Genomic DNA, 62,984 nt, shown 5'->3' with positions numbered 1-62,984 from the left:
TATCTTGAAATGGCCCTGCAAAGTGTCCTTTGTGGGGGAAAATCTGCATTTGTAAAGAATCTCTACTAACATAGCTAGATCTTTTTCTTCCAGGCTCTCTCAATCCTGAAGAGATTATCTAAAAGTGTAGCACCTTTTAAAGACCTGAATAGGAAACATTTATCATCTATTGTCTCTAAGGGCAGCCACTATAAGACATCAAAAGAACATCAAAAGATTGTGGTCTCCACAATCTTTTATCTTAACCTGAACATTTCCTTTCTATTGATCCCAGGTCTTAGACAAACTCAACCGATTGTCACAGAAAATGTTTAAATTTTTCTAAAGCTGGAAGCCCCCGCTTTGAGTTGTCCCACCTTTCTGAACCAAACCGATGCATTTCTTAAATGTATCTGATTGATGTCTCATACCTCCCTAAAATATATAAAACCAAGCTGTACCCTGACCACCTTGGCTGCATGTTTTCAGGACCTCATGTGGGCTGTGTCATGGACCATGATTACTCATATTTGGCTCAGGATAAACCTCTTCAAGTATTTTACAGAGTTTGACTCTTTTTGTCAACACATTATAGTTTTGGTTTACATTTCCTTGATGATTAGTGACTGAGCTTTTTTTACATACCTGTTGTCTATTTGTATGTCTTCTAAATAATTTCTATTCAGATCATTGCCCATTTTAAAATCAAATTTTTTTTGCTATTGAGTTGTTTGAATTTCGTATGTATTCTGGTTACCCCTTGTTGGAGAGATAGTTTGCAAATATTTTCTCCTATTTTGTAGGTGGTCTCTTCACTCTTAATGTTTCCTTTGCTATGCAGAAGCTTTTTAGCTTTAGGTAATCTCATTTGTCTATTTTTGCTTTTGTTGCCTGTGCTTTTGAGGTCTTACCCAAAATGTCTTTGCCCAGATGAATATTCTGAAGCACTTATCCAATGTTTTTTTCAGTAGTTTTATAGTTTCAGGCCTTATATTTAAGTTTTTAATTCATTTGATTTGGTTTTTGTATATGGTGAGAGATAAGGGTCTAGATCTACTCTTCTGCTTATGGATATCTAGTTTCCCAAGCACTATTGAAGAGGATATTCTTTCCTTAGTGTATGTTTTTGCCGCATTTGCCAAAAATGAATTGACTGTAAATATGTGGATTTATTTTGGGGTTTTCTATTCTGTTCCATTGGTTTATGTGTCTGCTTTTATGCAAGTATCATGCTATAATGGTTACTATAGTTTTGTAGTATATTTTGAAGTCAGGTAGTATGGTGCCCCCAGCTTTATTCTTTTTGCTCAGCAATGCTTTGACTATTCAGGATCCTTTGTGGCTTCACACTTATCTTAAGATTATCTTTTCTATTTCTATGTAGAATGTCACTGGTATTTTGATAGGCATTGCATTGAATCTGTAGATCACTTTGGGTAGTATGGACATGTTATTAATATTAATTCTTCCAAACCATGGAAATGGGATGTCTTTGCATTTTTTGGTGTCCTTTTCAACTTTTTAAATCCATGTTTTATAGTTTTCACTTTAGAGATCTTTTACTTCTTTGGTTAAACTTATTTCAATTATTTTATAATATTTTGCAGCTATTGTGAATGTGATCGCTTTCTTTCTCAGATTGTTTGTTGTTGATGTATAAAAGTCCTATTGATTTTTGTATGTTAATTTTGTGTCCTGCAAACTTACTGAATTCATTTGTCAATTTTAACAGTTTTTTGGTGGAATCTTTAGATTTTTCTAGGTATAAGATTATGTCACCTGCAAACTAGGATAACTTGACTTTTTCCTTTCCAATTTGGATGCCCTTTATTTGTTTATCTTTTTCTTGCCTAATTTGTCTGGCTAGGACTTCCAGTACTATGTTGAATAAAAGTGATGAAAGTGGGCATCCTTTCCTTGTTTCAGATATTAAACGAAAGGCTTTCTGTTTTTTCCATCAGTATGATATTAGCTGTGGGTTTGTCATATATAACCTTTATTGTTTTGAGGCATATTCCTTCTACACCCAGTTTGTGTAAGTTTTCATCATGAAAAGATGTGAATTTTAACAAATGCTTTTTTGGCATCTATTAACATGATCATAAGGTTTTTGTTCTTGATTATTGATTCACTTTCACGTCTGTGCATTTGAGGAGATAGATACATCTTCCAGCTTTTCTAGTTGTTCTTTGGTGATGTTAGGGCTTCGCTTCTTAGTATCAAAACTTAAATATGGCTTGTTGTTGCTTCTGGTTCTGGGGGAGATTTATAGTGAGCACTAGAATTAAAACACTGCGCTAGAACTAACTTTTTTCCCTGGCATTGTTTTCTAGTTAGGGGAAGATTTATAGAGAACATTGGAACTTAAACACTGCTCTAGAACTAAATTGTTTCCCAGTCTGAGAAAGACATAAACAGGCACTGCAACTTAATCCTGATCTTTTAGTTGTTTCCAGGCCAGAGGAGGGCTCCATGTGAGCACCTGGGCTTTGTGAAAAACCTGGCTAGGAATTTGGGCTTTCCCACAGATTGTGCCCCCGTGGCGCTATGATACCAGCCAATCTCTTCAGTGTGGTACCCTCACTGTTTGGAGCACTGAGTAGACACCATGATTCATGTGCCAGTCACTGCAGTCAACACCTCAATTCACCCCAGGTGGTCTGGTCCTCCTGGCACTCCCAATAGTTCCTATGGGAAGGGACCAGAATGGGGCTTCCCATGAAAACTCCCAGAGTAGTGGTGGGGTCAGATGTTCACCTCCAATTCTCTCCTCTCACCTCAGCAACTATGGGTGTAAGGAAATGTTCCCGGAAATAAGCCAGGTTCGGCTGCTTTTTCTTGTGGCCCAATAACGAGAAGCAGACAAACTAGAAAAGAAGGGAATTTATTGCTGTTACAGGATACAGGGAGAAGAATGGAGATAATTCCATCAGACCAACTCAAAGTGTTCCAATTTTCTTATATAGATTGGGGTTATGTGTCTACATGCAGTATAGCACTTGTCTAAGTCTATTGGTAATTAATTTTGTTTCAACTAGAAGATCAGAGGCAAAAAAAAAAAAAAAAGAATGCTTGCTAAGTCCGATTAAGCTGTGAGGGCCCCAGTATCTTCAAGGCCTGTCTACTGTGGTATCAGAGTGATTATTTCTATCTCATTTCCTTCACAGCTTGGTCTGGAGAGCTGTCTTAGACTCTTCAATAAATCTATTCAAACAGCTGCCTCTGTTACCTTGACTCATCTCAGCATCCAAGACAGGTCCTGGCACTAGGAATGTAAGGCTGTCCCTATTATTGTGACTTGCTCCAGGTTAGGGAAAAGCTCATGCAAGGCTCCTACTGACCATATGTTTCATTTCCTTGATGTCTGGGCACCAATTTCTCTAGGTTTAACTATTTGCTTAATGTTACGGCAGCTCTGTGGAAATTTGTCTGTGTAAGTGGAGTGCTATGCAGGCCTGTCTGTGTGATTGTCAGGGAGAATTGACCGGCCACAGAAATGCTCCGTGGAAGGGGAAGGGTTGGGGAAGGCTTGGTGGCTTGCAGAAGGGTTGGCACAGTCTAAAATGGCTATTTCTCTTACTGGTGGTGGCTTGTTTTGATTCTGTGGATCAAGGGGGTTTCTCCACTTCTCCCCCAAGTTTTCTTGTATTCAGGGATTCAGGGTGGTATTTTTGTCTTTGAGTAGTTTCTAGTTATGTTTTTTTGGGAGGGAATGATGCCAGAGAATCTTCTATTCTGCCATTTTGCTCTCTTTCTCTCTCTCTATCTTGTTTTTCAAAGCCACATCTAAAGTATTTTAGTTCTCTGAAAGTACAGGGAGCCTCAGGTGTTGCTTGAGGCTATACCAGACTGGGACCTGTTAGTTTCTCTTCACAGACAGAAGGACCCAGAGGAAGGAAGGAAGAGACTAGAGTGACTGGCTCACGATTAATACAATCTGAATAAAGACTGGCAGTGAACATAATACAAACCATATTATGCAGCCTTCTTAAAGTGACATTTTCTACCTTGTCATATGTTATAGATTGACATTTAGTTTTTATTGCTGTAGAAGACTGGAAAAGAAAGGGAGAACTTCTTTGTTTCTATAACACAAGAAGTTGTCATATCTTTGGGCCTTGATGGCTCAAGTGGAAGTTAATAGCATTAGTATTAAATTCTTAGATACCTGAAATGCAGACGAAAATCTCTGCTCAATATTAAGGCCATTTATAACAGAAAGAGAAACTTTGATAATGCCAATCAACACTCACATATAAAGTACTGAACTTTTTGTGCTAGGATAACTTCAGATTCCTGGGTTTCTCTGATTCTGTAAGAAAGGTGGAAGACACCTAGAATAATAACTGAACTACATTTTGCTGCCACCTTCAATAGTTGGGGTTTTGGTACAGATATGTTGGATTTAGAGAAGAAATTAACATTTTATTTACACCTGAGTTTGAGAAGCTCATTCACACTGCACATGTTTAGAAAGTGTTTTTTAAGCTGTTTATGGTCTTTGAATCTTATATTAGGTGTATTTAGAGATTCTTATTTTGCTTTTTGTTTATGGTGAAATTTTCTGTGCACTCATGTATATAGTATGCGATTCAGTTTATGTGTGTGTAATCAAGTCTTTCAGTAATTTTCTTTGTGACTGTGCTTTTGTCTTTTTTTAATAAGAACATCTTTTATTTACTCAAAAACTGTGAAAAATATTCTGCATATTTTAATTCAATATCCTTAATATTGTTTTTAAAATATTACTTTGATTTCTAGTTCATCATAAATTGTAGAGTGTGTGTGTATGTGTGTGCATGACATGAAAACTGGGATGTATGTTATTTTTTTCTTAATATAGAACCTACTGTTTCACCAGGTTTATTTCCTTTTCCAATGTCAAATCTAGGAGAGAGCCAATCCTCATATATTCCATATTTCAATTTTCTTGCTATTTCTGATCCCTGAGAAATACCAACTTAGGAAATCAAACAAAACCAGAGGCCACATCTCAGTCTATACCTTCTAGACTCACACTAGCATTACATGAAAAATAGTAAATATCTACCTAAGTCCTTTTAAAATTTTGCAGAATTGTACAATTAAAAAGCTAAATAAGATATGAGTAAAATACATTTGCAAAAATGTGCAGTCAGTTCTGAAGAGATTTCTGTGAACCCAGACCTGGTTTGACTTCATTTTTGTAAAATCAGATATGAAAATTACTCTATTTATGCTCCAAAGGTTGATTTTCAATTATTTAGAAACACTTGTTTTCTGTATGTCTAGTCTGTGTGCTGCTTTAAGCTCTGACACTCAAGTTTTTACAGTGGCCCTAAGGGAGGAAACGTCTTGAATTGGGCCAAAGGTGTGATATACCAGTGAACTCGTTGATTGTCTTATTTACTCACAAGGATAACATTTTTCCTCCAGATTTTCCCATCCTGATACCATTCTCAGTTCAATCATGGGTGTAAAGGTTTGAGACATAAATATTGCCTCAAAATGTTTGTGAAAATTTAATTTAAAACTGGTTAAAACCTATATTTTTCTACTGGATTTAACTAAGAGACACCCTGGGATTTATTCACAAAGGTTAGTCTAATTCTGAGGATTGAAGATTTATAATCTGTCTTTTCTCTACCACTCAAACGAAGGCACAGATTTTCCTGATGCTGATGAAAAATGAGTTTACTGATATAAACATGTGGGAGTCTGGAAAATTATCACTTAATATTTAAGAACATGGCCAATCCAGATCTTAAAACTTGACTTCTTCAATGATATTTTGTTATTTTTTTGAATTTGTAAAATTGACAATTTTAAAGATTAGAATAAAAAATTAACCAGAAATATATCATTCAGAAATAACAACTTATTATTATTACATTTTTTCTTTTCTTTCCCTTGTAATCTATATTTCTGTTAATTGGGAACATGCTGTAGATGGAGTGTTTTGATTTTCCCCCAGCTAAATAGCAAAGCACGTTTATTACTTTCGGATTTGGTCTCCATTCCTTTTTTGTGTAATAGGGAACAGCCCTTCTATCGACAATTGGAATTCTGTTGGGTTTTAATTGTGTAGTTTTGCCTTTACTTCTCAAAGAGGACATGTGTTTCAGGTAGCCAATCAGAGTGCCCCACATCCCTGGATTTATTCATGTGACAGAAGCACAGCCAATCAGAAAAGTTATTTTCCATGTTGAGTGAAGGTGGCAGAGAATGGCACTTCCTACTGTGATCCTAAATATAAGGCTACAAAGGGGGCAGTGATTGACTCTGTCATTACATGGAGAGGCCCCTACATGAGAATAAAGTTAGTGTACAAAGGAGAGTAGAGTGGGAGAGAGTAAAAACAAGAGTCTAGTCAAGAATTTGATTTCTTTCTCCTGCTCTACCTCTTGGACTTCCAACTTCTGTGAGTCAACATAGTGCCTCTTGCATTTAAGGTAATTTGTTTGGAATTTTTCTCACTGTCAACCAGAGAGTCCTAGTACTATAATATTATATCACAAAATATTTCATATCTCTAAAGTTTTTAATTCTTTTTTTCTATTCTCCTTGTTTCTCAGATGATCTAAAATTTTATTAATATATTTGTACATTCTGAAAAATAGCTCATTCTAAGAATATACAATTCTATGAATATAAAATACTGTCTCAATAAATATTAGCTCTTATAATAATAATTATTGTTGCAATGTGTATTGTCATTTCTATAAACACATCAGACTCATTTTAACCTTTCCCTTTCTCACATTTTTGGATATTTATATTTTAAAATTTCAATTTTTTTCCCTTTTAAGTAAAATTTGCTGTTTGTCTTTCAATATAAATTATTGCAACTTAGAATTCTAGCTATTGAAATGCTAGAGGAAAGTATCAGCTATTCTTTTTATTGTATTTCTCAAATTTTTCAAAAAAATTATAACAATTTCTTTCTGCAGAAACTTCTCATCACCTCTCATCAGCACTGAGTTTGTAAGTTATTATAATTATTGCCAATTTAAAAGATTTAATTTAGTTTTTTCTTTTGTGATTGAGGCTATATAATTATTATATGATCATGATTTATTGATGCTTTATTATATAAGGTGTTCAAACAAATCTTTTTAAAAATTAATTTAATTTAAATCAGTTTTAAATTTAAATTTTAATCTTAAACTTAAATTTAAAAATTTAAAATACCACTTAATAATCCTTCTGAAACATATTGGTTCACCTACAAGCCCATAACTCATTCCAATCTTTTCTTTTTACTATAAACTTCTTATGTGTGTAGTTAAATATAGAGTTCTGATCTGGGGCTCAGAACTTGCATTTTAGGAGGAGAGACTAGATAGACAACCCCTCCAAGGCCTTTCTCAGTCTGCAATTCTAAGTTGCAATAAACCTTCCAAGCAAGTTTAAAAGCAGGGAAGAAAAGCAGGGACTTGAACAGGTATTTGTGCACCCATGTTCATAGCAACATGATTCACAATAGCCAAAAGGAGGAAGCAATTCATCCCATTCTTCTTCCAAGAACATTTGCTGAAAGGGCCAAACGTTTTCCCTACTGTTTTAGGATGTTTTCTTTTTCACAAGTTCATTTTAATGCATATTAAGAAATTCCTTGTTCAACTTTAGTGAGCTAAGAATCACCTTTAAATTTGTTTAAAATGCAAATTTCTGGATTCATCCACAGAAATTTCAATTAGTGAGAACTGAGGAAAAACCAAGAAGCCTGCATTCCACAGGTAGGCCAGGTGTCTCTGCTGTGTGAGATTACCAGGCAAAAACTTCAGAAACACTGAGTGATCATGTTTCAACACTATTTATTCTGTGTTCTCCCTCCCTCCCTCCCTCACTGCTTCCCTGTCTCTCTCTCTCTCTGTCTCTCTCTCTGTCTCTCTCTCCTCTGTCTCTCTTTCTTCCATTTACTGTTAATCCCCATTTCTACCACCTGTCCCGGGCACCCTATAATCTACTTTGTGTTTGTCTCCGCAGTGAACATTTGAATAGGAAGAGGAATGAGTGTAGATTGCTTTATGAGATATCAAAATGTTTTATAAAATGATAATAAGTACAGGTTCAGTGGAGTGCACCTGTAGGCCCAGCTACTTGATAGGCCGTGGGAGGATTCCTTGAACCCCGGAGTTCTGAGTCAGCCGAGGCAACACTGTGAGACCATGACTCTTAAAAAAAACCACAGTAAAATGATAATAAGTAAAACAATATATTATTGGCATATCAAAACACAATAAACTGTTCAGAAACAGAATTATTAAATATAGAAAGTAGCTTTTAAAATTAGGGATGAGAGAATAGATTTTTTCCCAAATAATTGATAATGAGATTATGTATAAACCATGTGAAAAAAGACCACACTAACTTCTTACTATCTATTAAAATAAATTCCAGATGGTGAAAGATTTCTAAAAATCTATAAAAGTAACAAAATACAGTATTTAAAAAATTCACATACTTTGAGATGAGAAAGGATTTTGAGAAGAATGAAACCAAAAGTTGAATTCATAAATCAAGAATTAAGAAGGTTGCAGATTTAAAAAACAAAAGAGTATTCTGGACAGGCCCCGTGCATGTTCTCGGGAAGTAGAAAGGGCAGGGCCACAGCCGCCTGAATTCTGCTTTTCACACGTGTACTGTCCATGTTCTCTCAAGATCAAGATGTTGCAGAGGCTCCGCGTTCTCGTGAGAATATGTTCTGAGCTCTCTGGCCTGTCACCATGGGATCACTCTTTTGAAGAGACTTCCTGGAGGACACTGATGACAGTGTGAAAGCAGGGATGGGAGGAAAAGCAGGGAGGGGAGGGACAGTGTGGCACATGGCCGCCCCAGAGTGCCCATTCTCACATCGCCATTTTAGGCAACTTTTTCTTTTCTTTCCCATTCTCTGCACTCCTATGCTCAACTTTCTTGTCTCTACTTTCTGATGTGTCCCCCAACACCCACCTTTCTTTAATTCCATCATTCTCTAACCTTTCTACACACATATATACAAACTTAGTATCCAGCCTAGAACAGGAGGCTGTCCATCTCCATCACTGATAGATCAAGGTCTCCAGGTAATGACTGTTAGAGAATCACTCAGGTTGCCACCAAGTAGGACTTCTTTTACAACGAGCCTGGTAAGGTGAGAAAACTCAGGAGGTTGCTTCTGCAATTAAACAATTGGTTCTTCATGGAGCGTGGACCAATTTGTCAAAGCACTTTAGGGGCTCAAATTCAGTTTTAGCACTGGCCATTTCAGTAGTCATTGTGTTTGACAGCCTAGAGAGGGAGATACAGTCTAGCCTTAAGAAGGGAAACCAGAATGATAGAGGCCATAGAATAGCAGCTAAGAACAGATGTGTGGAAATTAGACAAAAATAGGCTTGAACCAGGAGTCTGCCAGATCTAATGTGAGATTTTAAGCAACTTCCCTTCACGGAGAGATGTTAATAACTTTACACTTCTTTTTGCAACTTTCATTGTTATAATAACAACAATACTAAAAATAATATATTTATTATAGAGTTGTTTGGATGATGGTGATAATGTACTTAAAGTGCTTAGTCTAGTGCTTGGCACTTAACTCCTCATTATGCTAGCTATTACTGTGTATCATTGTTTTTACTTTAGGGTGACTTCAAGAATGTATTTATCCCAGCTGCTCAAACTTGAACCTTCCTTGACCCCTTCCCCAAGGGCATCTATGGTCAAATAAGGGCAAGAGGAGAAAGAAAGACATGGTTAAGGAATTTTTCTTATCAAAGTGCAATGTTCGAAAGGGGAGGGTGGCTCTTTTCAGAGCAAGTTCTCAACTCCTGGAAAGGGAAAAGATGCATTTATTTCAGACGAAAGGAGCATGTGAGCCTCCTCTCTGCCACCCTCCCTTTCTCCCCACTGCTGTCTTGATTTCCTTTCTCCTTCCCTCTCTCCTTAATCTCTCTCTTGCTCCATTTTTTCCTTGTTTCCTTTTCTTCCTCCTTACCTTTATTTCTCTCCCTTTCTCATTCTCCTTCCTTTCACCTTTTCTTCTCTTACCACAGCTCTAGACTGACTGTAGGCCTAGTAAGGTCATTTTTGTCAATAATTCAGAAGTATTCAGATCGATTATGAGTTGGCAGTTTAAAAATGGTACAAAATGTTAGAGCCCAGAACAGCAACATGTGGCATAACTGTGCCCCGCACAGGAAATTGAAGCAAGCACATTATCACAATAGAACATATCCCCTTATCTCTTTTAGTGTCTGCAGGAAAAATGATGAGAACTCTGATCACCACACACCCACTGCCCCTGCTTCTATTGCCGCAGCAGCTGCTGCAGCCAGTGCAGTTTCAAGAGGTGGACACAGATTTTGATTTCCCAGAAGAAGATAAAAAAGAAGACTTTGAGGAGTATTTGGAACAATTTTTTAGTACAGGGCCTACCAGACCACCTACCAAAGAAAAAGTCAAAAGACGTGTCCTTATTGAATCTGGAATGCCACTAAATCATATAGAGTACTGTACCCATGAAATCATGGGAAAAAATGTTTACTACAAACACCATTGTGTGGCAGAACATTACTTCCTTCTTATGCAATATGACGAGCTCCAAAAAATCTGTTACAACAGATTTGTGCCATGTAAGAATGGAATTAGGAAATGTAACAGGAGCAAAGGTCTTGTAGAAGGAGTGTATTGTAATTTAACAGAAGCATTTGAAATACCAGCGTGTAAATACGAATCACTTTATAGGAAGGGCTATGTCCTTATCACTTGTTCATGGCAAAATGAAATGCAAAAACTTATTCCTCATACTATAAATGATCTCGTGGAGCCACCTGAACACAGAAGTTTCCTCAGTGAGGATGGTGTCTTTGTCATACCGCCCTAGCAGAGCGTTCTCTGAGAGCTTAGGGTGGGAGGAATATTTCTCTCCATACTGATCCTTATAGATCAAAGTTGAGAATGGTAATTTTGCTTCCATTCACTTTAATCACCCACCTTCCTTTCTTCCTTTCCCAACACCTCACAAAAGCACCTTAGGCTAGGTTCACAGACGGTGCTCTGAGATGTGGTCTCACGCAGGTCCCATAAGTTAGCATGCCTTGAATGTGTTATGGATACAGACGCCTGCAGTGGAAGGATGACCAGCACCAAGAGGAAAAGGAAATGGTTGCCTGAAGTGTGCTCCAAAGACACATCCATGTGATTCTCTAGTTCAGCAGAAAGAATAAAAATTGCTTCAATCTAGTGCAGTGGCTCTGGTATGGTGACGTGGGGTTTCTCAGTTTGGAACTTTCTTCCTTGTGACACAATTTGGCACCAACGGAACTCAAATCCCTTTCAGACATTTATGCAATACATCTACCCAGGGCTATGTGTGTGGCTATTTCACTTGTCTTATTCTTTCTTACAGGGCATCTCTCTGGGTCATGTTCATCTCATTGATCTTGGAGGTTATACAACATAAAATATAAAATATATTTATAAGAATATGGCCAAGCGCAGTGGTTCACGCCTGTAATTCCAGCACTTTGGGAGGCTGAGGCAGGCGGATCACCTGAGCTCAGGAGTTCGAGACCAGCCTGGCCAAAATGGCGAAACCCTGTCTCTACTAAAAATACAAAAATTAGCCAGGTGTGGTGGCCCGTGCCTGTAATCCCAGCTACTCAGGAGGCTGAGACAGGAGAATCACTTGAACCCGGGAGGCGGAGGTTGCAGTAAGCCGAGATTGCGCCACTGCACTCCAGTCTGGGTGGCAGAGAGAGACTCCATCTCAAAAAAAGAAAAAAAGAAAGAGTATGGTATAGTACAATAACTAAGACATGAAAACAATCACAATGAACTTTTCTCTCTCCAGAATAGAAAATCCGATCCAAATGCCTATGATTAGAATCATAGAAATAGAATGAGGCTCATTTGCACAGATTTCCCCCGTAGTCTAATATTGTGCAAGAAACCAAGATCCTGGCCCCTATCCACCAGATTCCCTATGATAAGTCCAAGCTATAATTTCAGCTTCGCTGATTATAATATTTCAAATAGTTATTGTCCAACATATATTAACACTCTATCCTCAATAATATCGAACTTCATTATTAAAATGAACATCGTACACAACTTTGACTCACATAACAATTTATTATTTATGCTAGCGTTCCTTGAGATGATACCCCATTATTTCAATTGTAATAAAATATACATGACATAACTGACCATTTTAATCATGTTAAGTGTGTAGCTCGATAGCATTAGATATATTCACATTGTTGTGCAACCATCACCGTGATCCATCTCCAGAACTTTTTTCATCTTGCAAAACTAAAACTCTCTACTCACTTAAATAATAATTCCCCTTTCATCCTTTCCACCAGTCTCTGGCAACCACCATTCTCCTTTCTGTCTCTATGAATTTGACTGCTCCGGATACCTCATATAAGTAGACTCATACAGCATTTGTCCTTTTGTGACTTGCTTATTTCACTTGGCCTGATGTCTCCAAGTTTTACTCATGTGTCATAATTTTCTCCTTTTTGAAGGCTCAATAATATTCCATTGTATGTATATAACACATTTTGTTTATCCGTTCATCCATTGAGGAAGCTTTGGTTGTTTTCACCATTTGGCTACTGTAAATGATGTTGCTATGAATATTGACAAACAAATATCTGTTTGAGTCCTTGTTTCCCATTTTTTTTTGGTGTATATATGCATAAGTGGAATTGCTGGATCATATGGTAATTCTTTTTTTTTTTTTAAGAAACTACTATACTGTTTTCCACAGTGGCTGAACCATTTTACATTCCAATCAGTAGTGCACTAGGGTTCCAGTTTCTCAAAACCCTCATCAATACTTCTTTTTTTAACATCTAATAGCAATTTCAATGGATATGAAGTGGCGATGCAACACTAACTTTAAATTATACTTACTCAGTGAAAGAATGTAGGCAAAGCATTCCCAAGAGTAAGAAAAACTATAAACACAGCATTTTGTTTCCTAACCAGAATAAACCAAATTGGTATTCTCTTTGAAAATTTCTGATGTCTATGATGTTATTGATTAAGTAAATAGGAGAAAAGTCTAGCCCAATGAACAGACAGCACAGTTGCTCCCGTCCCTTTGTGTTAGTGCAAGTTGTGAGACAAAGTAGTAAATGCCATTTTTGCTCATTTCTGCTTGCCAGCATAATTTCACAAAACTCCTCACTCTATGACAACCTGCAGCTCTTTGAGAAGAATGTTTGAAGATACCACAGAATAGAGTGCACGGTCCCCATGCTCCATATCTGTTTACCTGACTCACTATATTCCTAAAGATAAATTACACCAGTCCTTGCGTTTTCTTACTCATAAAATAAGGTCTGACCAGGTTAGTGATTATACTCCTGTAATCTATAACCAGATGTACTCTTACACCCAAATCTTGATGTGATTCTGCTTTAATGTAACTTCTGAGCAAATTTGATGTGATTTCGCATATACTGAATCTTTACCACCTGTAAATTGTCAACTAAAATACTGCATGGGAGCCATCTAATAGAACCCCTCTAAAGGGCTGCTCCTGGGCTATAGGCCTCCCAGCCTGTAGACCTCAGTAAGACTTCTGAATAAAACTAATTTTAATTATTTAAAAGTTGGATCTTTTTTTTCTTTAGTTGACAGGATTCTCCAGGGGAACAGCATCAATAGGATAGGTATATGTAGGGAATTTTTTAGGGAGAATTGGCTCACATGATTAAAAGCGAAGTCCCACAATAGGCCGACAGGCCATATGCAAGCTAGAGAATGATAGAAGCTGGTAGCAAGCAAGGCTGTTAGAGAAGCCGGTCTGAGGCTGAAGGCCTCAGAGCTGCCACAGGGTGGGGAGGTTGTGGGGAGCAAGCAGCCAGTTGAATGGTGCCTGCCCACATTGAGGGCAGGTCTTCCTCTCTCAGTCTCACCTGCCAGTCTCCTCTGGAAACTGCCTCACCTGCCAATCTCCTCTGGAAACACCCCCACAGACACCCCCAGAAACAGTGCTTCACCAGCCATCTAGGCATCCTTCAACCCAATCAAGCTGACACCTAATTTAACCATTCACACCTTTCTATTCTAGCACGATATTCTTAGATGACATTAGGAAAAGAATAAAACCAAAGCTACTAACTATCCCTGTGCTGCTCCTTGAAAATTGATGATGCTAAATTGAACCCTATTCATTTGCCCTGTAATATTTTGGTACAAAGTTGAATTAATATTCCTGATAAATTCAGAGCCAATAACTTATATTCATATATATATATGTATATATGTAGCAGTCACAATACCTCACACAGTATCTTCTCTATAATATAAAATTTTCGAAGTGTTTTTATATACCCTTTGACTGTTCATCATTACCTCTTGTGTCACAAGTAAGGGGATCATATTCTCTGTCCACTGTTTCCTATTTTTCCTGTCACACAACAAATAAGGATTAAAAAATGAAATCACATATTTTATCCAAATCTTTCTTCTCTTTCTCTAAGATGGATCTTTCTCACATGTCTCTGACATAAGATCATGACATCTGTGAACTGTCATATTTTTAGAAACACAAGGAAGCAGTGGCTCATCCCTTCCTCATCACATTTGATGCATTCATTGCATAATTTGCATTGAATACAAGAAGAAATATTCCACCTAAGTTTCCATAGTTGAAAGATTACAAGAGCTAGTCATCAATATCAAGTTCTTCTTGAAAGATCAAAGGAGATACCTGGAGCCTTTGGAGCGTGCTTCGAGTCCTATCAAACTGAAGGTAAATTAGTCTTTAACCAAGTGAGATTTTGAATTCAGGGGCATTTCCCATAAGATAGAATGATGACACTGACATGTTTTCCAGCTACTAGATTATAACTTCAAGTGAACAAGAACATTCGCAGTGATGGGTATATATACAAATGTGCTGCCTTACTTAATTCAAAATATTCAAATATTTGACATTATTCCATTGTCAAAGATTTTCTTCCTTCTCTTTTTAAAATATGTTCATTACAAGTGGGTACAAGCAACTCACCACTTCAATATACACCCTAGTGTAATAATGCCCTAGTATTTCCATAACGAAATGCATAGTATTTCAAGCATTCTCTCATTCTTTTCTATCCTCAATGCCTAATGCCTGCCACTTAATATTCAATAAGTATTTTTAAATGAACAAATACATTACATATAATACATAATTTTCAATTATATAAACATCTTGATGAACTAATTTTTTACCCATATTCCACAGCATGCACTGTGTTCATTGTTCAGGTGAGAGATCAACAAAGGGAAGAGCAGCACATTTTTGGATTTTCCATATTGGTCTAGGAACCTGTGCAGCAAACATCAAAATAGAGAGTGGGCTTCTAAGGAGGAGGGAACATTAAGAATATGAAAGGGAGGAATTTCAGGAGAAAATAAGAGTAAGAGAATGAGGGATTTTACCCTGCTTGAGAGGCAGGATGGAAGATGACCAAGGGTTGGACATGAAAAGAACTCTAAGGAGGTGTTTACGACAGGAAGAAGAGTAAGGTCAGTAAAGGGGCACTGCTAGTACCTGGGAACTAAGGCAATAGTGAGTGTTACCCAATGTCTGCACTTTCATACCTCCTGCCCCTTTCTGTACGGAGAATGTGGAGGTCACAGGGGAGGGCAGAGGGAGAAAGAAAGTCCTAGGCCTGTGTTCCAACAGCACACATGCCCACTTGTTAATTTTTGGTGGGGCATTGAAGACTTAATAGTTGCCATAATCTACTCCAATTTAAGATATAGGTTGCATCTTTAGAAAAATGGACATTGAAAGCTTACTAGCGACTCATTTTTTGAAATTTTGACCCCAGCATTTGGAGAAGGTTCTAGTGAAAGAAGTTCAACAAGTAAGTGAAGATCTGAGACTACTGGTCCTGTAGCTTGTAGTAATTAAGATGTAGAAAAAATTAATGCAACAATGATTCCAAAATACAGTAGTTCAAACAAATAGGAGTTTATTTATCAGCAGGGTCCAGTGGCTCACACCTGTAATCCCAGCACTTTGGGAGGCCGAGGCGGGTGGATAACCTGAGGTTAGGAGTTCGAGACCAGCCTGGCCAACATGGTGAAATCCCGTCTCTACTAAAAGTACAAAAAGTAGCTGGGCATGGTGGTATGTGCCTGTAGTCGGGAGGCTGAGGCAGGAGAATCACTTGAAACTGGGCGGCAGAGGTTGTAAGTGAGCCAAGATTGTGCCACTGCACTCCAGCCTGGGCAACTCCGTCTCAAAAAAAAAAAAAAAGAAGTTTATTTCTTCCTTACATAACAATCCAGGGAAAGGCAATCTATCATGGTGGGAAGCTGGCTTTTCTCCATGTGATCATTGAGGAACTGGTTGTGATTCTACCATTTCCCAGTTCTGAGGTGTGTCTTGGTCTGGTTGGTTGAAGCCAGCTCACCACAGATCTATCTGCCTTTCAGTGCACGGGAATAAGAAAAAGTAAAGTAGAGGGAAACCAGATTTCTCTAAAGAAGACCTAGCTAAGAATTTGCTCACATTTTTTCACCTCATATCAACCTGGCCAGAACATAGTGACATGGACATGTTTAAGGCAGGGAGTTTGGGAAATGCAGTCTGGTTCTAGAAGGAAAAATATGTATCCTGGGAAACAATTACCAGTCTGTCAAACATTTCATCTTACTTAATAAAATGATTTTTCTTTTTTTTACATGAAGTTTTGCTCTTGTTGCCCAGGCTGGACTGCAATGATGCAATCTTGGCTCATTTCAACCTCCACCTCCTGGGTTCAAGTGATTCTCCTGCCTCAGCCTTCCAAATAGTTGGGATTACGGGCATGTGCCACCATGCCTGCCTAACTTTTTGTATTTAGTGGAGACGGGGTTTCACCACGTTGGTCAGGCTGATCTCAAACTCCTGACCTCAGGTGATCCACCCACCTTGGCCTCCCAAAGTGTTGGGATTACAGGTGTGAGCCACCGCACCTGGCCGAAATTTTTTTTCTTATTGTTGTTGTTATCCAGCTTTAAACATCTGCCTAGACCCACTCTAGACCTCTGTAGGAATTCTGGGAACGCACTCACTGCTCTACTGCCTTCTAGTCTGCGCAGCTCTATGTAAGGCTGCTGGTAAGAGTCTTGCTTACGTTTGCAAGGTCTTATCTCAGTCAACTGCAACAGAAGTACAGATCCATTGCCAACAGTTTCTGCCTAGAGTGACTGCTGAAACCTAACTGCAAAGACTTGGTTCACTGGTTCTCAACTCCGCCTAATTAACCAGTCTCCTGTAAAACTTTTAACAAAAACGCCAAAGCTCAGGCCCACTCCTGGAGATTTAATTCACTATGTGTGGGTAAGACCTAGCCATCTGTATTTTTTTCATGTGTCACAGGCAATTAAAGCTTCAGCCAGAGCTTTGGATCATTGGTTAGTGTCATGCCAGAAGTCTAATACTAAAACAAACCATCAAGAAGATATAATATCCAATATAAGAACTTTCCTTTACTAAAGATAGCATCAGGCTATCACAGATGAATGACAATAGCTATCAACATTCTACATCTAGCTAGCTCTCCTTGCTCTGGTTGAAATTAAGCAACCTATTACAAATAACCAACAAGGCCGGGCGCGGTGGCTCACACCTGTAATCCCAGCACTTTGGGAGTCCATGGCTGGCAGCTCATGTGAGGTCAGGGGTTCGAGACCAGCCTGGCCAACATGGTGAATTCCTGTCTCTATTAAAAATATAAAAATTAGCTGGACGTGATGGCGGGCGCCTGTAGTCCTAGCCACTCAGGAGGCTGAGGCAGGAGAATCACTTGAACTCAGGAGGCAGAGGTTGCAGTGAGTCAAGATCATGCCACGGCACTCCAGCCCAGGCATTAAGAGCGAGACTCCATCTCAAAACAAAATCAAAACAACAACAACAAAAATAACCGAGGAATGAGAGTCTTTATGGCAGTCTTGTTCTCCCTATAAATTCATAGACCTGCATTATTATTTGATATATGAAAGGTACATAGCAAAATGTCAGAATTTTCTTAACTGTTGGTGTGTTAATAAAAATCAAGGTTCTGAAAAGCAAAGCTAAAAACAGAAACTCAATTGTGGTGCTCTTACCTTAATAATTCTAGCCAGCCTCTCCTAGGGAAATTTTTGTCAAATGTCTAATGTGACTACAATAATCCTCATACAGAAAGATCTCAAAATTTTCCTTCTACTACAAATTGTGGAGGAAAAAAATTGCAATGTCTTTATTTTGTTGATAACTAATCTGACATTCTGTTGAGATACCACTGTTAAGAAGGCTGAAAAACATATGAACTACATATTCAGTACAGCTCCAACTGAAGATTATTCAATACATTAAACAGCCTCTTAGAAAACAGTTTCTCATTGAGATTAATTAATACGTCCAAACTCTCAAAAACTCCTCCCTCCCAAACCTCTCTTCTTATACGGAAAGGAAGTATATGGGGAGGGAAATATGTATGTTTCTACACTGTAGCAGTAGAGATTCATGGCCCTCTGGTGTTCTGCCCCCTCCTTCCCTTTGTTTGCAGAGCTGTAGCCTCTGTCTGCAATGTGCCTGGTGTGGTTGATGTAATATGTTATCTGGACTTTATCAGCTTGTTTGGGGCCCAGTAGCATTCCCTGGCTGACTCAGCCTTACCCTGGCTCCCCTTGACGGCAGATTCATAGGTGACATGACTGCATCTGGAAGTCCAGTTCAGCCTCCGCTGTGCAGGGTTATCTTGGAGAGGTTACCTGCCTCTCCATTCATCATCTAGGCTACATGGAGGCTGAATGCATTTCCAGAAGCCTGAGCATCCCCTCTGACTGTCTGTGATGTGCCTCATCTTTTATTCTGATGAGGGTGTAACCTAAGGACTCTTTCCTCAATGTCATCTCCAGTTTATCTAATGAAACTTTTCATTCTCCAAGACTAAGCCTCACCAGATGAAATTGAGAGATGTATGCCTAATGGTTTTGCTCTCATATTGTCCTTCTGTTCTCATTACTATCATCCCTCTGGTTTTGGCTGGAAATGGGGCAAAGCTTTCTTTTGCTTGTCCTTATCAAATTGTTTTACTTGCAAGTAACAGTAAGCCGCATGACCTAGCTATCCTAAGCTTTTCTACAAACTTCACTGAGAAATTAGATTTTTTTTTTCTGTTTCTTTAGAGGTGAGGGTCTCACCATGTTGCCCAAACTAGTCTCAAACTCCTGGGCTCAAGTGATCTGCTCTCCTTGTAATCCCTCTCAAAATGCTGGGATTACAGGTATGAACCGCTGTGCCTGGCCCGATTTTTTCCTGACAGAAACTAATCTCAGGACTAGGGAAGGAAAAATGTGAGATGAGCCTGTAGTATCTTGTAATTCTGGAAAATACAGAAATATTCTAAAAAGGATAGGGACCTGAAGGAGCACTTAATGACCAAAGCTGGAACAATGTTAGCACCAAAATAAATTTTAAAATACCATCACATTGGAGATTAAGTGTAAATAAATACATTTTAAAAACACTGCCGAATGTAAACTCAGAATAGAATAAACATTCATGAAGTCTACACTGCTATGAGTTTTAACTCAGAATAAAATAAATATCCAAGCTGGACATGATAGTGTGTCCCTGAAGTCCCTGCTACTCAGGAGGCTGAGGTAGGAGGATCCTTGAGCCCAGGAGCCTAGAAATCTAAAAAGTTGAACTTATGGAAGTACAGAGTAGACTTCAACAAACTAGGCATAGAAGGAACACACCTCAAAATAATAAAAGCCATAAATGATAGCCAAGATCATACTGAACAGGGAAAAGCTGAAAGCATTTCACCTAAGAACTGGAACAAGACAAGGATATTCACTTTCACCATTTCTATTCAGCATAGTACTGGAAGTCTTAGCCAGAGCAAGCAGGCAAGAGAAAGATAAAGGAAATTCAACTTGGAAAAGAGGAGGTTGAACTATCTCTATTTCCTATGATCTTATACCTAGAAAACCCTAAAGACTCTTCCAAAAGATTCCTAGATCTGATGAATGAATTCAGTAACTTCTCAGGTAACAAAATCAATACACACAAATTAGTTGCACTGTTATACCAACAACGACCAAGAGGAGAATCAAATCAAGAATTTAATCCGTTTTACAATAGCTACAAAAAATAAAATGCCTAGGGATATACTTAACCAAGGATGTACAAGGAGAACTACAAAACACTGCTGAAAGAAATTGTAGATGTCACAAACAAATGGAAATACATCCCATGCTCATGGATTGGATGAATCAATATTGTAAAATGACCATACTGCCCAAAGCAATCTATAGATTCAATGCAATTCCTATCAAAATATCAACCTCATTTTTCACAGAATTAGAAAAACAATCCTAAAATTCACATGGAACAAAAAAAAGACCCTGAATAGCTAAAGCAATCCTAAGCAAAAAGAACAAATCTGGAGTAATCACATGACCTGACTTCAAATTACACTACAAAACAACATGGTACCGGTATAAAAGTAGATACATAGACTAATGAAACACACTAGAGAACACAGAAATAAAGCCAAATACTTACGAACAACTGATCTTTGACAAAGCAAACCAAAACATAAATTAGGGAAAGGACACCTATTCAATAAATGGTGCTGGGAAAGTTGGATTGCTACATGTAAAAGAATGAAACTGGATCCTTTTCTCTCACCTTATACAAAAATCAACTCAAGATGGATCGAAGACAAATCTAAGACCTGAAATCACAAAAATTCAAGGAGATAATCTAGGAAAAACTCTTCTAGACATTGCCTTAGGCAAAAAATTCATGACTAAGACCCCAAAAGCAAATGCAACCAAAATAAAAATAAATAAGTGGGACCTTATTACAACTAAAAATCTTCCGCATAGCAAAAGAAATAATCATCAGAGTATAACAGACAGAGTAAACAAAAAAACCTACAGAATGGGAGAAAATATTTACAAATAATACATCTAATAAAGGACTTATATCCAGAATCTACAAGGAACTCAAACAAATCAGCAAGAAAAAGTCTTAATAAAAAGCGGGCAAAGGACATGAATAGACATTTCTGAAAAGAAGATATACAAATGGACAACAAACATATTAAAAAATGCTCAATGCCACTAATCATTAGGGAAATGCAAGTTAACACAACAGTGAGATACTACCTTACCTCATCTAGACTGGGCATTATCAAAAAGTCAAAAAACAATAGATGTTGGCATGGATATAGTGAAAAGGAATGCTCATACTCAGCTGGTGGGAATGTAAATTAGTACAACCTCTATGGAAAATAGTATGGAGGTTTCTCAAGAACTAAAAGTAGATCTACCATTTGATTCAGAAATCCCACTACTGGGTGACCCAAAGGAAAAGAAGTCACTATATCAAAAAGGCATCTGCGCATGTATGTTTATCACAGCACAATTCACAATTGCAAAGATATAGAATCGGCCTAAGTGCCCATCACCCGATGCGTGGATAAAGAAAATGTGGTATATACATATACCATAGGACACTACTCAGTCATAAAAAATAACAAAATAATGTCTTCTGCAGCAACATGGAAGGAACTGGAGGCCATTATTTCAAGTGAAGTAACTCAAGAATCAAAAACCAGATACTGCCCGTTCTCACTTATGAATGGGAACTACGCTGTGGGTACACAAAGGCATACAGAGTGGCTTAATGGACACTGCAGACTCAGAGGAGGGGAGAGCGGGGAGGGTGAGGGATGGAGAGGATGAGGGATGCAAAACTACCTGTTGGATACAACGTACACTACTTAGGTGATGGGTGCACTAAAATTCTAGAGTTCATCACTATACAATTTGTTTCTGTAACCAAAACCACTTGTACCCCTAAAGCTATTAAAAAAAAAGGACAGAGTAGAAAATGGTCACCAGATGCTGGGACGGTGAGGAGATGTTGGTCACAGGGTACAAAATTTTAGTTAGACACGAGCAGTTAGTTCAAGAGATCTATTGTACAACATGGTGACTATAGTTTACAACAATGTGTTGGCCGGTGTGTTGGCTCATGCCTGTAATCCCAGCACTTTGGGAGGCCGAGGTGGGCAGATCACCTGAGGTCAGGAGTTCAAGACCAGCCTGGCCAACATGGCGAAACCCCATCTCTACTAAAAAATACAAAAATTAGTGGATGTGGTGGCGGGTGCCTGTAATCCCAGCTACTCGGGAAGCTGAAGCAGGGAGAATTGCTTGAACCCAGGAGGCAGAGGTTGCAGTGAGCCGAGATCATGCCACTGCACTCCAGCCTGGGTGACAGAGCGAGATTCTGCCTCAAAAATAATAATAATAATAATAATAATAACAATGTATTTTATTCTTGAAGATCACTAAAAGTGGATTTTGTATGTTCTTATCACAAAAACCATGTTATCTCAATTTAGCCACTCCACAATACATACATATTTCAAAACATATTGTATGTGATAAACATGTATAATTTTTGTCAATTTAAAATAATTAATTTTTTAAAAAGTATTTGAGAATGGCTATATACGTTTTAGATATAAGCAGACTTCAAAGCAAGGAAAGTTATCAGGAATGAAGAGGGTTGTTACATGTTAAAGACATCAGAATTCTCCAAGAAGTCATAATTGTAATTACAGAACATCAAAATGTGTAAGGTAAAAAATGATAGATCTGCAAGGAGAAATAGATGAATCCACTATTATAGTTGGAGACTTCAGCACTGCTCTATCATAAATGAACAGCAGGTATAAAATCAGTAAGACATAGTTAAACTGAACAACACCACCATCTCTGTCACTACTTAAACACGTGTTCATTCATTTATTTAACAACTATGTATTTTGTATCTATGCATGCCAGTTGCTTTGCCAGCATTGGGCACACAAAGTAAAATGTGGGTACTTGGCTCAAGGTTAAGTTGTTCCTAAAACCAGAGTTCAAAAAGATTAAGGTATACATGGTTAACTGGTGAGGCAGTGTTTGGAAGGGTTCCAGTTACATGGGAAGAATTGATGAAGAGGAAGGATTCTGCATGATAGAAAAGATGAATAGTGGGGCAGAGAAACAAGAATGGTGTTTCACATCCATCCACCTCCTCACCCCACACACCACATACACACTAACAACATGCACCTTGCCTTTTTGACCAGTGTTGAATACTATGGAGGGAGGAGCTTTAAGTAGAATGTGGTGGAGTTATTTTTATGAAAGATGCTGAGAGACAGAGAAACAAACAATACTATTTTGGTGCTCAGGGGATAAAAGGCAGTACTGAGTGATAAAGGCATAGTCTATCCACTTAACTCCCACCCCCAAAACCCACCCAATTCTAAGACTTCATCTAAACAGTTTCAGCACTGTTGGATGAAAGTACATCTTGGCACAGGTGCTATTGTTTTCAGGGAGCCATGATGTCATGTCGATCAGGCTCCCACAGGTATCTTCGTTACTAAAAGGCACCATCAAGACTGAAGCAGAAGAAAAAGAGACCAAAGACACCATCTGATACACCTGACCTACTTGTCTGGGAGCATTTTGAGGGCTCCCCTGGAGAATCCTAGATATGGCAGAGATGAGACAGGTGAGATTTTAAGGAGAACTGTAAGGGATGGAGTAGACATTACCCACTGTCTCTCAGTGTCTGCAACTCTTTTCTTCTTCTGTGGGTTGTAACAGAAACCTCCAATTTTACCTGAGCACATAGCGATCCAAAATAAAAAGAGAGTCTGGGACATATCCGTGAAGGGAAAGAGTTGAGTGAAAGCTCTGGGAAGTGTCCTTGAAGGGAAGGAGAATGCCATATTTGCTTTTTCTTTCCTTTTTCCTTGGAATGGACATGTTGTCTGAAGCTAGAGTAGCCATCTTGGATCCTGATGGGGAAGCCACATGCTGAGTTTAGCAGAGCAGCAAGATAGAGCCTGAATGTCTGACACCATGGAACGCCATAACAGACCTAAATTGACTATCTCTGGACTTCAGAAAACAAAGTGTAAAGGCTGGCCATGGTGGCTCACTCATGTAATCCCAGCATTTGGGGCAGCTGAGGCAGAATTGCTTGAGGCCTGGAGTTTGAGACTAGCCTGGGCATGAGACCTCATCTCTACAAAAAATTTTTTAAATTAGCCAGGTGTGGTGGCACACACTTGTAGTCCCAGCTGTCCAGGAGGTTGAGGCAGGAGGATCCCTTATGCCCAGGAGTTCGAGGCTGAAGTGAGCTATGATATCATACTACTGCACTTCAGCATGGGTGACAGAGTGAGACTCCGTCTCTAAAAAATAAAATAAAAAGAAATGAGAGAAATAAACACTTTTTTTGTTAAGCCACTGCTACCTGAAGTTTCTGTCACTGCCAAACCAATTCTATTTAATACACACAGGAATTAGAGAGATGGTAATAAACTTATGAGATATAGGTTGTTACTATTAAAGTGGTCCCATCAGTAACTCCAGACTGGTGAGGCCTGAAAAGATTTGGTTATCCAAGTTTAGGCCTGGTGTGAATTTCTAGCACTACATATAATGAGATAATCATAAAAACAGAGGCGTAACAGCTGAGGCTACATTAGAGAAATTGTGAACCTCTTCTAACTATTGTCCAATCCACATTCTTTACCTCAAATGTTCTGGCATGGGAGGAGAACAACAACAAAAAAATTAAATTTTATGGATTAAAGAAACAACTCTTTTTTTTTTTTTTTGAGATGGAGCCTCACTCTGTCGTCCAGGCTGGAGTACAGTGGCACGATCTCGGCTCACCGCAAACTCCGCCTCCCAGGTTCACGCCCTTCTCCTGCCTCAGCCTCCCGAGTAGCTGGGACCACAGGCGCCTGTCACCATGCCCAGCTAATTTTTTGTAGTTTTAGTAGAAAACAGGGTTTCATCTTGATAACCAGGATTGTCTTGATCTCCTGACCCCGTGATCCGCCCACCTTGGCCTCCCAAAGTGCTGGGATTACAGGCGTAAGCCACCATGCCTGGCCTAAGGAAACAACTCTTAAGTTGAGAATTACAGTTTGGGATGCCCTTATTTATGACTTATTTATGAGCCGGGAGGACTGCAGAAATAATTTATGCTTCATTAGCCACAGATTATTCTTCTTAGTCCTGAAACTCTTGCAAGCGTAAGTGAGGCCCTTTAATCAGCCCTCTGCCTCTCTAAGCCCCAAGCTAAGACCCAAACCGAGATTCCTAGTGCTTGGTGTCCTCAGTATCCATCATGATTTATGAACACAGATCACAAGAAAGCTTTGTGAGATACACAAAATGCAGTCAGATATCTACTGAATTTGTGAATCGAACAATAAAACTTGCAAATTTATTTAAAAACCTAAGGAAGAACTATGTGTCTTGTGTTTTTAAATTTTAACCAATGTGAATTCCAATTGCTAAAACCAAAATAAACTTCTGAATAGGCTTTCCGAAAAAACTGTTTTGAGTGCTCCAGAAAACTCACATCAGCCCTTCTGTTTTGCATCTTCTGTTCTGCAATAGCCTGATAACATCAGCATGTCCTCAATCGCTGCTCAGTGCTTAGTTTAGAGAAAAATCCCCATGATCCTAGGCCTGGAGCCCACCCTAGGCCTTCTGTTTTTGGCTCAGGGCCAAGAAGCATACAATGATGGCTATGGACCTTACTGACGGACTCAAGGGAACCCCTGGGGCACAGCTTGGGCATGATCAAAGGACAGAGTTGATCAGTTAAAAAAATTATGTAAGAGATATGGAACATTCTGATATGTGCAGTCCATCACACATTGACCTCATTCTCCTCACAGTAAGAACACAAATTATGAAAGTAACATATCCAGGCTTCAACAGCTCGTAAGTATAAAATAAGGCTACACCTTCATTTAAAAAACACTTAAAGACTTCAAATGTCCATATCCCCAGATAGGAATGTACTTTTCCTTTAACGTCCTTGGGTAACTTATGAATTTCCTGGGGGTGCTACCTTCATGCATCCTCACAGGTCCTTTGAGTTCTTCCTGCTGCTCCTTGTCCAGGTGTCATGTCCATAACTGTCCTGTCAGAGGATATCTTGAGCCTGTTCCCACAGGAGCTGCTGCTTCGGCCATAACCCATCGCCTCTGTTTCAGGTGATAGGTCCCTGCTGCTTCCCCTGGACTTTTATATCTCAAGAAAATTACAGCTAGAGAAGAGGAATAAGCTCTAGTGTTCTATATGATGGTAGGATGGCTATAGTTAATACACTATACACTTTCAATTAGCTATTAAAAAGTCAAAAAATAATAGATGCTGAGGAGGTTGCAGAGAAAAGGAGAACACTTACGCACTGTTGATGGAAGTGTAAATTAGTTCAACCATTGTGAAAAGCAGCGTGGTGATTCCTCAAAGAGTTAAAAACAGAACTGCCATTCAACCCAGCAATCCCATTACTGAGTATTTACCAAGATGAATATAAATCATTCTACCATAAAAACACATGCAGCTAGGCGCAGTGGTTCATGTCTGTAATCCCAGCACTTTGGGAGGTCAAGGCGGGCAGATCACTTGAGGTCTGGAGTTCAAGACTAGCCTTGCCAACATGGTCAAACCCCATCTCTACTAAAATTACAAAGATTAGCTGGGCATGGTGGCACGCACCTGTAGTCCCAGCTACTTGGAAGGATGAGGCGGGAGAATCACTTGAACCCGGGAGGCGGAGGTTGCAGCAAGCCGAGATCACAGCACTGCATTCCAGCCCGGGCGACAGAGCAAAGATGCCGTCTAAAAAAAAATATATATATATATACGTGCACACGAAATGTTCATTGCAGCATTATTCACAATAGCAAAGACATGGAATCAACCTAAATGCCCATCAATAACAGATTGGATAAAGAAAATGTGGTACATATACCCCATGGAATACTAAGCTGTCATAAAAAAGAATGAGATAGGCCCGGCACGGTGGCTCACGCCTGTAATCCCAGCACTTTGGGAGGCCGAGGTGGGCGGATCACGAGGTCAGGAGATCGAGACCATCCTGGCTAACACGGTGAAACCCCATCTCTACTAAAAATACAAAAAATTAGCCGGGCGTGGTGGCGGGCGCCTGTAGTCCCAGCTACTCAGGAGGCTGAGCCAGGAGAATGGCGTGAACCCGGGAGGCGGAGCTTGCAGTGAGCCGAGATAGCACTACTGCACTCCAGCCTGGGCGACAGAGCGAGACTCCGTCTCAAAAAAAAAAAAAAAAGAATGAGATCATGTCTTTTGTGGGTACATGGATGGAGCTGGAGGCCATTATCCTTAGCAAATTAACACAGCAACAGAAAGCCAAATACTGCATGTTCTCACTTATAAGTGGGAAGTAAGTGATGATAACTCATGGACACAAGGAAGGGAACAGCAGACACTGAGGCCTACTTGAGGGTGGAGGGTAGGAGAAGGGAGAGGAGCAGAAAAAAAATGACTATTGGGTACTAGGCTTAGTACCTGGATGACAAAATAATCTATACAACAACCCCCGATGACATAAGTTTACCTATATAACAAACCTGCGCATGTAACCTGAACCTAAAATAAGTTAAAAATAAATAAATAAATGAATAAATTCTAACAAGAATAGACTATGTCTTTCCTTTAATTATTCAGAACAGAGCTGGGATCAAATAGAAAAGTCTTTGAAATTAAATTTCAATTAAATTGGGATTTAAAAACATTCAAACTGTACTTAAATATGCTGAAGGTAACATCTTTTTATAAGCCTGTTTATTTGCCTTTGGAAATATTTCCTAAGGATAGAGCCCTAGAAACAAACTTCACGGGTTACGTGAGTATTTGATTAGTGATAGTCACCAAAATGTACATGTATGTTCTGTGTACTTTTCTATAACTGCATTATACCTCAGTTTCAATATGTTTAAAATTGTTCTGGAATCAGCCGGGCATGGTGGCTTATGCCTCTAATCCCAGAACTTTGGGAGGCCAAGGCGGGCGGAACACGAGGTCAGGAGTTTGAGACCAATCTGACCAAGATGGTGAAACCCCGTCTCTACTAAAAATACAAAAATTAACCGGGCTTGGTGGTGCACGCCTGTAATCCCAGCTACTCAGGAGGCTGAGTCAGGAGAATTGCTTGAACCCGGGAGGCGGAGGTTGCAGTGGGCCGAGATCGTGCCACTGCACTCCAGCCTGGGCGACAGAGCAAGATTCCATCAAAAAAAAAAAAAAAAGTTCTGGAATCAGCAAATCTGCATTTTAAAACTTTATGCATATTGACAATTTTTTTCCAAAAACCTGTATCAAAACATAGTCTACCAGAATCTCTAAATCCTTCTAACATTATCAGATATATCATATTCCATTCTAGTAGATATAAAATTATATTTGTCTGGTTATTAATGAGGTTAAACATCTCATATGTTTACTAGCAATTTATTTTCTTTTGTGATTTTCCTATTCATGTCTTTTGCATGTCTTTACATATTTATTGACTTTAGGAGCACTTATACAACAAAAATTAATTCTTCTAGTAGATGCTGCAAATATTTATCTTATTCAGATGCTTCTTTTACAAATTTGTGATATTTTTGTCACCTAGAAGTCTTAACATTTATATAATAAATTATGAACAATGGTTTGCAATATCCCTTAACATTACATTTTCCAACCTTTTCTGCATCTACTTTTATAATGTTTTTTAAATTCTTTATGTTTGGAATATTTAATTCAGATGAGATGTTTTTTAGTATGTGATGTGAAGTAAAACTCCAACATTACTGATTTTTAAAGTATAGCCCAATAGGTCACCATTAGTTTGAAATTCTACTATTGCAGCTTCTGGCATGGCGGAATAAGTTGTTTCATATCGACTTCTTGTTAAAATAATGAAGAGCTGAACACAAATATTTTTTAATCTTTCTTAAGGCATGAGAGAGCATCAAGGTGGTGATGAATTGTGTAACCACTATTCAGGAGTGGACAGGCTGAGCCTGGTATTTAGGGTCACTTTCCCCCACTTCAAGTCAATGTCAATTTCAAAAGTGGCAAATGAGAAGCTGACAAGAGCTTTAATAAGAACCACAGGGCTGAGGAAACAAAAATTAAAGTTTAAGACACAAGAATGAGGAGACATCTGATAGTGTCCCAGGCTTTTAATTAGAATGCTGAGAGCTATATCTTATCTTAGGAGTGAGAAGGAGCCAGAAAAAGACCTACCATCACCGAGAATAAATCCCAGCCCTGTCGCATGTAGAATTCTGATGAATAAATTCAATTAGGATTGCTAATGGTCCAAGCTCTCCTTCCTGAAAAAACCAAAAGAAAAATATCATGGAGAGGCCAGGAGCAGTGGCACACACCTGTAATCCCAGTACTTTGGGAGGCCAAGGCAGGTGGATCACCTGAGGTCAGTAATTCGAGATCAGCCTGGCCACATGGTGAAACCCCGTTTCTACAAAAAATACAAAAATTAGCTGGGCGTGGTAGCACATGCCTGTAATCCCAGCTACTCAGGAAAAGAATCGCTTGAACCTGCGAGGTGAAGGTTGCAGTGAGCTGAGATCGCGTCACTGTACTCCAGCCTGGACAACAGTGGGTAGTAATGGTGGTGGGGCGGGGGCGGGGGTAGAAACTTCATGGGGGAGAATAACATCTTTCAGGGCCTCAAATATCTTTACAATTTTATATATGCCACACTCAATATACAATGAAAAATTATCAAAGATACAAGAAGATAAGTCATGATGAAAGCCAAGAACAAGAGACAGTGAAAACAAATGATGTCCACGTAATCCAGAAAACAATTATTAGACAAGAATTTTTAAATGACTATGTTGAAATACATGAAAGACCAATGTGGTAGTCTAGTCCTGCTCCTACAAGATGACCTACAAAATGCCCACTCCTGTTATATGTGCCCACATCATCTCCTCCCCTTGAGTGCAGCAAGACTTGTGAATATGAAGGGATAGTTACTTCGTGATTACATTATGGTTTGTGGAACAGTTGAATTTAAGAAAGGGATATTATCCTTGGTGGGCCTGACCTAATTAGGTGGACTGGCTGCTGAAAATAAATAATTTGAAGTATGGGAGGGATTTGATGTGAGGAGATCCTCCATTGCTGGCTTTAAAGATGGAGGGGACAACATGGCAGGGAACAGCTGATGGCCTCAGGTTGCTGAGAGTGACCCCTGGCCAACAGCCAACTAAAAGACAAGGACCTCAGCCTTATAACCAAAAAGGCTGGATTGTACCAACAACCTGCATGAGCGTGGAAGCAAATTCTTCCCCACAGCCTCCAGATAAGAATGCAACTCAGCTGTTAGATACTGGGTAGACAACCCAGTTGAGCTGCACCCAAAATTCAGACCCACAGAACTGTGGGATAATAAATATATGTTGTTTTAAGCCAATAAGTTTGTGGTAATTTGTTATGCAGTAACAAAATAGCTAATGTAACAAGATTGAGAACTTTGGCAGGCAATAAGAAACAATGCCAAAGAAACAGATGGAATGCCAGAACTAAAAACTACAACTGAAATAAAAAGCTCAATGCATGGGTTTAAAAACAGATAGACACAACTTTAAAAAAGAGAGAGAGATCTGGAAAATTGATTAGAATAAAACAACCAGTAATTAAAAAAGAAAAAAAGCATGAAAAATACTGAGAAAAAAAGTGTAGGTGACGTATGGGGCATATCCAACATACATGGACTTGAGGTCTTGGAGAAAAGAGAAGAGTGAATAGGAGAGAAGCAGTCTATGAAAAGTTGGCTGAAAAAAGGCTGAAATATTTCTAAACTGTAGAAATATATTAAGCTATAGTTTCAAAAAAAAGCTAAAAACCACACAGAAAGGAAACCACATTTAACAACATCATAGGAAAACTAATAAAAACCAAAGAGATAAATCTTTAAAACAGCCAGAGGGAAAAAAGTATGGAGGGGAAGGTGTATTACTTTTCAAGGAACAGCATTTGCACAACTTCTTCAATAAATGTAAGAAATAAGAAGAAATATGCAAATGTTGTAAAAGATATCAATTACTAAAATAGACACAGGCAGAAACAGAAAATCTGAATAGGTGTATATCTACTACATAAATTCATAATTTAAAACTTACCAACAAGAAAAAGTTAGATCCAGATAGCACTACTGGTGAATTTTTTCAAACATTTAAGAGATAAATAAAACCAACTCACACAAAATCTTTCATAAAATAGAAACGGGAATACTTCCCAACTCATTTTACAAAGGCAGGAGGATATCCCGATACCAAAACCTGACAAACACATTTTTAAAAAAGAAAATTATATGCAAGTAGCCCTCATGAACACAGATGCAAAACTCCTTAATAAAATATTGACAAATAAAATCTAGCAATATATTATTGGAATAATACAGCATAACCAAATATAGTTCACCCAAGGGGCCAGACAGGTGGCTCATGCCTATAATTCCAAAACTTTGGGGAGCCTATGTGGGAGGATCACTTGAGCTTGGGAGTTTGAGATCAGCCTATAGGCCACATAGCAAGGCTCCATCTCTACAACAAACTAAAAAAAAAAAATTAGCCAGGCCTAGTGGTGCACACCTATAGTCCTAGCTACCTGGGAGGCTGAGGTAGGAGGATCACTTGAGCCCAGGAGTTCGAGGTTACAGTCAGCTATGATCATGCCACTGCACTCCAGCCTAGGCAATAGAGTGAGACCCTGCCTTTTAAAAGGAAAAAGAATTTGTTCAAGAATGCAAGGTTGGTTTAACATATAAAAACCAATCAATATAGTCCACTTTATTAACAGAATAAAAGTGAAAAACCATATGACCATTTCAAACGATACAGAAAAAGACCTTTGTTAAAGAAAGTAGAATAGTGATTGCCAGGGGCTGGGGAAAGGGGGAAATGGGGAGTTATTATTTAATGGGTATGGAGTTTTAGTTTTATAAGATGACAAGAGTTATGGAGATAGATGGTGGTGATTGATAGTTACACATGATAAATGTATCTAATACTGGCTAGGTGTGGTGGCTCACACCTGTAATTCCAGCACTTTGAGAGGCCAAGGCAGGTGGCTCACCTGAGGTCAGGAGTTTGAGACCAGCCTGGCCAACATGGTGAAACGCCATCTCTACTAAAAATACAAAAAAAAAAAAAAAATTAGCCAGTTGTGGTGGAGGGCTCCTGTAATCCCAGCTATGTGGGAGGCTGAGGCAGGAAAATTGCTTGAACCAGGGAGGTGGAGATTGCAGTGAGCCGAGATCGTGGTGTTGCACTCCAGCCTGGGCAACAAGAGCGAAACACAATCTCAAAAAAAAAAAAAAATTGTTAAGATGGTAAATGTTATGTGTATATGACCACAATTTTTAAAAATTGAAAAAAGAACCCATTTGTTAAGATGAACACCCATTTATTCTACAAACGATTATCAAGCTGGGAATGACATCTGATAAAGGACATCTCAATCTGATAAGGGACATCTACAAAAAACCTGCAACATCTGATAAAGGACATCTACAAAAAACCTACAACTAATGCTCTTTTAAGATTGAAATCAAGGTAAAGACATTCACTTTCATCACCTCTATTCAACATTGTATTATAGGTCTAGCCAGTACATTATAGCGTTAAAAAAACATATAACTTAGAAAATAATTATTTTACAGATGACATAATTATTTATGTAGAAAATCCTCAGAAATCCATCCAAAGTGGAAGACTAATATAAGTAATAAGTTAATTACCTTAATAGTCATGAAATAGCTGTTAGCTGTAACCAAGACAGCATGAGTCTTTGCGTCTAGCTACATAAAAATAATCTTTTGATCACCCTATCCCTTAGTTAGGAGGGAACTTTTTGTGCAAAAGTTCTTTTTAAGTGTTTTCTACATTTCATTGCCCCAAATTGGCTCATGAATTCTTATCCCTAAACTAATTACTGACTATTGTGAGGGATTGTCATGATTGGTTTAGATCAATAAGCAGAGAATGAAAACTGAGAAGTCAGTCAGCAGGCTTTCTACTTCTTTTTATTTTATATCTCTTCCTCATCAAGAATTCAAAGATCTTAGGGCTAAAAAGGAGTCAAAGAATCTCATTCTAGGAATAATTATCATCTATTGAATACTTTATAGCCATTGTTTAGTAGTGCTGAGGTCTGAAAGTTGGTGTTGCCCCAAAATTTATATGTCGGAACCTAATACCCAATGTATTACGAGGTGGGGCCTTTAGGAGATAAGTAGTTCATGAGGGCTTTCCCTCATGAATGCATCAGTGCCCTTATAAAAGAATCTTGAAGGAAACTGTTTGCCCCTTCCCCATGTGAGGATACAGCTAGATGGCACCATCTTTGAAGCAGAGAGTGAGCGTTCAACGGACACCAAATCTGCGGGCACCTTGATATTGAACTTCCCAGCCTCCAGAAATGTGAGCAATGAATTTCTGTTGTTTATAAATTACACAGTCTATTTTGTTATAGCAGCCAGAATAGACTAAGACAGATAGTTTTCTTTCACTATATCATCTAATTTTTAAAGACATTACTCCCATTTTATAATAAACTACTGTCAGAGGAGTGAAGTAACTTACTAAAGGTTACACCATAATAATGGCAGAGTTGGAACGAAATGTATATGTCTAATTCCACAGCACACTCTTTTCAGTCCATGATCCAAAATCCAAACCATAGAAATTGGTACCACTTAATCACTTCAGAATTCTCACTAACAAATTTTAGAGGCATTTTGAGAAATAATAAAATAAAAGTAATCCAGAAATTGACCATACTTACATATTTCTCTTACTTATTTTTTCTTTTTCACACATTATAGCTTCTTCTTTTTAGTCCAAGCTCAGTCATCACCTCTCTTGCCCTCCCTATATCCCCACACACTTAAGTTAGTTCTCTTTTCTTGATTTCAGATATTTTCCTTTTTTCCCTCAGATTTGTAGAAACCTGAATGATGAGGTAAAAATATTACTATCCTAAATAACTGACAATAGCTTTTCTTAGGAAGTAAAGTAACTCTTTTTGGGAAAATAACATCATACACTGCTCACCTAGCAGGTAAGATGTTAAGGCCATACATGTCACAGGAAGTTACATAATAAATATGTGCCTTAAATATAGCAGAAATCAAGGAAAATAATTTGTTTTGTTCTAAGGAAGAGGGAACGAAACAGAGGGACTGTGTGTGTGGATATAAAAAAATCACAAGCCAGCAAGAAAGTGTAAGGTTGAGAACTGTACAAGATGAAGGGCCAGTGAACTGAAGATGGTGTGGCCAATTACATTTTAAGAAAAGAGATGTAATCTGGGTAAAATAAAAAGTTTTCTCAACACAAAAACATAAACCCTCATTTACTCTTTAACTTCCAAATCTACTCCTGAAGACTTTACCTGAGTTGGGGTGTGTGTAGCAGAAGGGGACAGGTATAAATAAGAGTTAAGAAAGGAGCTGGGTTTCAGGAATGGGGTCAACATGGGACCTCACATGCAAAAAAAGTATCCAAAAAGCAGAGCGGATCATAAGGATAAAAGCCTCACCGGAAATCTGCAGACATATTAAAGAAGGGAGTTGGAGTTCTTCCATGTTACAGTTCCAATCATGGCGCCATCTGGTGGCACATCTCACACACATTGTAGATACTGGAGGTTTTATCATGATCATCATTTAAGACAGGGTCTCGCTCTGCCATCCAGGCTGGAGTGCAGTGGCACAATCATAGTTCACTGCAGCCTCAACTTCCTGAGCTCAAGTGATCCTCCCGCGTCAGCCTCCCAAGTAGCTGGTACCACAGGCATGAACTACCACACCGACTCATTTCTTTCTTTCCCCTTCCTTCCTTCCTTCCTTCCTTTTCTTTCTTTCTCTCTCTCTTTCTTTTTCTTTCTTCCTTTCTTTCTTTCTCTTTCTCTCTTTCCCTCCCTCCCTTTCTTTCTTTTCTTTCTTCTTCCTTTCTTCCTTTCTCTCTCTCTTTCCCTCTCTTTCTCTTTCTTTCTTTCCTCTTTTTTTTTTCTCGTAGAGACAGAATCTCCCTATGTTGTCCAGGTTGGTCTCAAACTCCTGGGCTCAAGTGATCCGCTCGTTTTCACCTCCCAAAGTGCTGGGATTACAGGTGTGAGTCACTGCACTGGCCACTTTAAATATTTTTGAGAAATTGATTCATAAAAGAGAAAAGACTGGAGCTACCATAAATTCAGCACCTACCATGTGCTTAGAATTGTATGTGTGTATATAATTTTAACAACATTGAGCTATCTTTATCTTAAAGAGAAATTTATTCGTCAAAGTCTACAAAATTGGTTTTATTTGTTTGCAAGGTCCATTCTCCACACATACTCGACTGTCTCCATAATTCTGTGAAGACTGTAATTTAAAAACATAAAGTTAAAGAAACATCACAAAGCAGAGAATAGAGGATAAAGCCTTAATAACCTCTAGTTAGTATATTCCGATTTATTTGGGGAACTATTGTTTTCAAAACAAACAAACAAAAACTTGTGAAAGGAAAGCAAAAAAGAACAAACACTTGGAAAATAAATATATAAAATATCAGGAGTGGAAGAATTAGTATTAGGTTCAAAAGATAAAGTCAAAGAAATGACTTCCAAAAGAGAAAAACAGAAGAAAAGATAATACAGTAGAGCCATCCAGGAGATTCAATATTTGACTAATAGAGTTCCAGGAAGAGAGGAGAGAGGGAAACAGAAATTGGAAATTTACTGAAGTAAATTTCCCATACCCGAAAAGTTGAGTTTCCAAATTAACCCCACCCCCATCCCCAGTGCAGGATACAATGACTCGTACCTAAGCATGTCACTGTGAAGATTGAGAACAGAGGCATAAAAAGATCCTGTAAGCTTTCTAGGAAAACGAAAGCATCAGTTTCAAAGATTCAAAATGGCATCAGGGAACAGAAATATCACTTTGGGGGAGTATAGGTTTGGACCACTTTTCATGAGTCTGTTATGGGTTGGATCTTGAGGGGCTCATGAAAGACCAGCATTTATGAGATTCCTTCTCAGATTCCACATCGTTCAATATTTTGATGGATATGTTATTTATCAAAGGCAAATATAAAAGTGCTTTGGAAGTATTGATAGAGATGAAAAATCAAGGTGTGAAATTCACCAAAGATCCTATGTTCTTAGTTTTGCAGTTTGCAACAAACTGAAGAGCCCTGAGTCTTTCAAAATCTGTTCTACATTAAGAGAAGAAGCCCCACTCAAAGGAGAGGTTCTCTCCAGGAGAGCATCCCGTTTCTTTGTGGCGTTAGCTCTGAATCAGAACCAAGTGGCAAAAGCTATGTCCATTTTTTTCTCAAACCATGAATCCAGAAAGCATAGCCTGCACTAACTTAACTATTATAATCCATATCCAGTCAAATATGTTGGAAACCCTGATAGAGACACTAAAAAAATGCTGCAGAAGGAAATTTATTAAAATTTGTGAAAAGACATGCATTCTCAGAAGAAGTGCTGGCAAAAGTGAAGGAAAAGTGAAGGATATGCCTGCCCTTGTGGCCAGATTTAATGAGATCTATGGAAAACTGCACATCAGTGGCCAGGTAACCACTTGTACTTTGGGTACTCTGCTCTGCCACACCCCCAGGGACAGGAGATCCCATATGTTGCTATTAAACAAGAGGATGATGAGCCATTGGACCTTCCAGCCACTCAACCAGTCCTTTTTGGCTGAGTAATAATCCTCATTTCATCCACCTGTGGATCTGAAGGGCCTGCTTCTAGTGAGTTGTTGCCTTCCCTAAGAAGCAGGCATTGCACTTCAGTAGACGCTGTGCTGACACTTAGCCTCCTCTTGAAATTCCCGAGTTCACTGAACGGTGGCATGTTGATCTCTGAGAAGTTGTGTTGCACTACTGTGAAGGTCTACATGCAAGCATGGTTCCCTCAGAAAGGAGCTTCCCTTGTACACTGCTGAGGATACCTGAAGGAACATGGTCAGTCTCCAGTCCAGCTTCCAGCACCAGAATGGAACCCAGCAAGCACCACAGGAATGAATTTCACTACAAGTGTGGTCACTCTGATTTTCAAGGGAGTAGTTACTTGTAAATTACATCCTTGCTGAATTGAAGAGGTCCGAAACCCTATTCTATCATGTTAGAAAATAGCCCAGGATTTCCTCACTGCTCTGCCATCATATATTTCTACGACTTGAGCCCTCATTTTTCCATATGCAAAACAATAATGCCTATGCGTATTTGCATATAGATTTGAAATCTTCATGCAAAGTTCAGTAGGATCAGATTTTCTCAAAAATAAGAGAAATAAAAAAGGTTTGTAAGCAAAAATTTAAAAAACGAAAGAAAGAAAAAAGAGAAAATACATGCAAATACATGTGAGTGTGAGTGTGATTGGCTATTTGCCATATTCCCAACTATGTCCACTGAGACAGCCTTAGAGCTCTCTCACCCCAACAGCAATGAGCACCTACCTAGCATCCAGATCCAGGTTTCAAAATACTGTTCATCACTAAACACAACCAGGTCATCTTAGAAAAATGACTGGTTCCAGGGGAAGGAAAATATAAAATGAGCTTGGACCATCTTGTAGTTTCTAAAAGCAAGGAACTGCCTAAATAATGATGGGGAGACTGGGCATGGTGGCTCACGCCTGTAATCTCAGAGCTTTGGGAGGCCGAGGCAGGAGGACCCCTTGAGCCCAGGAGTTCAGAGACCAGCCTGTGCAACATAGTAAGACACTACCTCTACAAAAAATGAAAAAGAAAGAAAGAAGAAAGGAAGGAAGGAAGAAAAGAAAGAAAGGAAGAAAGGAAGAAAGAAAGAGAGAGAGAGAAAGAAAGAAAAGAAAAAGAAAGAAAGAAAGAAAGAAAAAGAAAGAAAGAAAAACATTAGCTGGGCATGGTCATGCGCACTTGTAGTCTCAGCTACTCAGGAGGATGAGGTAGGAGCATTGCTTGAGCCCAGGAGTTTGAAAGTAGTGAGCCATGATCACACCCCTGCACTCCAGCTTGGACAACAAAGCAAAGAAAAGAAGAAGAAGAGAGAAAGAAGAGGAAAAAGAGGAGGAAGAGGAAGAAGAAGAGGAGGAAGAGGAAGAAGAGGAGGAGGAGGAAGAATAGGGATACATCAAAAACACCCAGAAGCCCTATTAAAATAGCTTCCACTGGCTAATCTGGGACAAATTATAACTCATTGAATAAAACAAGAAACCATGAATCCATACTGATATAAATAAATGAATGCATTTAAAATATGATAAGGATTTAAATACCTACACAGTTTTCTTCTTCTTCTTCTTCTTCTTCTTCTTCTTCTTCTTCTTCTTCTTCTCCTTCTCCTTCTCCTTCTCCTTCCTCTTCCTCTTCCCCTTCCACTTCCCCTTCTCCTCCCTCCTCCCTCCTCCTCCTTCTCCTTCTTCTTCTTTTTGAGATGGAGTCTTGCTCTGTCAACCAGATTGGAATGCAGTGAGGCAATCTCACCTTACAGCAACCTCAGCCTCCCAAGTTCAAGTGATTCTCCTGCCTTAGCATCTTGAGTAGCTGCAACTACAGGCACCTGCCATCACACCCAGCTAATATTTATAATTTTAGTAGAGATGAGGTTTTGCCATGTTGGCCAGGCTGGTCTCGAACTCCTGATCTCAGGTGATCTTCACCCTCCACCAACCCCCCAGCCTTCCAAAGTGCTGGGATTACAGGTCTGAGCCAACCGGACCCAGCTGAAATACTTACATAGTTTAAAAATGCATCCACTACAAAATACTTAGTAGTTACAAAGAAAAAAAAATAACTTCAGTAGAGAAGGCTGGCAGATTTCATTTTAATCAGGTGAACAAAGTAAACATCATCAGTAATGGCTTAAATTGAAATTGAATTGAAACTTAGAGGATGCAGTGGGAAGAACATGCACCATTTTTGTGACATCTCTGCCAAAGATGGAGAACCTAAATCTGATCAGGACAAACCCATATGGAGAAACATTCTACAAAATAACTGGACTGGAATCTTCAAAAGAGTCAAAGTCTAAGAAAGCCTGTGGAATTGTATTACAACCAACGAGAATAAAGAGACATGACTACTAAATGAAACACATGATTCTGATTGGATCTTTTTGCTCTAAAGAACATTATTGAGACAAATGGTAAAATTTGAGTAGAGTCTGAGTTAGATGGTAGCATAATGTGAATGTTAACGTTAATGTCCTGATTTTGATAGCTGTATATGAGAATATCCTTGTTACAAGAAAGGCACACCAAAGTATTCAGGAATGGAGGCGCATTCATTAACTTACTCTCAAATGGTTCTGGACAAAAAAAAGAGTTATTTGTGTTGTACTTGCAATTTTTCTGTGAGATTGATGTTACTTCAAACATTTAAAATTACAGTTCAAAATTATAAGGCAACCCTGTAAATAATATTTGATTCCAATTGTTTTAACATATACATGTTCGTATGTATATTTGCACATAAAAATCTAAAAGTATATGCACCTAAATATTAAGGGTGATTAATCCTAAATAGTGTGACTACATTTGACCATGATTTTCTCCTTTTTCGTCTGTATTTTCCTAATTTTTTCCTAATTTGAATGGTATTGCTATTTTTATTCATTAAATCACTAGGAAAAATATTAGAAAATACAAATAAATTTGAAAATAATGAATCAATTAAAATTGCCCTAAATCTCATCACTGAAAGTTAACCACTGATGACATTTTGATATCTATCCTTCCAGGATTTTTTACATGCATATATATATATATGCATGTATAAGAAAGTTAAATATATATTAGAAAAAATATATATATATAATGTTATTTACAAAGGTAGGCATGTGTTTTCACAAAATGAAATAATAATAAACACACCATAAATTTTTTTCACTGAATTCATCTACATTCTTTCATGTCAATAAATTTAGGCCTTTATTATCCCTTTAGGGACTGAATACTATTTCATTGTTAAACTACTATTCATTTAAATAATCCCTGATGTTGGACACTTAGAATTTTTTTACTTTTACCATTATAAATCATGCTATGATGAACATTTTTATTCATACAACTTTATGCATTTGCCAAATTGATTCCTTAGGATAAATTATGAAAAGTAAAATCCTGGGGTCAAAGATTTAAAAAAAATATTAGGCACTTTTGCTGCATATTACCAAATTGCCCTCTAGAAAATGTGTGTATTGGCATATATTCTTACCTGCCTGGTACCCTAACCCATGACAATGTTAAATAGTATCTTTTTTCTATGTGAGGAACTTAAAATAATCATAATAAACAGTAATCTTTAATATTTCTGGAGATAACTGGATAAGAAAATACATTTCATAGCTTATAAATGTACTAAAAATGATAAACATTCTATGTTTTTTAACTAAGTTGGTAGGTTAATTATTAGCCTGGGAGTGGGGAAGGGGAGAGGAAGTAAAATAATTCTTTAGTTACTAGATAAAGAAAAAATGATATGAGTGGAGAGATGGAAAAAACACTATAATGAGCCATTCCAGACCAGAAAATCTTGCATTTCATAACTATATTATCTATTGCTGTGAAGCAAATTACTCTAAAACTTAGCAGTTAAAGCAACAAATATGTACCATGTTGCAGTTTCTAAAGGTCAAGAACTTAGAAGAAGGTTAACTGATAGGTTCTGGTTCAGGGTCTCTCATAAGCTTGCAGTAAAAATGTCAGCTAGGGCTGTGGTCATCTGAAGGTTTGACTGGGGTTGGAGGAGCTGCTTGCAAGATGGCTCACCCACACGGCCTTCGGGAGGAGGTCTTAATTCCTTCCTGGTGTTGGCAGGAGACCTCAATTCCCACAGGGGTCTCTCCATTGTGCTGCTTGAGTGTTCGTATGATATGGCACCTAGCTTACCCCCAGAGTGAGTGATGCGAGCTCAAGAGCAAGGAGGAAGCCAAATCCTTTTTTGGACCTATTTCAGAAGAGGCATGCCATCACTTTGATCACATTCTGTTCACTGGAAGTGAATCAATTTCTAGCAGATTCTCTCACTGAATTCAGTCACACTCAAGGAGAGAGAGATTAAGCTCACCTTTTGGAGGGAAGAGCATTAGTGACTGTGTGGACACATTTTAAGGCTACCATAATAGCTAAAAAACATGAAGCTCTTATCAAGAGCTTCTATAGTCTCAGATATTGATGACAGATGGCCAACTAACCACAGATCAAGAAAGGTCAGGTGCAGTGGCTCACCCTTATAATCCCAGCACTTTGGGAGGCCAAGGCAACAGGATCACTTGAGGCCAGGAGTTTAAGGCCAGTCTAGGCAGTATAGAAAGCCCCCCATCTCTAAAAATATTTTTGTTTTCTTGAGACTGAGTTTTGCTATTGTCACCTAGGCTGGAATGCAGTGGTGCGATCTTGGCTCACTGCAGCCTCTGCCTCCGGGGTTCAAGCAATTCTCCTGCCTTAGCCTCCCAAGTAGCTGGGATTACAGGCATGTGCCACCACACCTGGTTAATTTTCTGGTATTTTTAGTAGAGACGGGGTTTCACCATGTTGGCCAGGCTGGTCTTGAACTCCTGACCTCAGGTGATCCTCCTGCCTTGGCCTTCCAAAGTGCTGGGATTACAGGCATGAGCCACCATGCCCAGCCTAAAACATTTTTTACATTTAAATTTAGAAAAATAAAGTTGGAAACCTAGTGTAATGGAAGCATCACTGATTCAGGGGCCAGAATATTGGACCAGGGAAGATCAAGTCATGGCCGGGCACAGTGACACTGTAATCCCAGCATTTTGGGAGGCCGAGGCAGGCAGATCACCTGAGGTCAGGAGTTCGAGGACAGTTTGGCCAACATGGTGAAACCCTGTCTCAATTGAAAATGCAAAAATTAGCCTGACGTGGTGGCAGGTGCCTGTAATCCCAGCTACTCAGGAGGCTGAGGCATGAGAATCACTTGAACCTGGGAGGCAGAGGTTGCAACAAGCCGAGATCGCGCCACTGAACTCCAGCCTGGGCAACAAAGCGAGACTATCTCAAAAAAAAAAAAAAAAAAAAAGTGAGTTCAACTAGATATATACACATTGAACACCTATAATGCACAAGGTATTGTGTTAGTTCTACTGGGTATAACCAGAGAGGCTACTTACCTAAGATAAGCTAGTAAATGTTAGAACTACAATTTTAATGCAGTTCTGGAACTTTCCATCGAAGTTACTTACCTAAGATAAGCTAGTAAATGTTAGAACTACAATTTCAATGAAAGTTCTGGAATTTTCAATTGAAGTTCCAGATTCCATGTGCTTAACCATTATGCTTCACTGACATTCTAGAGTCTACCCTGCCCACCTGCCTGAAGTGATCTCTAGCTTGGGCCCCTGACCTTCAGCTCTTGGAGGGCTTCAAGAAAAATGAATTCCCTATTCCTTCCTTAGAATATGTTCTTGAGGGGCCGGGCACGGTGGCTCATGCCTGTAATCCCAGCACTTTGGGAGGCTGAGGCGGGCGGATCGCAAGGTCAGGAGATCGAGACCATCCTGGCTAACACAGTGAAACCCCGTCTCTACTAAAAATACAAAAAATTAGCCGTGCGTGGTGGCGGGCGCCTGTAGTCCCAGCTACTCGGGAGGCTGAGGCAGGAGAATGGTGTGCACCCGGGAGGCGGAGCTTGCAGTGAGCCGAGATCGCGCCACTGCACTCCAGCCTGGGCAACAGAGCAAGACTCCATCTCAAAAAAAAAAAAAAAAAAAAAAAAAGAACATGTTCTTGAGTTAGTGATTTATTGAGGGAGTGCTCTTAGGAGAAACCTGTATGTAAGAAGCTAAAAAAAGAAGTGATTTTAGCTAAAAGCTAGTCTCAAACCTGACCCCATGGGGAGCTCTAAAACATGACTGATGCCATAAGATTGAGGCAAGAGGTCTAAGTTCTTACACATCCATATCAGCCAGTCATTGGCTATGGGCTACCCCTGGGGAAGGACATAACCTCTTAGACATTGTCAACAAGGCGGCCCCCATAGGCTGGAGGCTATGCTCTGGAGAAGAGTGCACCTGTGAATTCTTGACAGAGAACACTCAGCAGCTGCGGGATGGCTGCACCTCCCTGGTAAGGGAGGTCTATATGTATCAACTGTTCTCAACCTTACAAATATATTATTTTAACCCCAGTCTTCTAATACAGTTGCTTGCTGTATGTTTGGTCCTTAGCAAGACCAGCTTTCCAGAGCAGTGCCCAGGGCTGGCTCTAATCACATCACCTTCCTTCTTCCTATCACAATTATCCCCTCTGGATCTCATTTGTGGATATGTTGCAAAGCCTGTTTCTTTTGTTTTGTTTTGTTTTGTTTTAATGACTGTATACCCAGTAAGTAGGTAGCACAGTGCCAAACGCATGCAAAAGCATTCATAGAATAAGGCCTATTTTGCTTTTTTCTTTTCTTGTTGTCACCTTATAAATGTGCCGAAGATCCCATTTTTTGAAGTTAATAATTTTATATACTTGTGTATAGGGATATGCAATAAGTTTATAAGGATATAATTCCAAACACTAACCTCATGCTAGTGCTGGAGAGCTGACATTTTCAAACACTGGGGCATCCCAGTACCTCCTGAAATCCTATTTCCATAGGTAATGGACTATTATGTCTCAACATGAGACTCACATTTCCCTCATTGCCTCTGTTGCTTAGCCTTAATATTACCATTTTCCTCTTCCCCTTACGTTTCCCCTAAATCCAAACTTAACTGGGTTTCTGAATCATAATTCTTATAAAGAATCAGCCCAGCTGCTCCTGGAAGTGACGTCTCTGGGATGTGAATCACTTTCTGAAAACAAACTGGAGCCCAGTGCAAAAATGTGAAGAGGAGAGAAAGGCAGGTCTCTGCGTAGGATACAGGAAATGGAGGCAGGAACATCAACAAATTCCACGCTAAATCAAAGCATTGCTGAAAATGACAGAAACTCTGTGCCCTGGAGTTCCTTTTGACCCCACCAGCAATGAATCTCTGCTGGATAACGTAACTTCATTTCATGGGAAAGAGAGGCTTGAAAAGAACCAACTGAGGCTACCCTGCTTGGTAGACTGAGCACTTGAGGAAGGCGAGGAGATGACATCTTGTCGAGAGCCTAATAAGGACATAACACATGAGACATTACCTTGGATACAGCCACAACCAGAGCTGCCTCTACTGTGTGTGGCCCTGGCTAAATTTTTTTGGGGGTAAGGGTGAGGAAGAGGGCCCTATCTATATAAACAGTTTCATGTTTAAATATATTACAAAATTTATGAGCCCAAGTGAAGTATCATGATTTGTCAATGAAGTTTTAGAATAATGAGAAAAGAAGAGATACTATATATTTCTTTATTGTCCCATCAATGTATATGGAGATTCTTCGGGGTGTCCAGATATCATCTCTTCCTGTTAGATCTAGGAATCATTTCTTCACGCTTCTTACTGTCAAATGCACCATTCTTGAATATTTCACATCTACAACCTCAAGAAAAAAGTGTATCACACTGCTACAGCTCTTCGAAACCTATTTAAATTGAAACAATTTGTATCTTCTTGCCTCTGTAGTTTCCTAATGCCATTTAATGTCAGTTATAATGTTACTCATGACAGGGAATTATCCAGTTTATGGCCTAAATACCAACTTCCAATGACTCTCTCAAAGGTTACTTTATTACTTTACGTTGTTGGTGATGATCACAAATGCAAGTCTTATCCAGAATATGCAAGAAAATGAGAATGATAATTAATTTTCAGGCCATGTAGAATTTGCCATTTGGAGTTTTGTAGTATAAACATAAAACATATCTTCCAATCATATTTTCTCTTGAACTCTTTAAGCTGTAATTACTGCATTCCTAGAACGTGACCTCTTTTACAACTAACCACATTCCTACCTTCCACGTATTGCTACTAGCAAGAGACCCGTGGGCAGAGTGAAAAAAGCATCCTGTTCATGCAAGGAGTGATTATCCTTCATCTTGCACAGATTAAGACCAACCCAGGAGAGCATGTTATCACCCACCAGTTGGAGGCAAGAGAGAACATTGACAGGAAATGCCCCATTGGGGCTAGGAGCGGTGGCTTATGCCTGTGATCTCTGCTCACTGTAACCTCCCTCTCCCAGGTCCAAGCAAATCTCCTGCCTCAGCCTCCCAAGTAGCTGGGATTACATGTGCCTGCCACCACGCCCAGCTTTTTTTTTTTTTTTTTTTTGTATTTTTAGTAAAGATGGGGTTTCACCATGTTAGCTAGCCTGGTCTCGAACTTCTGACCTCAGGTGATCCACCCGCCTCGGCCTCCCAAAGTGTTGGGATTACAGGCATAAGCCACCACGCCTGACCAAGTCCCAGAACTCTTTTGCGGCACCTAGTTGACCCCACACATGGCAGTGGGGAGACAGTGCTCCAAAGGGGAGAAATGGGACCCGGGCCCACACCAGTCCTAGTCTAAGCTCAGAGCACCGTACCCACATGGCACTGCTGGCCTCAGCCAGTCCCAGATACTGTAGTGGGGTAACTTCCCGTATGGAAGGCACTCCAAAGTGTAGGGGACCCTTGAGGGCAGTGGCCCTGCTCGCTCAAGTCTAAGGACTCTACTAGCCCTAGAATATAAATTTTGTGGCCATCCAAGGAATGAAATTTTAAAAATCCTATAAGATCCCATATGTCCACATACTGCCAACACACCTGAAACTCAAACCTGTGCTGATGGTATTGCACTTCGTGTCATAGTGCTGCTTCCAGAAGGACTCCGTGAAAATACTATGTGCTGTCTGTGGGCAGTGAGCCCTGCAGCATCACCACCAAATGCAGCTGCCATTCATTGAACCCTACCATGGGCTGTTTAATCTCATCTAATCCTCACTGCCACCCTATAAAGTAGTTATGATCATTTTCTCATTTTACTGATAAGAAACCTCAGATTCTGAGAGCTGAGGGCAATTCCCATAGTCACAGCTGCCTTTTTTTTGAATGGCGGAGCTGAGATATTCTCATGTTTTTCCCAAGAATTGGTTCTTTTCTCCTACATCACACCACATCATATTAGTTAATAACCTGAGAAGTTCAACATCTTTATTAACAGTTTTGAAACATTAATTCACAGGAAAACTGGTAGGCTCCAAGATGCTGGACCCCACCTGATGTCTAGGCTCCAACTCAGACTAATTAAACCAATATTGCTAGAAGAGGGCCCTGTAATTTTCTTTAATTAAAAAAATTTTAAACTCCCCAAGGTAATGTTTTGTTGTTGTTGTTTGTTTGTTTGCTTGTTTTGAGACAGAGTCTTGCTCTGTCACCCAGGCTGGAGTGTAATGGCATGATCTTGGCTCACTGCAACCTCTACCTCCCAGGTTCAAGTGATTCTCCTTTCTCAGCTTCCCAAGTAGCTGGGACTATAGGCTTGCACCACCATGCCGGGCTAATTTTTGTATTTTTAGTAGAGATGGGGTTTTGCCATGTTGGCCAGGCTGGTCTTGAACTCTTGACCTCAGGTGATCCACCTGCCTCAGCCTCCCAAAGTACTGGGATTACAGGCGTGAGCCACCATGCCTGGACAGTAATGTTAATAAGCAGCAAAGCTCAGAACAACTTAAAAAAAATTTTTTTTTGACACAGGGTCTCACTCTGTCACCTAGGCTGGAGTGCAGTGGTGCAATCATAGCGCACTACATCCTTAATCTCTGGGGCTCATGCAATCCTCACACCTTAGCCTAATCCAAATAGCTAGGATTACAGGCATGTGCCACCACGCCTGGCTAATTTTTCTATTTTTTGTAGAGATGAGCTCTCCCTATGTTGCCCAGGCTGGTCTTGAACTCCTGGGCTCAAGTGTTCTTCCCACCTCAGCCTCCCAAAGTGTTAGGATTACAGGCATAAGCCACCACACCTGGCCAAAAACTTGTACAGAGTGTTTTGAAGACAATATTTGAGTGTCTTCCAAACAGTAGAGGAGACATCCCTTGGCCAATAGGTAGATAGTCATTGATTAATAAACGTGTCAATGAAGAATATAGAAGAAACTTATAATACAGATCCTTCCACAAAGGTGCTAGTGGCCTAACTAGGATCATATCCAGTATACTCAAATTAATTAAGGCTAATTAAATAGTATATATAGATCCCACAATTTCTTACTTGAAACTTTTGGGGCCAATGCATTTTGGCCAACATTTTCAGATTTTAAAAAGCACTATTGTATGTTAATGTGTGTATGTTTATATCATATATAACTAACACACTCTTAGAAGGGCCTACTCATAACAAAACACAGTGATATTTCCACAGTGAAATATGTAATGGTCACATAGCATAAATAAACAAGACAAATAGCCTCACATTGTCAATCTAGTCAGGTGTCATATCTAAATGAGTTTTGGGGCCACTTTGAAAAAACTTTCCATTTTCAGAGCTTCAGAGATTTGGGTACTGTAGATAAGGGACTGGGATCTGTCATATGGGCTCAACATAGATCCTGGAAGTGTAGAGAGGAAGCTACATTGGAATTAGAAGACTCGGTGAAAGTCTTGTGAATGAGGCAGAATTTGAGCTACAGTGAGTTAATTTTCTGCCCCTGGGAGGTGAGGTCCCCACAATGCCTTGTCACCCGGTTATCAGCCATGGAAGCTATATTTTCCTGCTTGAGCCACTAGATGCCTGTAGAGTATTTTGTAAATTGCTTTCCTGAGATAGTCTACGTGGTCAGATTAAACAAAAAAACAAAAACAAAAAAACAAAAACAAAACAAAACAAAAAAAAAACATGTCCGCTGAGATTTGCCCAAAATGAAGACACGGAGGAGATGAGAATGCTCATCAAACAGTGCCGGAACCCTTAGGGAGAGAAGCTGGACGGAAGCTGAAGAGGATGGAGCCACATCTGAATACTAGAGAATATAGGCTTTAATCCCTGGCTAATTCCATTCTCTTAATAATTCACTCCATACAATGGAGATCTTGCACATTTCATTCCTGAATCCTCGGTTTACCTACCAGACAGATTGCTAACATGGCCGATTTTCTCTGACACCTATTCTTCTTTCCCATCTTCCCATCCCATTTCTCATTTTTTCCCCCTTGCCTTAGATAATCTTTTGCCTCTTTCCCCAGAGAGGGATTCGCCCTCAGGAAGCATAGGAATCTGCCTTGGCTGGGTCATCACCTTTTACCACTTCATTACCACCTCTAAAACATCAGGGCAGCCCACAGATGGAGACATACCTCCTGTCCACTATTATTAGAATTCCCTGGGAGACAACACTGTTCCTAAGAGGTTATTGCTGGAAGTGAGTCAGAGGTATAAGGCATATATTGAATCAGGGATGTCTAGGAGGATACTAAAGTGGTTGCCTGTCTGTGAAAACAGGAAGGATACAGTAAACTGGAGAATAAAGAAAGAAAGAACAGGAAAATGCAAGCCAGGTCAGAGTAAAGCAAACCGTTCTTCCCTTCAGTCTCCCATTTACGTATGTCCCTGACTTGGATCTATAATAGTCTAGGAATGTGAAGCAGAGAAAAACTCCAGGGGAAGGAAATCTCAAAATTCAGTCACACGGTGAATCCTTACAGCTATGTTCTCAGATTCCTCTTCTCCCTATGCATGACTAACTACACTATTTCTCATTTGAATTTACAGGAAATAGGCTGAGGGCAGCCACTTGCATCTTCTGTGTATCCAGCCACACAGCTTCTCTTCTCCTTGATTAAGTTTGATACCTTCTCTGCTGAAATTATTCTTTCACTAACTTTCTTGTTCTTTAGAGCAATAAAGCGGAAACGATGCTAAATGAGAAAAAGACTGTCTCCCATCCCATTCATCCCACATCTACTGGGCACCTAATATGAGCACTATTCTGCTTCTGGACATAATTCAAAAAAGATTTATCACTCTCTCTTTCTCTTTCTCTCTTTTCCTCTCTCTTTTTCTCATTCTCTTGACCCACCCCCCTCTAACTCCCTGTGCCAGACTCTGACTATAGGACGAACATCTGCTTGCATGACTGACTATAGGACCAACATAGCATAAGTGATCAGCATCAGCTGACTGAATCTCTAAAAGGATCCAGATAAAGAGAAGAGTGGGCCCAAAAAGAAAAAGAAGAGGAAAAGGAGAACAGAGAAAGTGAAGGAGAAAAAGAAGCAAAGGACAAAAGCAAAGGTAAGAGATGAAAACAAGAAGCAAAGCAAGGAGGCTGGTAGTAAAAGATGGGAAGAAAGAGAAAAGGGCAGCGAAGGGTCAAGAAAAAAGAGTTCTATTCTTGCTCTTCTATCTTGCTCTACAGCACCACACCACCTCCCCAGCAGACCCCCATATCTAGGCCCTAAATTTTTCCAAGCTCGGAAAAGGAAGCCTGTTCCACATGGTCCTCCAGAAGCCATTACAGATAGAATCACTTTAACTTCATCCACGATAGAGAAGTGCAGTTGTGCAAAACCCAAGAGTCTTATGTGATTGTTGTAGAGGCTCAGGGTGGGTAGCAGGGAAGAACATGGGTAAAGGATACACTAAACTCTTCCAGTCCACATCCAGAGACAAACTCAGAGCAGAGCAGAGCAGAGCAGGAAACAAATGGATGGCCAGGACTACAGTACGGACTACAGCAGCTCTTCACTTACTCCTTTCTAGGGTAAGGGAAAGGAGAGGCAGAGAGCTTAGAGATGAGCTAGGCATCATCACCTTATCCTACCATCTCTAATCCTAGGAACAAAATGCAAGTTGGGTGACCCATAGGGCAAGGAAGAATTACATCTGCATAATACCTAAGATCAGGAGAACTATATGAGAAAGAAGAAGTAAAAAAGGAAGAGGAACAGGAGAAGGTGAAGAGAAAAAAGATGATGAGTTGCTTCATTGTCCAGTTGGTAACTGGCGCTTCATGTCATTACAGGTTATAATAATGTGCTTTTTTATAACAGAAGTTAGGTAATTGCAGTTAGGAGTGACCTGGTCTGGTTTGGACAGCTCGCACAATGTCAAATCAAAAGGTCGGGAGCTTTTGTGACATTTTCCCCCCTTGAGGTCACAGGCAATGACAGGACTGTTACAGACAGCTTTGACTGTGTTTAGATCTTCATGGATGAATGCATACTGGGCTATGCAACTCTGATTGGGCTCCTTCATCTTGTGTGCCATCATATCATTGCATTCTCTATCTGTCTGGTCAAGCCTAAGATAGTCTTTGTTGCTCTGAAAGAGAGCTGAGGCTCTGAGCATCTTGTTACCCCCAACCTCATCTTCACCGAGGATGGGATCTTCTGGCCAGCCAGGTTGCACCACTTCTTTGTTGCTAAGCACCAGCGTTTCTGTGGTTTGGATGCCGTCTCCCTCCTCAGTGGCCTCAGCTTTGTCCTGTGAGTCACTGGACCAAAATTCATTGAGCGGTTGATCACTCTCCTCCAAGACTGCTGCAGCCATATGAAGTCCCAACCCCAGGCCCATCCCCAGGCCCAGCAGCAGCATCAGCAACATGAAAAAGATCTGCACCAGATTCAGCTTCATTTTGCCTGGAGAGGAAGCGGGAAATGGAAGAACGTGACTTTGAGATCAAAATTGGCTCTAGTAGAGACTGTAGTCTCACTAAGCCCTACAGCATTGTATTTGGGGTCTCCTGTGGCTTCTCCACATTACTCTACCCTCTTCAAGGCAGCGATTTCTCTTTCCATTCCCATTTCTCTTGTTCCTCCCCACCACATTCCCTGTTGCTGTGTAAAAATGTGGAAGTTTCCTCATGTTTCTTCTCTTGAAGAGTAGGGAGATGACCAAGGGAAGCAGTTCTGAGGTAATTTACATATGGGAAATCAGTGAAGAAAGTTGACATCAATTGATTCTTCTTTTTTTTTTTTTTCCTTTTGAGACAGGATCTTGCTCTGTCACCCAGATTGGAGTACAGTGGCACCATCATAGCTCACTGAAGCCTCAATCTCCCACGGTCAAGTGATCCTTCTGCTTCAGCCTCCCAAGTAGCTGGGATCACAGGCACACACTACCATGCCCAGCTCTTTTTTTTTTTTTTTTTTTTGAGACGAGTCTCGCTATGTTGCCCAGGCTGGTCTCAAACTCCTGCGGTCAATTAATCATCCCACTTTGGCCAAAGTGCTGGGATTACAAGTGTGAGCCACCATGCCCCTGACATCAATTGATTCTTAAACAGAAATTTGTGCCAAATAACCAGAGAATGATTGAGAAGACAAGCGTGTACAGTGTCACACTCTCCTTTAGGGAAATTCTTGTAGAAAGCCTTATTGTCAATATAGGACTAGATTTACCACAGAAGACCATCTCTTTATTTTTAACCCAAATTTGCTTTTGCTTATTCAAATATCTATTACTCTTCTTGTTACCCACCTTCCCCACAAAAGATAAAAAGGAATAGAAAAAGTACCACAGTCCATTCTTACTCCTAAGCTGAGGCTGGAGGGAAGATGTCCAACTTTACATCTCAGGCCCCTGCTAAAGCTACATCTTGTTAAGCCAGATTCCTTCTACTATTAAAGATCTCTTAACATCTGAGTAATCTTGCTGATTAGGTTTATACTCTCAGGGAAGAAATGGAATAAGAATGAAACCAAAGAAAATCAAACAATTGACCTGCTGGGGGTTCCCCTACTCATAAAGATTCTAAGGAGGCCAGGCTTGGTGGCTTCTGCCTATAATCCCAGCACTTTGGGAGGCCAAGGCAGGTGGATCACCTGAGGTAGGAGTTCAAGATCAGCCTGGCCAACATGGTGAAACCCCATCTCTACTAAAAATACAAAAATTAGCCGGCATGGTGCCACGCACCAGTAGTCCCAGCCACTGGGGAGGCTGAGACACGAGAATTGCTTGAACCCGTGAGAAGGCCAAGATGGTGCCACTGCACTACAGCCTGTGTGACGGAGTGAGATTCTGTCTCAAAAAAAGAAGATCCTAAGGAGAGCTGAGCGTGCATCTTTGTCTTGCTAGGCCAGTCTCATCCCCTTAACAAAGAGACACATTCCCTGCCAGAAAAAAAAAATTGCTATGAAGAACATTATTGAGGCAATTGATAAAATTATGATCTCTGTAGTAGATAAGAGTATTATGGCACTCCCCCTTATCCACAGGGAATATGTTCCAAGACCCCAGTGAATGTCTAAAGCCGTATATGTACTGTTCTCTTCCTATACATACATATCTACATAAGTTTAATTTATAAATTAGTAATATATATTAACAACAACTAATAAAATAGAATAATTATAACAATATACTGTTCAAAATTTGCAGATAAAAGATTCTCTTACTGTAGATTTTACCAATTGCAGCATATTTTTCCCCCGTTTCCTTATTAAGTTGAGACACTTTCACCTTTTCACTCAAACGGAGCACTTTACGGGTTCTTTTTGACATGTCTGAATTGCCAGCATCATCATTCTTGCACTTTGGGGCTATTACTAGGTAAAATAAGGGTTATGTGAACACAGGCGCTGAGATACTGTGACGGTGCATCTGATATTGGCTACTAAGTAGCTAATGGGTGGGTGGTGTCCACAACATGGACACGCTGGACAAAGGGATGGTTCACATCCCAGGCAGGATGGAGTGAGACGGTGAGAGATTTCATCACATTACTCAGAACAGCATGCAACATTAAATTATGAATTGTTTATTTCTAGAATTTGCCATTTAATATTTTCAGACCGTTGTTGACCATGGGTAACTGAAACTTTGGGTAGGGAGAATCACTGTATATATGTGTTTGATATACTGAATGTAAAACTGTACCCTGATTGTTTAAGAAAATATCCTTCTTCTTAGGAGATGCACACTGAAATATTAAGCAGGAAAAGAGCACAACATATGCAACATACTCTCAAATGCTTCAGAATATAGATATATGGATATGTATACATGTGTGTGTTTACAGAGAGAGAAAGAAAATGATAAAAAATAAATAGGGGAGCCTGGGCGCAGTGGCTCATGCCTGCAATTCCAGTGCTTTGAGAGACCGAGGCAGGCGGATCACTTGAGTCCCGGAGTTTGAGACCAGCCTGGGCAACATGGTGAAACCCCATCTCTACAAAAAATACGAAAAAATTAGCCTGGCATGGTGGCGTGTGTCTTCAGTTCTAGCTACCAGGCAGGCTGAGGTGGGAGGATGGTTGGAGCCCAGGAAGTTGAGGCTGCAGTGAGCCATGATCCAACTGCTACACCCCAGCCTGGGCAACCGGAGTGAGAATCTATCTCTAAATAAATAAATAATAAATAAAGGAAGTTTAAAAAAATAATGTACCTGGATAAAGAATATTCATGAGTTCCCTGAATTATTATCACATTTGTTTGTAAAGTTGAAAATTTATTTAAAAATTATTTATTTTAAAAAACAGAGAGAACCTCCATGTTGTTCCTTGAGGCACCCAACACCTCTGTGACTTACCTACATACATAAGCAGCTGCAGAGATTCTTGTGTCCTCTCGTTCCCCAAGTTCTTCCCTCCCAGGGTTTCCTTCTTCGTGAGCAGTGCCCTGGCTGCTAGTCTGAAGAAAAATGGTTATCTTCTGGTGGTCCACTTGCTCTTAAACACACACTTACTTCCTAAACCCACTCACTGTTTCACTTCCTCCGCCTAGCACTGAACAAACACACTCAGCCAATTCTTTCTGTTCCCACAAACACTTTGAAGTGAGGCTATTTGGGCACTGAGACAGATCCAGACATCCAAGACAGGAAATATCTCCAGCCTGGGAAACTGCAGACAGTTTTGTTTCATGGATCAATTGTTCTGCTCCTGAGTTACACCCACTATCCTGTGGTTTATGCAGCCTGACCTTGTGCATGAATCTCAAGTTTAGTCTTTTCTTATATTTGCCACATGTACTTCCTTTAATCCTCTCCTATAATTTCTGCAGTGTCAAGATCTTTGGCCTTTATTTGGCCATCTCTCCAACATGATTATTACTTTACAAGTGTATTATGACAAGATTTAGAGTATTTGAGACAATCATGAGTTTTCACATATCTTTACCTATAACTTTATCCAGTTTTCCACTCTCTACTCCCTCTTTCCATTCCCCTAGCCAATAACCATATTCCCATAAGAATATCTGGATTTTGCAAATCTGATCATTTAGCCCTAGATAGGAGACTATCCAAAGCAGCACTATCATTATCAGTCCCTATACTCTGGGTGAATAAAACCAGGAAGGGTTACAATGTTGATCCTAAGGTTCACTTCTTTAGCTGAAATTGACATTCTGAGATAATATTTTTAAAATCACTCTGGAGACTGTTAAGGCACTATAAAAATCATCTGTAGACATAAACACGATCTTTTAAGAAGATGTTTTCCTAAACTGTGGTATAAAAAAATAAAAGAAAAATAAAAGAAGATGTTTTCCTTAGTCCTTCAGGCAGAAGTTTTCAAATGGTGGTCCAGGAGCCACTTCTGTGATTTACAAAGTCTACTGGGCTGACTTTTTGCAGTGCCGGTGTTTATAATTTGCAATAAGAGCAATGACACCGACTACCAGTATTGAGCACTTCCTTTTGCAAGGCACTGACTGTATTTCACCCTCACATTTGCTTGTGCTATCCCTCTTTGGTGTCTATTCTGCCCATTTATTCTGGTGAGGTCTATTTGCAATGTGAAGAGAAAATCAAGAATTCTCTGCTGAGCCCAGCAGCAGTCTAAGGTCAGCAGGGGTAATGTATTCAACAACCATGCATCACCTGCTTCTTTGTAACTAAAGAGTTTTGTTACTACTAGAGATCATTTGAAATTAACCTTTAATTAAATACAAAGAAAGAACCTAAGTCTGTGTAAGTATAACCTTTAGACTGGACAGGTTTTTAATTTTCATTTTTATTTCTTTTTCTAGGCTACAGTTTTCTCGTCTTCTAAATTTGAATCGTTCTTGGACATAAAGTGGTTTATAATACTAAAAAATTTTTTTAAATAAAAAATGAATAAATTTGGATAATAGTAGCACTTACTTCACAGGGCTGTTGTAAATATTATATAAGACACTGCATGTAAAAGGCTAAATGTATTAGTTGTTGTTGTTATTGCTCTTACATAGCAATTACCAACACATGCTCATTACCCACCCAATCAATATCATTTTCCTGTTTAGAAATAGCACATACTAAGGACCGTAGCTACCAACACTGCTCACTGTATCTTCTAGAAGAGTCAACCAGTATCCTGGAATCTCACAGAAGGAATTATGAGATGGCTGATATAAGATGACCCTCATTTCACCAACAAAGAAGTGGCTCAAGTAATTTAATGTCCCAAATGCTACAGATAACTAATAGCAGCTCTGATACTAAAACCCCTGGCTTATAGTTAAGAAAAATTTATGATAAATAAATAGATGGTGGATAAATGATAGGTAGATAGATAGACAGACAGATAGATAGGTGTAAAGAGATAGGAGTAGAAAAGATTGATGTTAAAACTGAACCCTACAATTCTCCCAGCTTATTTCCTAGAAAGAGTTTTCAGGCTGTGGCACAGAGAGGGAGACCCAGGCAGAGTCTGCCAGTCTTCCTGAGCTGAGGAGATAAAACTGGGGGTCCAAGGAAGCCAAGGCAACTGGAGTTCACAGAGCACAGTACCAGAGAGGGCAGAATTGCAGACAGAACTTCAGAGATCTGGAGTGACGAGATGTCACTGCACATCCATCAGAATGGCTAAAAGAATAAATAGCGCAAATAACAACTGCCGGCAAGGAGGCAGAGAAACTGGGTACACGCATACATTAATGGTGAAAATATAAATGTTATGGCCACTCTGTAAAACAGTTTGTCAGATTCCTTTTTTTACTGATACATAATAGTTGTACCTATTTGTGGGGTTTTGATACATTCATACAATGTTCGATAATCAAATCAGAGTAATTGGGATATCCATTACCTCAAGCATTTATCATGTCTTTGTGTTGAGAACATTCCAAATCTTCTAATCATTTTGAAATATACAATAAATTATTGATAACTATGGTCATCCTGCTGTGCTATTGAACACTGTAACTTATTCCTTCTGTCTAACTGTGTATGCTTACCATACAACCCAGCAATTGCACTCCTTGGCATTTAACCCAGAGAAATGAAAACATATGTTCACATAAAAACCTGTCCAGAAATAAAATAGCAGTTTTCTTCATAATATTCAAAACCTGGAAGCCATCCAAATGTTCTTCAATGGGTGACGCATTAAGCAAACCATGGTACATGTACCATGGAATATGACTCAGCAGTAAAAAGGAATGAACTATTGATACACACAATAAATTAGATACATCTCAAGGGCATTATGCTAAATGAAAAAAATGTATCATCAAGCAGCCATGTACTGTATGATTCCATTTACATAACATGGAGAACAGATTCATAGTTGCAGGGTCAAGGATCATGGGGATAGGGATATACGCGTGACTACAAAGAGGTATCACCAGGGAGATCCTTGTGGTGATGGAATAGTTCTGTATCTTGATTGCAGTGGTGGTTACAGGAATAAACACATAATAAAATGACTTGTAACTACACACACACACACACACACACACACACCACACTAATGTTTATTTCCTGGTTTTGATATTGTACTCTTTAAGTGAGATATAACCACTGGGGAAAACTGTTGACAGGTACATGGGGACTCTCTGTACCATCTTTGCAACTTTCTGTGAATCTATAATTATTTCAAAATAAAAAGTTTTTCAAAATGTTAATGCTCATTATAGAAGTTTTATGTAATAGTATATAGAAACACACAAATACACACACAAGACCCTCATCCTACTGTTATTTACACGTTGGTGTGTATCTTTGCAATCTTCCTCCACCCAACTCAACCCCATGTTGACGTTAAGTTTAACATGTCTATAGAAACTACAAGTTGGCTGGGCATGGTGGCTCAGGCCTGTAATCCCAACACTTTGGGAGGCCAAGGCAGGCAGATCACCTGAGATCAGGAGTTCAAGACCTGCCTGGCCAACATGGTGAAACCCCGTCTCTACTAAAAATACAAAAATTAGCTGGCTTGGTGGAGGGCACCTGTAATCCCAGCTACTTGGAGGCTGAGACAGAAGAATCGCTTGAACCCGGGAGATGGAGTTTGCAGTGAGCCGAGACCGTATCATTGCACTCCAGCCTGGGCAAGAAAAGCAAAACTCCACTCCGTCTCAAAAAAGAAAAGAAAAGAAAAGAAAAAAACCCTGCAAGTTGAAATGTCAAGTGGTACTCGGACATAGTGGATACAGCAATCCGGAGTTCAGAAGAGTCTAGTCTGGAAATATAAATTTGAGACATAAAGACACATAAAGGCATATGGTTATGTATCTAAAGACATGAGACTGGATGACAGTGTCAAGAGATTTTTTTTTAACTTTGTTTTGTTGTTTTTAAGATGGAAATAATAGCTTGTTTGTTGATAGTAAAGACACAGTAGAGAGGAAAAGCGTAATGCAGGAGTGAAAGAAAATATTTGTTAGAGCAATAGTTTGAGTGCTAAGACTGAGAATAGATCTCCTAGGTTTATGTGTGTAAATGTGTTATGTTATCTATGAATTACACTTCAGGATAGTAAAAGGGAAACAACATGTTTGCTATGAAAGGTTGGATCTGGTAACGTGGTTGAGAACCAGCGGTTTGAAAGAATCAATAATGGGTAGTGTCTCGCTACACTGTGCACACATGAGTTTTTCCTTAATTCTGCAATTGCAGCTGCTCCAGTTGACTGGATATAAGAATCCAGCTCAGCTGTGGGATGGAGGCTTTCCAGGTATGAGGTCTCTCTTGGGATGCGAGACATGGGAACAGCAGAAGGGAAGGAATACTGAACAATGCTTTTCTAATAAGGAATTAATCTCTGTTGTGGGTCCCAAAGAAGCCATCATCTTTTTTCCTACGGTTTTTGTCATTCACATGCCCACCAGATAAACAAAGTCTGTGGTGGGAGAGGGGGCACTTTTTCAGAAACTGCCATGTTATTTGAGATGACCCAATATCTAAGCACGGTCTTCCATCAGGATCCCAGAGTGCTCAATTGTGTGCAGATCATAGCGTCAGTCTACCCACCAAACACAGAGGGACCTAGCCTATTAAACAACTTCCTAGAAAAGGCTTTCTTATGATATTATGTAGTATAATTCTTCTTACAGAAACATTTCTGAAGATTATGCTTTGCTTAAGGGTAGCCAGCAAAGGGGGTAAATAGAAACGAAAACCTAACTTATACTCTGTAAACAAACTGTACAAACTAGCGCTGAGTTGACTTCACCAGGAGGAAGAGCCTTTCTTCTCATTCATATAAAAGTGCTGTTTGGGCTTTCTGGGGACCTAAACAGATGGCGCTACATTTTAGTTCATTTTCACATAAGTAACCTCATGTGATCCTCACAACTTCCCCACCAAGTAAGAAGGTCTCCCCACCAAGTAAGAAGGTCTCAAATTACTTCTTTGGTTTTACAATAAAACTGAGGCCTCAAGCTGTTAAGTGACTCGCCTGAGGCCACATAGGTGGCGGGTGGCAGAACAGGAATGAGGCCCTGACCTGCTGACTTCCACCCATTGTTTTTTCTTTTTTAGCATCTGCCTAGACCATGATAATGTGTTCCAGGTGAAATCATTTCCTCATGGACCTAGAGAACAATTGGTTACCAGTGATTCCGAAAACAATCTTGAATATATAAGATAGGTATTTTTAGTTATTATTAAGAATCACAATTCACATTTGTAAAATGAACTACACAAACCTGCTCACAATCTATAGAACCCAACCCTTCTTAGTCTGCCTGCTACTTTATTCTTATGATCCTTGTTCCCCCTCTCTAATCATTGTAGTTCTCTGATCTAGATTTCTACCTATTCAGGCCCTGCATAGCCATGGGTTCAGTCCATGGATTGATCTCTGGGGGAGTAACCACATTATGTCTTGTTCTTTCTAACTGAGTGATTTGGGCAGCTTCTGCAATCTTGGAAGAGTTTTGCTAATAACATATGAACCGTTAAACAAACCACAACCACTCTGGTGCAACAGAAACTTCCAGAACCAACAGTCTACAAAAGGAGCTCCCCAAAATCACATCTAACCTATGAATCACTCCTGCCAAGAAGTTCTTTGTTTTTTCACAGCCTATACCTCTGCTAGAAAAGATGCCAGCTCTCTGATATTCTGGGTGTCATCCTCGATAAAAATCATGCTCAGGCCGGGTGCAGTGGCTCACTCAGCCTGTAACCCCAGCACTTTGGGAGGCTGAGGCAGGTGGATCACTTGAGCACAGGAGTTTGAGACCAGCCTAGGCAACATGGAAAGGCCCTGTTTCTACTAAAAATACAAAAACTAGCTGGGTGTGGTGGTGCGTGCCTGTAGTCCCAGCTACTTTGGAGGCTGAGGTGAGAAGATCACCTGAGCCCAGAGTGTTGAGGCTGCAGTGAGCCGATATCACGCCGCTGTACTCCGGCCTGGGCAACAGAATGTCTCAAAAAAAAAAAAAAAAAATTCAAACATTTTTATCAGTGTTAAGTAATATTCACTGTCTTCTTTGAAATAGGCTTAATCATTATCTTTAGAGATATTTCATCTAAAAATTATTGGAGATGACTTTATTATCTGGTTGTATATGTCGAAGAAATAACCAAATTTCTTTGTAAATTGCATTTTTTTTTTTTTTTTTTTTTTTTTTGAGACGGAGTCTCGCTGTCGCCCAGGCTGGATTGCAGTGGCGCGATCTCGGCTCACTGCAGGCTCCGCCCCCTGGGTTCACGCCATTCTCCTGCCTCAGCCTCCCGAGTAACTGGGACTACAGGCACCCGCTACCATGCCGGGCTAATTTTTTTGTATTTTTAGTAGAGACGGGGTTTCACCATGTTAGCCAGGATGGTCTTGATCTCCTGACCTAGTGATCCGCCCGCCTCGGCTTCCCAAAGTGCTGGGATTACAGGCGTGAGCCACCGCGCCCGGCCTGTAAGTTGCATTATTCTTATCATGAGCCTGCATAACCTTTCACATTTGAAAATTATTGGTAATAAACTAACCACAGTCATTTTAAAGCTCTGTCACCTACAGATAGTTTTTGCTCTACTCTAATGTTTGCCTAAAGGCTCTGCTATAAATTACAGGCCACAATTTGTGTCTTCAATAAAGAAGGACAGTCTCAAAGCCTCATGAAAAACGATTGTACCAGATATTTCAAACTATTAATACTTCAAAGCATATACTTGGCTATAGGCTTTTGACGTAACATCATTTAGACAATTTTTAGATCAGGCTGGGTGCAGTGGCTCACGCCTGTAATCCCAACACTCTGGGAGGCCAAGGCAGGTGGATCACCTGAGATCAGGAGTTTGAGATCAGCCTGGCCAACATGACAAAGCCCTGTCTATACTAAAAATACAAAAAAAATTAGCCGGGAGTGGTGGCGGGGGGCCTGTAATCCCAGCTACTTGGGAGGCTGAGGCAGGAGAATCACTTGAACCTGGGAGGTGGAGGTTGCAGAGAATAGAGATCGCACCACTGCACTCGAGCCTAGGTGACAAAGCCAGTCTCCATCTCAAAAAAAAAAAAAATTTTTTTTATATCAAACCTGTGGACTGACTCCAGATTTCCAAAACTCATTTTAGTTTTTTTATTAAAAAAAAAACCTCTTCATGACAGCTAACTCAAGTTTCAACAGAATAAGAATTAATTATGTAAAACTGAATGAACTTATAAAGAAACGTTGTAGTTATTTGTTGGGAATATTGTTTTAAAGTTCTGCTTTAATGTTGATGTTGTTTTAATGTTCTATTCTGAACATATAAACAAGGTTTTTTTCCTTTCTTCTTAAAATCTCTCTAATTCATAAGTTAGTAGCTTTTGAAAATTAAAATATTTATCAAAAATAAAGATTTTTAAATGATATCTGATTCTTCCTGACCCACATACTCCAACTAAGGATTCAGAAACTCTTACCTCCTTTCCTACTTTTTATAACAGTATAGTTATCTGAATAGGTTCAGCAAGAATCTTTTTTCTTTTTTGCCAGGATATAACAGAAAAACAGTTACACAACCAAGGTGTGGGCCAGAATGTCACTTTTGAGAATGGTGCTCCTTTAATCAGCTTTGATGAGCCAATGCCTACAAAATCCTCTCAGAAAAACCCACCTGGGATCTGGCTTACAGAGTCCCAGTCTTGCAGGAGGTGAGGAGGTCACTTCCTAGTTCTTGGTTCCTTACCTTCTTGGCAGGTAAGAAACTTCAAGAAAATATGAGAACCTTGAGAAGAAAGAAATTCATCCAAATGTATAGGTACTGTGGGTAAAAATCTAGTGGAAAGAGATTCTTGAGCTTGGTTTTTCTAACCTCACAACAGCAAATAATAGAGGCTTTTAAAAGTCAGTCTGAGATTTCTTAAGGAAACTTCTAGAAAGAAGTTCATTCTGTGGCCTTGTGAATAGTATATGGCTCTAGATTTACGAAGCAAACTTAAGAAGGCCTATATGGTAAATAAAACTCTTCCACCTGTGGAAATAATCAGGCCAAACCGTCAGGATTGCCCTTTTACTTATCTTCCATCACACTGAGCTGAGAGCTTCCTATGCCATCTCTCTTCTTGTCCTCAGTGCCAAGCAAAGTGTGTGGAACAATGAAGGTAGTCAACAACATTTATGAGAAGAATAAATATCAGGTTGTGAAATAGCTTTCGCACCTGATTCCAACTGTGAGGCAGCAATGGAGAGCCAGGGAGGCAGGCAGAGGCACTGGACTCATCAAGCTTGGTTTCCTCTGCCCAGCCTCAAGTTGTACCATGGGGAGACAGAGACTCCATTAAAAATAAACTCACAATTAACTTTAAAATACTGCAGCAATAAACAAATAAGTAAAAATAACAAAATAAGGAGAAGAGATGAAACAAGATGGGCAAAATGTTGATTACTGTTGAAGTTGCATGTAATGGGCACTTGGGGATTAAATCATGTTTCTTTCTAATTTCAGTGCATGTTTAAAAATCTCCATAATGGAAAGGAAAAGAAAGGAAAGGAAAAGGAAGGGAAAGGTAAAGGAAAGGAAAAGGAAGGGAAAGGAAGGGAGGGGAGAGCAGGGGAGAGGAAGGAAGAGGAGGGGAGGAAAGGGAAAGGGAAAGGGAGGGGAAGGGAGGGAAAAGGGAGAAGCGGGGAGGGGAGTGGAGGGGAAGGAAGGGAAGGGAGAAAGGAAAGAAAAGAAAAGAAGAAAAGAAAAGGAATGGAAAGGGGAAAGGACAGAAAAGAGGAAAGGAGAAAGGAAAGGAAAAAGGAATGGAAAAAAAGAAAGAATGGGAAAGGAAAGGAAACTTGAAGGGGAAGGAAATTACAAAAAGGAAGTCTGCTGGCTTTGTAAGGAAGGGGGTAATGAGTAAGTTCAGGCAGTTTTGTTTCATTTTGGGTATTTGCACCAGTATTCGAGGTGTCCTAATCATTCATCTTGAATAAAGACCAGATGAAGCCAAACCTGCTGGGTTACTTTCCCAGGAAATTGGGCACTGTAAATCACAAAATGTTTATGATTGAGGAATGAGTTGATGGAAAAAGGCATTCTTAGTTTAAAAATGGGTTTCTTGGATGGCATGGTGGCTCACACCTGTAATCCCAGCACTTCAGGAGGCCAAGGCAGGTAGATTGCTTGATCTCAGGAGTTCAAACCAGCCATGGGCAATGTCAGGCCTCTGAGCCCAAGCTTGCACGTGTAAGTATCTGGATGGCCTGAAGCAACTGAAGAATCACAAAAGAAGTGAAAACAGTCGGTTCCTTCCTTAACTGATGACATTACCTTGTGAAATTCCTTCTCCTGGCTCAGAAGCTCCCCTACTGAGCACCTTGTGACCCCCACCCCTGCCCACCAGAGAACAATCCCCTTTGACTGTAATTTTCCACTACCTACCCAAATCCTATAAAACAGCCCCACCCCATCTCCCTTTGCTGACTCCTTTTTTGGACTCAGTCCGCCTGCACCCAGGTGATTAAAAAGCTTTATTGCTCACACAAAGTCTGTTGGTGGTCTCCTCACATGGACACACGTGACAGGCTACATGGTAGAACCCTATCTCTATAAAAAAATAAAAATAAAAATTAGCTGGGCATGGAGACTGAGGTGAGAGAATCCAGAGGATCAAAGAGGATTGAGTCAAGGAGGTGGAGGCTACAGTGAGCCAAGATCGCA

The 62,984-nt window shown here is 39.6% G+C and overlaps 2 protein-coding genes and 1 pseudogene across 2 annotated transcripts; 2 read left to right on the top strand and 1 right to left on the bottom strand.

The window, feature by feature from the left end:
* Positions 1 to 10,195: 10,195 nt before the first annotated feature.
* Positions 10,196 to 10,822, top strand: RNASE9 (ribonuclease A family member 9 (inactive)). Its single transcript, XM_003811738.3, has one exon. It carries the CDS (start codon positions 10,205 to 10,207, stop codon positions 10,820 to 10,822), a length of 618 nt encoding a protein of 205 aa, XP_003811786.1. The 5' UTR covers positions 10,196 to 10,204.
* A 25,033-nt stretch (positions 10,823 to 35,855) lies between these two features.
* LOC100990011 (pentatricopeptide repeat-containing protein 2, mitochondrial-like) lies at positions 35,856 to 38,908 on the top strand (annotated as a pseudogene).
* A 5,312-nt stretch (positions 38,909 to 44,220) lies between these two features.
* On the bottom strand, positions 44,221 to 53,406 carry RNASE10 (ribonuclease A family member 10 (inactive)). Its single transcript, XM_008964117.4, has 2 exons — positions 53,238 to 53,406; positions 44,221 to 50,346 (listed from the first exon to the last, which is right to left on the bottom strand). Exons 1-2 carry the CDS (start codon positions 53,245 to 53,247, stop codon positions 49,691 to 49,693), a joined length of 666 nt encoding a protein of 221 aa, XP_008962365.2. The 5' UTR covers positions 53,248 to 53,406; the 3' UTR covers positions 44,221 to 49,690.
* Positions 53,407 to 62,984: the final 9,578 nt, after the last annotated feature.

Source organism: Pan paniscus, chromosome 15 (genome assembly GCF_029289425.2).
Source record: "Pan paniscus chromosome 15, NHGRI_mPanPan1-v2.0_pri, whole genome shotgun sequence".
NCBI lineage: Eukaryota > Metazoa > Chordata > Mammalia > Primates > Hominidae > Pan > Pan paniscus.
Note: the sequence above shows the minus strand (reverse complement) of the source record. Positions and strands in the feature narration are given on the sequence as shown.

Bases quoted from the DNA above. Each gene is read 5' to 3' on its own strand.
- RNASE9 (XM_003811738.3), top strand. From the start codon at position 10,205: ATGATGAGAACTCTGATCACCACACACCCACTGCCCCTGCTTCTATTG.